A 72,089-nucleotide genomic window follows, 5' to 3' on the forward strand; every position below is an offset into this window, starting at 1 on the left:
AAAGTATAACATTACACCTTCCACTTCTTTCATTGTAACTCCAATGCATGTTGATTTAGATTGCAACTTCTTACTCACACTGTTAATAGCAAATAAGATCTCATACCAAATCACCATACCAAGAAAAATTCAAAGGTCTCGAGAGAATTAGCCAAACTTTCAGCTTCCCTTTTTGTTTTAGCATCATCACCACTAGAATTATACAACTCTATAACTAAGCCCATTACTAACGAGCACACCTTCCTTTAAAACCCAAGTAATTTTTTTAGAGTCTAATAGACCCATAAAAAAAATTTGGGACCTAAATTACGTACTTATTTTTTAGGGTCTAGGACGGTTGCCCTCTTTGCCTTGCCTCAGGTACGGTCGTGTACTTGTCCGTTCAAATAAATAACCAAATTTCACTATCAAAAACATGTTTACTTTAATATAAAAAGATACTAAATTTTTGTATCATTCCTGACTAATTAATACCTTAATTTTTTTAAATAATCAAATGAATAAATTTGTATAACTTCTATTATTATATATTTTGATAATGGGATGGCTTTCAGGCCAAACAACATAGCAATATGACATTAAAATGGTCAATATCAGCTATATTTTCTCTAAAAGGTAAACACTAGGGGTGTTCAAATACAAATTGATTCAAATTAAAACCGTAAACCAGTTCAAAAGAACCGAGAAACTCCATAAAATCAAATATTATTGGATGTGTTTGGATGTCATTTTGTAAAAACTGTTCGTATTGGATTGAATTTTGAATGATTTTTCAAAACCAAATCAAACCGCATCCATATATTCTAATATATATTTCCATTTTTTAAAAGTATGATATATTATTTAAACTATATTAAGCTATTATTTTTTTCCTTCACCAAAAAAAAAAGCTATTATTTTTTTCGTTTTAATTCTTTTAATACTAAATATTACTTTTGTTATTCCATAAAATTAATTTTTTAATAAATCATATGTTATTTTTTGTATCAAACCTATTATATTACTATATTTTTATAACATTATTATTAATAAAAAAAGTTACAGTTTGAAATTACGATATCCAAGAACCGATTCAAGTTATACCGCATTAATTTGGATCGGATTATATCGTTTTTGTATCAATCATTCAAAACCAAATCGATTCGTATATAATTTTAGCTTTAAATCTTTTTGCCTCAAAATCAATCCAAACGGCATGTAGTTGGAAAGTAAGAAAGAAAAAAAATAAATAGGCATGATTGATTAAGCCCTAGTTGCAAAATACGTGATAACAGTAACGTGTCTGCCAAGGTGCCGCACTGAAACAGAATTTGCTGCGACTGAGAAGACAAGAAATTAGGGTTTCGAAAGGTACTAACTCTTGATTTTAAGGTATGTTTTAATTCATGTTTACGAGTGCTGATTAAATGCAATTCCTATTGTGTTTGATCTCCAATTACAGTAGGTACTAACTCTTTAATTTGTAAAAAATAAAAGTACCAACTCTCTACCCTTTTGTGACAAAATATAAAAACTCTCTTCACACTTTAGATTCATATTCTTTCAATCCCAATTCCTTTTTTTATGACCTTGGAAGAAGTTTTCATAAAGGCATCATGTTTGGTTCATATAACCTAGCACAATTGAAAATTCGGATATTGTTATGTTAGACACCTTTAATTATTGGTTCAAACCCAAAACCTTGCACTTGTGTATCCTTCAAATTGGTAAAGGAAAGGTGTCTGGTAAGCTGGGACGAGAGGTAAGTAAATTAAGCTTGTCCAAAAATTATTCCATATAAGACTCGAAAAGTATATCAAATTTTCATGTAATTTTTGGGGGTGTTTTGGTCTGCTGAAGTGGCTGATGGTGCGATATTCGGGTGGTGGCCTTTGGTTCATTGCATTTTTCTGTGTTTTTTTGTTTTTTCTTTTTCTGGTTTGGTGTCTTGCTGATTCTTGTTTGAGGAGTTTGGCTCTAAATGTAATGCCTTAAGCTTGGATTGGTATATATTGAAATTCATTTTGTTAATTTTTTTTTTTGACAGAAATTCATTTTGTTGTTAAAAACAAAAATTGATGTAATTTTTTTCTTTTAATTTCTTCTTTAATTTAAATTAATGCAATCAATCCAATCGAATAACTTGGTTTATTTTTTAATCTTATGAAACTAAAATGCAGAAACCGCAAGTACACATGGAATTAGAAGATTCAAGAGGAAGAAAAACACCTAAAACAAAAAGGGAGAGAAGAGGAAAATACCAACGAATTCCTCCTTCTCAACAATACCCTTGGCTTCTTTATGTCAACGAAGAATTAGGCAAAAAGAATCAAATATTTTGCAGCATATCAAATCCTACCATAACCTACACTAGAAATATTCCTGAACTGGAGGATGCAAAACTGTGGACTGTACAACATGGTTGGTGTCTTTTGGCAAATTTCAGCAGAGACTCTTACGAGATATTTCTTTGGAATCCTTGCAGCTTTAAGAAAATTACGCTCCCGCTCCTTACATGGCCTTACAATATTGGTGATTGCATTGTGTCATCTTCTCCAACTGCAACTAATCAAGTTTGTAAGATATTTATATTCTCAACGCATGCTAATTCAATATTCTACTGCGAACTCGGAGATGATCAATGGACAAGAGTGGAGTATCACAAGAAACTTGTGACGGCTTTATCTTTTTCGATAGCCGAAAGCTATATTAACAACCCAGTTTACTGCAATGGTTGCTTATATGCCGAGTCATCTGGAAGACGATTAGTAGTAATCGAAAAAGATAAACATAGAGGCCTTGTAATAAACTCCACAAATCTTTTCATGCCAATACTTCCAGCAACTAGATTTCATCGTATATGCCGGTTATTAGGATCTAACAATGAACTATTCCTAATTGAAATTTTGCATACAATGGACAAGGTTATTTCTGTCATTGTTTACAAATTCGAATTTGCATTATCAGTGTGGGAAAAGGTGAAAAGCATCAAGGGCAGAGTGTTCTTTGTATCCAATGTTGACTCACCCTTTGCTTGTCAAGCAATTCATTCAGAAATTGAAGGAGGCCACGTCTATTTCGCACTTACAAATAAAAATTTTGTTTATATTTACAACATTGGAGAGAAGAGTCTTATGCTATCGATACCTTTCCCAAACTTACCAGAAATGCGGTCTCACTCAAGGTGGTTCATGCCAGATATAAGGTAATTTAATCATATTATTCATACATGTATTTCACAATTTATTAAATTATATATATGTCACTATAACTAAATAATATTTTGAATTTGATATGTTGTGTAGGATGACAGCTGATATATTGGAAGAAAAAAGAGGAAATTCTAAAACTAGAGAAACGGAAAGTATATGTGGTTCAATCCATCTAAACGAGAAAGAGTATACAACCACTAATGACTATGAACTGTCATTAGATGTGGTCGGAGTGATTGCAAAGCGTCTTAATGTATTTGATTATTTACATTTTCGAGCTACCAATAAACTCTTCCGAATAGGAGCACCACCAGTTCAATGGAGATCATACAATGACATATCTGTGTTAAGGTTTGATGATCATTCACTATGTCCTTTACTTGTGTTCTTAGATAAGGATAATGTCTTCACTTTTGTGCATCCAAAGCATGGGCTCAAGCATAAGTATACGATTAAATTGCCAAAAGTCAATTTTCTTGAAGGCAAAGCATATGATGATGTACACTTGAATTCAGATTGTGAAATTTGTTACTCAAAAGACGGTTGGCTATTATTGACAAGGAACTCAAATTGCTCATTTTTCTTTAACCCCTTTACAAAAGAAGTGATACCCTTTGAGTATGGACCTATAACAATAAGGAGTGGTAAGTGTGTTGGCTTTTCACATTGTCCAACCTCTTACAAATGTGTAATTGTTGATTTTGATGAGAATGCACTATTTCACCATAAGACACCTATCTTTAGACTCATTGATTATGAGACAAGGTATGATTCATCATTTTATTTTCAACATGTTCACTTATCTCTCGGCAACAAAAGTCCTACTTTTCACAACGGATCATTTTTTTATCTTAGCACCAAAGGAATGTTGGGAGTTGTTAAATTAACAGAAGACGGAGCAAGTTGGAAAGAATTTAAAGAGCTTCAATCTCCATGCACAGACTTCATCAACAACTTTCTAGTAGAATGCAATGGTAATCAGTTGTCGGTTTTTGAAGGACCTTTTGGTAAATGGGTTCGAGTTTTCAAGTTGAATGAGTCGACAATGACATGGACCAAAGTTGAAAGCTTGGGAAATCACATGCTTTTTGTTGGCAATACATCATTTTCTGCAGTGGCCAACATTCCAGGAATGGAAAACAAAATCTATTTTCCTAGATTCTATGACCAAAGTATTTTGTTTTATTCATTAAAAACAAAAAAATACCACACATTTGAAGATGAAGTTTTGAATTTTGAGAACGTAAGAGAACCACTGAATAGCAGTTGGATTGAGCCAAAGTGGAAATAAGTTCTTGCTATTTTTTTGACTAATAAAGTTGTTTTGAAATAAAGATATATGTTTAATTTTGAATTTTATGATTTTGTTGTTTTGAGAAACTCTTTGTATGCTAGCAATGCAACTTATGAAACTGCATTTGCTGTGAAGCAAAATAAATGATTGAAGCATGGAGGGGGCCAGCACTTTCCCTGTGTTTTGGAGGTGATTTCTTGATGACTGTTGCAAACGCTTGGAAGCGTGGCAGCGACCAGCGCTGGCTTGCTTTTCTGCTTACTCCAAATGTCTGCAGTGTTGAGGGTTCTCCATTTCGGTGGAGGAGATTTTAGGTGGACTTCGTTTCCACGAGATTCTCGGTTGTGGGAAAAAATAAGTTTAGTTTTGGAATTTTGTGCTTTTGTTGTTTTGAGAAACATTTTGTATTTATGTTTGTATATTCATTTAGTGTGAGAGCAAGCAGGGTGAATCAAAGTGTATTTAAACTTAAGAGATCCATTGTTGAAAATGCAATTCAAACATTTCTTTGTAGGAGAAGTATTTACCAAGTTCAAGTATTGCATTTATAATGATTGTCATATTGTAAGAAGTGATTTCCCAAATAAGCTTAATTCATTGTCAGTGTTAAGTAAAATTTCTTTGGACACAAGCATAAAACACTTTTTGGGTTACTGGTATTTTTACTGACTTCCCTTTGACTGCTTCTAGTTACTCAAGCAAGTATAAAATTCTATACAAAACTTTGTTCTTGAATAATGTTTCTGGAGAATTTACATCACTCACAACAAAACCTTTCAACAAGTACACTTACGAGAAAAGAAAATTGAAATGTGCTGATAAAGGCCATTCCATTTAGGAACCAAATATTTCAGCTGAGAATAAACTAGAAGTTGTTCCAAACTATATGAGTCCTTAATTTGTATTGATAGAACCTGAGCCTTAAGTTTGACACGAAGACAATGCTACTTTGTGATATAGAAACAGAAATCTGCATGGAGCAAATTAGTGGTTACAAATAGTTTATATGGAGTGTGCTGCACATTTTAGTGTAGTCTATAGGACTGCTTAATTCATGATTACTTCCAGTGTTATGGTTGACTAATTAAGCTATTGGTGTAGAACAATTAAGCAAAGCAATTTAGTGATAAGTGCTAGATTTCCGTTGTTTTACCTACTTATTCAGAACACTTATTAACTCGTTTTGTAAGTAATCTCATGGAAAAAACCCCAATTTCATATAAATACCTAGTTTTTATACTTGTTAAACTACTTTTACTTATTTCCCTTTAGTTTTGTAGGTTTTTGACATCAAACTTTGAATTACTAAGGTCCCCTTCTTCTAGGAATCTGAGGGGTTAAAAAAAAATTGTCCAAATCAAGATGAGTCCCGTCAGGGATGTACAAAACTGGACATTATCTTACAACCCGCCCCGGTCCAAACTCAGAGGCAGGCATGTTTCAATCAAAAGAAAAACAAGGACAAAAAACATCAGACATGACATGGATATAACTTAAATAGGTTTCAGGTAAATCCTCAGGTTACCCATCTTGTACCAATTTGATTTTAGGACAATAATTTTATTTTAATATTATTTTATGTATCTCTCAGACTCAGTTTCTCACACACGACTCTTCACTTTCACAATACTCACTCTCTATTTTGAACCTTAACCTATATGGTTCACTTTAGATGCTTCCGCTCCTTTCCTGCTCTGACTTAGTTCCTTTTCGTCACTTCTCTAACTCAGCCTCACACCGTCGCAAACCGTTGTTTTGAGTGACAATTGTACTCTTTAATGAATGTGCCATTTATTTTGGTTATATAGAATAAAAATTCTTAATTAATTTGTAACACAATGTTACTACTACTTTTGATTAGTTTGTAAGACTATGTGACTTTTGATTATGTTGTTGTTTCCTATGATTCAAAATAATTTGTTGATCAATTCTTTTAAAAAAAAAAGTATGTTTCCGTGACTTGTCTTTGGACAAACTCGGTCTTGTCTTACTATTGTCTCGTTCTTGTTGGACCCGAACCTCACGGGTTTAATTGCCTTCATAAATGGGTTTGGGTTTAAAAATTGTTCTTGTGTAATGTGAGGACCAGATTCAAGTCACATAGAACCATACGTAGGCCGTCCTTTGTGCGCCCATAATCATGTGCTTAGTATGCGTCGTAACAAGTAAAAGAAAAGAAAACAACAAAGGTAAATGGGGGATAGGCCCATGTAATTGGAAAGAGAGAAAGAAAAAAATGGGAGGCTTGGTTTTTTGACATCCATTGTTTCCTAGAAACACATTTATATGACCAAAAAAACTCAGCGGTAGTTAACTATCACCGTAAGTGTTTTTGGTCATTTTCATGTATTTTTAGAAAACAATTGACGTCAAAAAATCAATTCTCAAAAAATGGTATGGTTAAGCCCTAGTTGCAAAATACGTAAGGACAATAGAGGTGAAAGAGTTAAGCCCATGTGGTTTTTTTTTTAAATTTTTTTTTAAAGGAGGTTAGGACTAATTTAGTTGGAAAGTGAGAAAGAATAAAAATAAGGCTGATTACGCCCTAGTTGCAAAATACGTGAGAGAACAGCAAGGTGTGAGCAAAGGTGCCGCACTTAAGCAGAATCAGCAAAATACGACAGATAAGAGTTTGGGTAAGGAAGCAAGCATGCTTTATTTTTGCCACAAATTGTAGCAAAGGGTTTTTTTTTCTCGGCAAAGCCTTGATTTTAAGGTATGTTTTAATTCATGTTTATGAGTTCTAATTTAGTGCAATTTTCTATTGCATTTGATCTCCACTTACAGTAGGGTTTTTGCTAAAACAATGTACCAACTCTTTTTACACTTTTGTGACAAAATATAAAAACTCTCTTTAGACTTTAGATTCATATTCTTTCAATCCAAAATCCTTTCTTTCTGACCTTGGAAGAAGTTTTCATATAATCTTCATATTTGGTTCATATAACCTAGCTCAATTGAAAATTCCGATATTGTTATGTTAGACAACTTTAATTGGTTCGAACCCAAAACATTGCACTTGTGTATCCCTCCAATTAATAAAGGAAAGGGGTCTGGTAATTCAAAGCTGGGACGAGAGATCAGTAAAGTGTGTAACAAAACTGTTCCATCTAAAACTCGAAAAGGATATCAAATTTTGGTGAAATGACCAAAAAAAACCCAGCAGTAGTTAACTACCGCCAGTTATCTACTTATGAGGTAGCGGTACCACTGGAGTGTTTTTGGTCATTTTCATGTATTTTTAGAAAACAATTGACGGCAAAAAATCAATTCTCAAAAAATGGTATGGTTAAGCCCTAGTTCCAAAATACGTAAAGACAACCTGTGTGTGCAAAGAAGCCTCAATGAAACCGAAATAGCCGCTACAAAGAAGACAAGGAAATTGTTTTGTTTTTTCTAAAAGTGGAGCAAAGGGTTTTCTTTTCTTCGTAAAGCCTTGAATTTAAGGTATTTTCTAAATCATGTTTATGAGACTAAAAAATAAATGCAATTTTCTTTTGATTATGATCTCACTACTAGCTTTGTTTCGACTTTGAGTCAGAAATCTCAAATCCATACATTTTATTAGATTCATCCTTCTGCTATGATTTCTTAGATTGTTTTTAATGTTTTACAATGAAGTGAATGAACCAGCTTATAGTTTTTCGTACTCCCCACATAAGGAATTGCTACTTGGGCTTAATACAATTGAGTAAATATGAGATTATGATATTTATACACCAGACAGAGCAAGCATGAAGGGGGAACCAACAGACGTCACAGTTTCTCCAACCGATTTTTGGGTCTCTATATTTAAATTTTGTGGACTTTATTGGATGTTTTATAATGGGTTTTTTTTACTCAATATAGTTGATTTTAAAACTTAACTATGTTTAGTTGTATTAATCCTTAACTCGAACCCTTAAAAGAGAAAAAGAAAGAGGTTTTGACTGCGATTTACATGATAACACTAATCCTTAATTATAATCTCAAGTCAGGATTCCTCGTTGCAATTTCGCTTAGAAATTCGACTCATTGCTTGTAATTTTGTTTGCGCGTTCTTGGCCACTACCAGCTATTCACTGAACCTGTTGTCATCGTGAATTCATCCACCTATGTTTGCATTTTCTTTGCTATTCAAAAACGGGCAAATCTTAAGATGCTCATCTTTCTTATTACCTTGAATTTTCTTATCATTTTATATATATTATAACTTTGAACATATCTTATAATCTTTTCAATTTCTTGCGTATGTTGTTTATTTGAAAATTTACTTTTTCTTTAAATTATACTTTCAGTTTGCTCCCCCTTAAATTTGATTCTTGACTCCGTCCCTGTTAATATACAGATCATAGTATTCCCTTGTAGCTAACTCCATTTGTTTTTATTTTATACTTTTGTAGTTTTACCAATTTTGCAATGCAGTGCTAATTAGTATAAGAGCCTGATAGCCCTCATGGAAGAAAACAGAAAAGATAAAAGGACAAAGCAACAATGTCTTCCTCCACTGCATCGGTACCCTTGGCTTCTTTATTTAGACAACGAAGTAGGCAAAAAGAATCAAATATTTTGTCGCATATCAGATCCTACCATAACCTACACTAGAAATATTCCAGAACTAGGGGATGCGCAGTTATGGACTATACAACATGGTTGGTGTCTTATGGCAAATCTTAGATCAAATGCTTATAATCTATTTCTTTGGAATCCATGCAGCCTTCAGAAAATCGAGCTCCCACCCGTTACATGCGATGTAGGAATTGGATGTGATTGCATTTTGTCACCCTCTCGAACTACAACTGGTCAAGTTTGTTCCATATTTTTGTTCTCACCGTACACCACTTCAATATTCTACTGTCAACTTGGAGATGAACAATGGACTGAAGTAGACTATCGTAAGGAGATGGATTCAGCTATGAAGGGTAAAAACGCCTCTTTGGTGAGGTGCAAAAGCTATCTTATAAAAAACCCAGTTTACTGTAATGGTTGCATATATGCAGAGTCATTTGAAAGTTTTTTAGTAGTAATCGAGGAACAGTGTGGAAACCGATGCCTTAATATAAACCCTATACATGCTCTCATGCCAACACTTCCACCAACAAGATTTCACCGTATATCCCGGTTGTTAGGATATAACAATGAACTATTCCGAATTGAAATTGTTCATACACTAGATAAAGTCATTTATGTTGCTGTCTACAGATTCAAATTTTCTCTATTGGTGTGGGAAAAGGTGAAAAGCATCAAGGATAAAGTGTTCTTTATATCCTGTGTTGATTCACCCCTTGTTTGTCAAGCAATTAATCCAAAAACGGAAGGAGGCCGGATCTATTTCACTATTCCAGACAAAAATTGTGTTTATATTTATAACATTGAAGAGAAGAGTCTCATGTTTTCTCAACCTTTCCCAAATTTACTAGAAACGCCGTCTTGTTTGACGTGGTTCATGCCAGATATAAGGTAATATTTAAATATATTATTATTATTACATATGTTTCACAATTTATTAAAATTAAGGTATATATACCATTATAAATAAAGGCTATTTCGAATTTGATATGTTTTGTAGGATGGCAGCAGATATATTGGAAGAAGAAAGAGAAAAGGAAAGTATAAGTGGAGAAATTCATATAAACGAGAAAGGCGATACAACTACTAAAGAGTCTGCACTTCCTTTAGATGTGGCCAGAATGATTGCAAAGCGCCTTCATGGATTTGATTATTTGCATTTTCGAGCTACAGATAGAATCTTTTGGTTAGGAGCACCACCAATTCAACGGAATGAAATGCCAATAAGGTTTGATGATAATTCACTATGTCCTTTACTTGTGTTCTTAGATAAGGACAATGTCTTCACTTTCGTGCATCCAAAGCATGGTCTCAAGTATAAATATACCATTAAATTGCCAAAAGTGAAGTTTCTTGGAATCAATGAAAATGATGATGAATACTTGAATTCGGAATGTGAAATTTGTTACTCAAAAGACGGTTGGCTATTATTGACGGTGAACACATATTGTTCATTTTTCTTCAACCCCTTTACAAAAGATGTAAAACCCTTTAGGTATGGACCTGTAACAGCAAGGAGTGCTATGTGTCTTGGCTTTTCTCGTTGTCCAACCCCTTATACATGTGTGATCGTTAATTTTGATGAGAGTAAACCACTTCACTATAAGACACCAATCTTTAGACTCATATATTCTGACTCAAGGTATGATTCATCATTTGATTTCGAACATTGTTACTTTTCTCTTGACAACAAATGTCCTACTTTTCGCAATAGAGCATTTTATTATCTTAGCAACAAAGGAATGTTGGGGGTTATAAAATTGGTAATAGGAGCAAGGGGAGCAAGTTGGAAAGAATTTAAGGAACTTCAATCTCCATGCACTGATTCTATCAACAGTTTTTTAGTCGGATGCAATGGGGATCAATTGTCGGTATTTGAAGGACCATTTGGTAAATGGGTTCGAGTTTTCAAGTTAAATGAGTCAACAATGAGATGGACCAAAGTAGAAAGCCTGGGAAATCAGATGCTTTTTGTTGGCAATACATCATTTTCTGCAAAGGCATACATTCCAGGAATGGAAAACAAAATATATTTTCCTAGATTCTATGGAAAAAGTATTTTGTTTTATTCATTAGAAACAAACAAGTACCACACCTTTGAAGATGAAGTGGTTAACTTTGAGAGAGTAAGCGAACCAGTGAATTGTAGCTGGATTGAGCCAAGGTGGAACTAAGTTCCCATTAGTTTGTGGCAAATAAATTTGTTTAGGAATTATTTTTTTAATTTGGACTTTTGTGTTATTGTTGTTTTGTGAATTTTTTTTTTTTTATCTATTGATGTTTCTAAAGGATTGTTAAAAGTAAAGGGATCATAAAATATATTAACTGATTTTGTGCCTGCCAAGTAATTTAACATTAATATTGTATATAAATGTCTGCTACAAAAATGTGCTTCATATAACAGTATTTGAATTTTCCGTCTGTTCAAAGCGCCGCCAAAGATGACTTCCACTGAATGGAAATACAAATCAGAAATTGGCAACGTTATATAATTGTAGCGGCAGTTTTTGACAATCTCAGAACAACTGCCAGTAAGAGGATCGCCATCAGTTAATAACAAGAAATTTTTAGGTCATGCCAAGGTTGAGCAGCAGTTCCCACTGCTGCACATTTTTTTAAATACTTGTCATCGGTTTGAACCGCCACTAACTTTCTTTAAAAAAAAAAAAAACAGCAAAATGCAGTAGTAACATAATTTTTCACCAGTAAAGGAATACGAGACATAAAACACAGAAAACCAGTGCATTATCTATTCTAAAGCACTGAGTATAGTAATCTCATTGCATGAAAAAGTAACCAGTTCAGGTAATTAGGTAAAGTTGTTAATTAACTTCAAGTAACTAGGATTTTTGCTCTATGTAAAATAAAAATACTTCTATTGCAAGCAGAAGGACCAATATGAAACATGAGTGAAACTGAGAGACATTTGTTGCGTTTACTACATCAAGCAAACAAGCACCAACTTTTTTGTCCCTTCTCTTATTTCCATTCATGTTTGACCCCAATAAAGTAACCATAATTTTACAATTACATTATCAATGAGACATAATTCAAGATAATTCATCTCTCAAAAAACTTTAACAAAGCTCAATAAATCAAACTGATGATAGGTTTGTTTAAGTTGCTTACATTAGAACAAGTGTAATCACCATAAATGTTCAAAGAAGATATATAACATAAAGTAAAAACAAGGAATAAAAGCAACACGGAATAGCTAGAAGAGTACCAAAATTGTTTGCAACTCCTTCATTTTCTTAGAAAGAGAGAAAGAGAGACAAAACTTACTTTAACAGTGTTCTTGATAGGATATTTAAATGAAGGATCATTCATGTAGTAACAAAGCTAGTTCTAGAAGCAAGTATGACTCACCTTGATCAAGAAGGATCTATTTTCCATCCTGTTAGGGACTAATGTTGAATATGTTAGGGTGCAATGTCTAATTGTGAGTATGAACTTGACTATATAAACATTGTAAGACCTCATAATGAAATCAACCAAAAATATAATCAATTATGTCTCTCTAAATTCTATGTGTGTGATCCCTACTCAAACTCAGTCATATCATTTAGTGCTTTCATTTTGATCTTATTCCCGGTAATTAAAATTGGTGATGGAGTTTTTGATATTTGATGGAAAAGAAGATGCATATTAGTGGATCCTTTGTGTCGAAGAATATTTTAGAAGAAGAGGAATATCTGAGGTGACTAAGGTGATGGTGGCTGCTATGACCATGAAATGATGGCTCTCATGGTGCATTTGGTGGTCTCATCGTCATTGCGAAGTAATTTTGAAAAAGTTTACCCCTTAATTTTTGCAGCTCTTATAGCCTTAATGGTTACACCTTTACTGATATTGCATGAGAAAATGGAGCCAACTTATGAATCGATGAATTCCGTCAAGGCAACCTCCTTTCTTGCGGGCTTCGTTTTCCATCCAGTACCTTCAGTTTTTGGTAACCAAAATATGTCTTTCCGGTTGAGGTGACACCAACTATCTCAAACATTGACATTATATACAAATTGGTTTTATAGGTGGAGTCCATGATAAAAATTGTCGAAAAAGTGTTAAACAACTTAATAGATTCGGGATGAACCCAAAATATGTTTTCAACAGTAATAGACTCACATTTTGTTCTTGTGAAATTAATATAAGTACGCTCCTCCAAATTTGTAACCAGACGTTGCATCTCTGACTTTTCATATCTGATTGACCATTGATATATTGACGTGCATTATACATTTGCTTTATATTCGTTAAAGTGTCTTTACATTTAACCTTCAAATTCATCAGAATATGTTTAGACTTTGCCAAACTCTTTGTCAGGTTAGCAAGAAAGTGCGCTTCTAATTTATTCTTGATTCATCTTATGGTAGTGAACGCCATTAAGCATAGCCAAACTTCCATTTATTATCTTCCTTTCTTAAATAACCACGTAACCTAAATATACACCCACATTTCCATGAGCTGGTGTCTTCAAGCTTCAATTTCTTCTTCTTCTAGGGTGTTTTGTGCTCACAATTTTTTACACAAGCCAACAATAACAATGGTTTTTGGGAATTAAGTTTAACTATAATTATAGTAAATCACACATTTATTGCTTGTCGTCTAACCCAATTAATTGTATAATCTCAGACATTCCATGTATATTCGGTTAAAAAAGAATGGTGCAGTGTCCACGTCATTATCACAAAGTTTAGAAACACCATAATCAAAAAAGAAGGTTCACTTCAACGGAAGATTCAATAGAAAGTTTGACATCAACGGAAGCTTCAACAATTTTTTGTTTTGCATCAACAACATTATCAACTATTTTCAATCATAACTTGCAATAATAACAAAAAATTGAAAAAATAAATACCATCAATAATTATTTCAATCATACAATGCAAGAATATGAAAAATAAATAAAAATATTATAAACTCAACGACACTTAACTGCCGTTGGCACCATTGACACTTAATTGTTGTTGGCTCCAACATTAACTAAGTGTCGTTACGGGCATGTCATGAATTTGCAACTGAAGAAAATTTGCACAATTGAAACGGGTTAAAAGATGCATCGCATTTTTTTTGACGTCAAATGAGTGTAGAAACTTTCTAGCAATCCTTCTTCAAAGATTATTTCAATCATACAATGCATGAATATGAAAAATAAATAAAAATATTATAAACTCAACGACACTTAACTGTCGTTGGCACCATTGACACTTAATTGTTGTTGGCTCCAACGTTAATTAAGTGTCGTTACGGGCATGTCATGAATTTGCAACTGAAGAAAATTTGCACAATTTAAACCGGTTAAATGATGCATCACATTTTTTTTGACGTCAAATGAGTATAGAAACTTTCTAGCAATCCTTCTTCAAAGATTTGAGAGCAAAATTTTGCACAAAAAAATTGAAATTTGGGGTTTTTGGGTGGAAGGGGAAAAAGTTGGCGAATGAATAGTTAGGTGGAAAATACTTACTTTACACATGAAAAATGCCAGGCACTACAGTTCACTGCTGCCGACACTCAACGAACGGCAACTATATACCGTTGAGTAGCAAATGACAGTTAACTGTCACGAGGTATTTTGGTTTTTTAGGGTGTCTTGGAGAAAAATTGGAAGCAGAAAGAGCAATTTTCGAAAACAATAGAGGTGAATCGGTTTAGCCCATGTAGTTTTTTCTTGAGAAAATTGCTCTTTTGACAATGAATACTTCCAATTGACACAAGTAAATGACGCTTTTATCCCCAGCGGTAGTTAACTACCGCTGGTTAAAGCGCCGGCAGTTAACACCCGCTGGATTCCAGCGGCAGTTAACTGCCGCTCACACCAGTTACAGAACCAGTTTAGTCAGCACTTGGTGTTTCCCAGGAAATGTGTCCTGTTTTACCTGTAATTTCAAACGGCAATTCCGGAGGAAATCAAACCGAAACAACAACATCCAGCAATCATAAACATCAACATTTCATAGTTTATCAATTATTCGGTTACATTACACCAAACCGATAATGCGTTAACGTTTAACAATTGTTTGAAATTCATCAAATTTTCCACATTATGCAAAACATTACACGTAATGTACATTAATTACTAAGAAATGCGAAACTCAAATATATTGATATACATATAAATAGTTAAAGGTTAGTTACATATCACCCAAAAAATTCGGATTAGACCAAGGCAAATCATGTTGCTTTTCGGGTTAACCGGAGGCCGTCCTCTAAGTGGGAAAAAAGTCTCGGAGATGTAGTCTTTCCATGTAGTCATCGCTAACACCGGCCTATTGTAACATGATGCAACGATGTGTCCCATATCTGGCAATGTCAACCATTTATTGAAACCAAGCTAGGCTTAGGAACCGGAACCGGAGAAATGTCAATGTGAGCACCTTTTCTTTTAGTTTGTGAAGATTTTTTCCGTGGTGAAGATTGACTTTCCGGATGTTGAGAATCAATAGTCTCCCACGAAGATGGGATCCTACTACGCGTGGTTTTGATTTTTTTGGGAGCTCCTTTGGTTGCCACCTTTCTTGGAGGTGGTAACAACAATGTGGTCTCCGGAAACGCTAACAACCGCAAAGCCTCTTTGATTTCCAGTTTCATTTGGAACGGAACTCTTTGGAGACGTTCTTGGATACCACGCCACTCCTCCGCGACCGAAAACAAATCTTCATTACTTTGTTCTTCACCCGTGTACAACTTATGCCAATGTGGGTGTATCTCATCCAATCGAATGGGCATGTTGTGACGGATTTTCATAGCAATGAAGCATGAACAAGGTAGACCATACGACGTCCTTTGAACACAACCACAAGTTTTCTTCTCAATGCACAAGGTTTTCCTAGCACACTCTTCTTCCACAAAAATAAAGTTCATGGCTTGTCTAGACACGTGACCCCCCAACCCAGAGTACAAAGTGACATCTTTGTACCTATGTTCCAAGACCATAACACTCCTACCAAACGATGATTGTATCTCCCCAAATTGGTTTGCCAACATCTCATCTATTTTTTGCCAACAAGTACCCAAATCACCCTTGGAGGTGGACAAATATTCCTTCACCACACCATGAGCTCCTTCAACTCTATTTTAGTCCTACACCCAAGATGTAACACAAGGTCCGTCCATGCCCTCACTAGTTTGTCCTTAAAAGGGTTCAATATGGTTTCTTGAACATAGTGAAGAAAGTTTGGATGATCCTTATAAGCATCTTGGAATTCCACTAGATTACCCGCATATAACTCTTGAGTAGGAGATTCAACCAATTTTTTCCATGCATCAAATATGGTATCAACCAACTTACTATGCTTCTCCTCGTCGACAATCTTATTTTGCTCATCCACCACAACAACATTTTGTTTAACTTTGCAATCGGTGATGATTCTTGATCTAACATTTTTGCCAACATGGAAATAACAAAGTATTGCACTACTACCGGGGAGAACATTTTTTACGGCATTCATCATACTCGTGTCCCTGTCGGTCACTACCATCTTAGGCATATCACTATTTGGTCCAAGAAGTTTAAGCAACATTTGCAAAGCCCAAGTAAAGTTATGCTCCTTCTCCGAAGTCATAAATGCAAAACCAACCGAATATGTCAAATAGGTTGAGGTGACTCCAACTATATCAAACAATGGCATCCTATACAAGTTGGTTTTGTACGTGGAATCCATTATCAAAACAGTAGGAAAATTGTTAAACAACTTTACCGAAGTTGGATGAGTCCAAAATATGTCTTGAACGGTTTGACTTTCCTTTTTTTCTCTTACGTAATAAACATATCCATTCTCTTCCAACTTTGTGATTAGATATTGCATCTCCGTCAAGTCACCCCTTTTTGCCTTTTTGAATTTATGACGTTCATTGTAGACTTGCTTGATATTTGTCATGGACTCTTTCCTTTTATTCCTCAAATTTGTCAAAATATTTTTTGGTTTCACCGAAGAATCGTTCAAGTCATGTACAATCTTTTTTTCGTCCTTTGTTAATCTTCCGGCAAGAAGGTGCCCTGCTACATACGGCACCATCTCATGGTTGTGAACGCCATTAAGAATAGCCAATTTCCAAGCATTGTCTTCCCTAACGACATATCCACGCACCTTGAACAAACACCCACATTTTCTTGATCTCATTCCTTCATGCTTCACTTTTGTCTTCGGTACTTTGTGCTCGCCGCTCCGTTCACAAACCAACTCCAACATAGCATTTCTTCCTTCACAAGATCTTCTAATGATAACCGTAAATCCAGCCCTATTTGCTTGTCGACGGACCCAACCGAGCAATTCATCTTTATCTTTCCATGTGTCTTGGGTTGAAAAGAAATGAGCCGTGTCCACTTCGTTGTCACGAAGTTTCCACACATCGGAATTGACGCTTGAAGCCTCAACTTTAACGAAAACTTCAACCTTAATGGAATCGACAACTCTAGGTTTTCGATCACCCGGATCATCACCCGCATTCTCAACATTATCTATAAATAAACAACATACAATTACTAAACTAATTAATAAACATGTATCTAATATCAAATAATAACATAAACAAACCAAAATTACAAAAGAAAAAAAAATTGTGGAAAAAAAAAATTGGCAGTAGCTACTGCCACTTAGAAAATTGAAAATTTTCTAAGTCTCCAGCGGCAGTTAACAGCAGCTCACTCCCAACAGTAGTTAACTGCCGCTCAAACGCGTGACAGTACAAAAAAAAACCAGAAAAATCAATTAAATGTAATGGATTTTAACGTTGTAATACATGTTCTTTGATGCATTTTGTGTGTAGAAACGTCTTAGCAATCGATCAGCAATGATTTGGAGGCATGATTTTGACACAAAAATTTTGAAATGAGTTTTTTTTTGGGTATGGTTTTGGAATGAGAAAGGTGATGAATGAATAGGTGAGGTAGGGGTTTGCTGGTTTTGGGGGGACAGAAATCAGCGGTAGTTAACAACTGCTGGATCCCAGCGGCAGTTAACTGTCGGCGGATCTTCCAGCGGTAGTTAACTACCGCCAGGGGCATTAAGGTCATTTACTTGTGTCAATTGGAAGTATTCTTTGTCAAAAAAGCAATTTTCTTTTCTTGAAAGGAGGTTAGGCCCATGTAGTTGGAAAATGAGAGAAAATAAATAAATATGCATCCCTCAAAAAAAAAAAATGCATGATTAAGACCTAGTTGCAAAATACCTGAGAACAGTAACGTGTGTGCAAAGGTTTAATCTCCACCGAAAAAGAATTAGCCGCAATAGAGTAGACAAGAAATTAGGGTTTCAGTAGGGAAGCAAACTCTCTTATTTTTGCTACAAATGGAGCAAAGGGTTTTTTTTTTTTTTTCCTCTCGGTAAAGCGTTGAGTTTAAGGTATGTTTTAATTCATGTTTATGAGTGCTAATTATATGCAATTCCTATTGCTTTTGATCTCCACTTAGGGTTTTTGCTACCAACTCTCATACACTTTTCTGACGGAAAAAAAATCTTCCTTCACACTTTAAATTCATATTCATTTACTCCCAAACCCTTTCTTTCTGATTTTGGAAGAAATTTTAACAAAATTCCGATATTTGCTTTCTAAACCCTAACTCCATTGACAATTCAGATATTGTTATGTTAGACACCTTCAATTGGTTTGAATAGAAAAACATTTAGCCTCGTGTTTTCAGTAAATTATGTAGAGAATTACAAACACTACTATGTAAGATTTCAAAGAGACCATGTTTAAAAACTAGATTAAATGAGACCATGTTTAAAAACTAGATTAAATTTTTGTGTAATTTTGCGAGTTAGTTTTGGTCTGCTGATGTGCTTCAGCCTTCAGAGTGCAATTATGGGGTGGTGGCTATGAAGCACGGATACGGTCCAAATTCTGGGTATGGCTTATGCTTGGATTGGTATATAATGAAATTCATTATGTTGTTAAAAACATAAATTGTTGTAATTTTTTTTCTTTTAAGTTTTTCTTTTATTTAAATTAATTAATTTACAACTTTATCCTTAATCCAATCAAATAACTGTGATTTTTTATTTCAATCTTATGATACTAAAATGCAGAGATTAAGAGTACACATGGAATTAGAGGATACAAGAGAGAGCAGAAAAACACCTCAGAAAAAAAGAGTGAAGTGGTTAGTTTTGAGAGTGTAAGTACACTCTCAAAACTAACCAGATTTTTTAGAGAGAACCACTGAATAGTAGCTGGATTGAGCCAAGGTGGAAGTAAGTACCAGTTTTTTTTTTTTTTTTAAAGGAAGTAAGTACCAGTTATTTTACTCATTAGTTTTGTTGAAAATAAAGTTGTTTGGAAAAAAAAAAAGTCTTTTATATAGAAATCTTATATTTAATTGATGTTTAATTGATGTTTTTTTTATGAATAGGTTCTGGATTCAAATCCATCGACATGTACACCAGTGGAGTTTTTAACATCGAGATAAAATTACCATCAAATTATGTTGCTGGTGGTGTTTGTGTCACGTTCTATGTAAGTACACAGTTTAATGTTTATGTTTTTTTAGTGTGTTTATGAATTTTACTTCAAACAAATATTTAATTAAAATATATTGAAATATTAATTGGTGTGACCTCCAATTTATATATCAAATTTTTCAAAAAGAAACTGAACATTGCATTACTCTAAACATTAAAAAAAATATTGGGAGGATATTTGTTGTGGTTGTTGTTAAAGACCACAAGCATCGATGTCTTCGATATAAGAAGACATGATGAACAGAGTAATATAGCTAGAAACCACCATCGACGGTTCCAAACAAACTTGTTTGAAAATGGAACTAGTGGTCATCAAGAGCCTTATGATCTTTGGTTCGACCCAACCAAAAAATATCATAGATATAGTATTATTTGGACGAAAACAAATATTATGTAAGTGTTTTCTCTCTCTTCTTTTTATGTTGATACGTAAGTGTGTCTCTATTACCACATTCATTCATACATCATAATTAAATGAATATTTCAATTGTCGACCATAATTAAGTACATGAATATTTCAATTGTCGACCATAATTAAGTACAACTGAAAATTATAATCCAAACAATACATGTTAGTACACAATTACATGTTAGTAAACAATACATTATTAGTACACAATTTAATGTTTTATGATTTTTTTTAGTGTGTTTATGAATATTACTTCAATCAAATATTTAATTAAAATATATTGAAATATTAATTGGTGTGACCTCCAATTTATATATCAGATTTTTCAAAAAGAAACTGAACATTGCATTACTCTAAACATTAAAAAAAATATTGGGGGGATATTTGTTGTGGTTGTTGTTAAAGACCACAAGCATCGATGTCTTCGATATAAGAAGACATGATGAACAGAGTAATATAGCTAGAAACCACCATCGACGGTTCCAAACAAACTTGTTTGAAAATGGAACTAGGGTCATCAAGAGCCTTATGATCTTTGGTTCGACCCAAACAAAAAATATCATAGATATAGTATTATTTGGACGAAAACAAATATTATGTAAGTGTTTTCTCTCTCTTCTTTTTATGTTGATACGTAAGTGTGTCTCTATTTCCACATTCATTCATACATCATAATTAAATGAATATTTCAATTGTCGACCATAATTAAGTACAAATGAAAATTATAATCCAAACAATACATGTTAGCTAGGATCCTATCTTTGCAGAAGAACTTTATTACAAAAAGAAAAGATACATTTTTTATTAAAAAAAACAAATATAAATAAATATTGTAGTGACTAGATAAATAAAAATTAATTAGTACATACACCATAAAGAAAAGAAAATTAATCAGTTCATACACGAAGAAGAAAATCGTGCAGTGAATATTTTAATATATATATATATATATATAGGTGGCGAAAAATTTACTTTATTTCACGGGAATATTGTAGACTTATATTACTATTCATATATTTTGCTAAAAACAATTGTTCATTAATATTGTATTTATCACATGTTTGATGAATTATTGTAGATTTTACGTTGAAGAAATTTCAATTACATGAGTGTTAGTAATTACTCATCCAAGCCGATGTACTCTATCATATGGGATGCATCAAATTGGGCCACACGCGAAGGAAATTACAAAGTGGACTATAATTTACGGTCTTTTTGTAGCTATATTCAAGAATCTAGTCCTCAGGGGTTGCACTTTTGATCTAGTTCAAGTTTGAGATGTTGTAATTTGCTCAGAAAATCTTAAAGTTCAAGATTATGCCATTATGAACCCCTTGCGCCGCCTCAATGCCAACATTTCATGTCTTATTCATATTGTTATCTTTCACACAGGTACCTTGTTCCATCACCGTAGTGTGTTATTATTTCGAAAGAGAAACAAATGTTTAATGAGAAAGGAAAGTTAAGATATGGTTGAAGTCTTCGTGGACATTCTAGGCAGAGAGGTCGTGCTTCAACTCGAATTGGTGATATGATATATTGATTTGAGCACCCATTAATATACTCATCAAATCAAAACATCATATCATCGATTGAAGTTGAAGCATGACCTCTCAGCCTAGAATTTCGACAATGTCTTCGACCATTTTTTAACTTTCCATTCTCGTTAAACATTTGTTTCTCTTTTGCAATAATAAAACACACTCCGGTGGTGGAATATGGCACCTATGTGTATGATAACAATATGAATAAGACATAAAATGTTAGCGGAATTTTTGCATTTTGAGGCGCCACAAGGTGTTCATAATGGCGTAATCTTGAGCTTTAAGATTTTCTGAGCAAAATTCATCATCTGGAACTTGAATTGGATCAAAAGTAACCCTTGAGGACTAGATTCTTGTATGTAGCTACAATAGGATCGTAATTATAATCCACTTTGGAATTTCCTTCGAGTGTGGCCAAATTTGATGCATTAGCATACAAGTACATTGGCTTGGATGGATAATTACTTTCCATTTGCTCATTTTGTAACACTTTTCAAATTGGAATTTTATCAACATAAAATCTACGATAATTCATCAAACTTGAGATAAATACACTATCATGAACAGTTTTTTTAACAAAACATATGGTAAGTAGAAAATATAAGTTTACAATATTCCCGTGAAAAAAAAGTAAATCTTTTGACAGCTATAAATTTATTAAATTATACACTTCATGGTTTTCTTTATGGTGAATGAACTAATTAATTTTAATTAATTTAGTCACAGCAATATTTATATTTCTCTAGTTTTATTTTGAATAAAAATAGGTATCTTTTCCTTTTGTAAAAAGAGTTCTACTGCATACAAAAAATTTCTACTTATATCAATGTTAATTGCACTTGGACAAATATAGGATCCTAACTAAAATGTATTGTGTGGATTATAATTTTTGGTTGGACTTAATTATGGTCGACAAATAAAATATACATTTAATTATAATGTATGAATGATTTGTAATAATAGAGACACTTACATATCGAGAGAGGGGGAGAGAGAGAGAACTGTTACATAAATTTGTTTATGTCCAAAGAATACTATATCTATGATATTCTTTGGTTCGGTCGAATTAGAGATCGTAACACCCGTCACAACCATGGGTTCCATTTCCAAAAAAAATTGTTTGGAATGCTTTTCCGCTATATTACCAAGGAATTCGAAATCTAGTTCATCCTGCCTTTCTAACAAAAACATCAATCCTTGTGGTTTGTAACAACAAAATCCCCCCCCCCCCATGCGTGGAGATGGCGGCGTAGGTTATTAGCGTGGGAGGAGGAGTTGGAGAGGGAACTCATGGTATTACTTCAGAATGTGATTTTGTAGGTTGACAAAATTGATCGTTGGATATGGATTCTGGAACCTTCTCATGTTTTTTCAGTTCGAAGTGCTTATAAGTACTTGACTCATCAGCCTTCTATTGCTCCTACGGTGGATGTGTCATCCCTTTGGCATAAGGATGTCCCTCTGAAGGTTGTTCTGTGTGCTTGGCGGTTGTTTCATGATAGGCTGCCCGCAAAGGATAACCTTCATCGTCGAGGAGTTATTGGTAATGATTCCTGATTGTGTGTTAGGGAGTGCGGTTCTATGGAAACTTCAGCTCATTTATTCTTACATTGTAATCATTTTGGTTCTGTTTGGTATCATATTTATTGTTGGATTGACATTTCCTTTGTTGTGCCTTTTCATGTGGCGGACCATTTTCACCAATTTGGCGCTGCTGGGGGTGTTTCCAAGAGGCGTCGGTCAATTCTTCATGTAATTTGGTTTGCAACTGTGTGTGAAATTTGGAAAGCAAAGGAATAACAGGTTATTTAATGGAACATAATGTCCAATTGTGCAAGTGGTATATAAGATTAAGTCCCTCGCTTTTATGTGGTTGAAGGTGAAAGTTTCTAATCTTTCCCTCAATTATCATGGCTGGTGGCTTAGTCCGTTTACATTGTTGGGCATAGGTTGATAGTTATTTCTTTGCTTCTTGCAGTTTTTTGTTGTTTTTGCTTGTAAATATTGTTCAGACTAGGAAGGACTTCGTGATTTGGTAATATATTTCATTTTAGCCTCTTTAAAAAAAAATTCCCCCCCTCCCTCCTCCAAAAAAAAAAAAAAGTTAATTATGCTTAAAGTAATAATGCAATGATCAGTTTCTTTTTGAAAACTCATATATATAAATTGGAGGTCACGCCGATTAATATTTCATTGTATTTTAATTAGGGTTTAATATGTGATTCGTCCCTGCAAATGGGGTTCACTTAAAATTTCGTCCCTGCAATCGCTAATCCTTTTTTTTTGCCCCTGCAAAGTTTAATCAGTTAAAAATTCGTCCCTTGACCCAGTTAATGACTGCCACGTCATCAAAATTACCATAATGGCATGGGAATTGACCAAAATACCCCTGGGCTAATTTTTTTTTCTTTTTTTTCAAAATTTTGAAAATTCTTTTTTAAATTAAAGAAATCTGAAAAAATAATTAAAAGTCAAAAAAAAATTCGGAAAAAAACTGTTAAAATTAAAACTGAAAAATTTTCGGGAAAAAATCGTAAAAAATATTCGGGAAAAAACTGAATTTTTTTTTTGAAGGAAAAAAAAAATAAGCCAGGGGTATTTTCGTCAATTCTCATGCCAGTTTGTTAATTTTATGACGTGGCAGTCATTAACTGGGTCAAGGGACGAATTTTTAACTGATTAATCTTTGCAGGGGCAAAAAAAAAAGGATTAGTGATTGCAGGGACGAAATTTTAAGCGAGCCCTATATGCAGGGACGAATCACATATTTAACCCTTTTAATTAAACACTTGATTGAAGTAATATTCATAAACACGCTAAAAAATCATAAACATTAAGTTGTGTACTAACATAAAATGTGCACAAACACTAGCAGAAACATAATTTGATGGTAATTTTATCTGTGTGCATCCACTGCTGTACATGTTGATAGATTTGAATCCAGAACCTATTCATAAAAAAAAAAAAAAAAAAAACCTTCATACGAGAGAGAGAGAGAGAGAGTTTTTGCATGTTTATAGTTAATATATTAATTTAACTTACGAGTGTTTATGAAGAATCAGTTTTATAGAGTTTCCATCAACCGATGAAACAATGTTTTTCCTTTCCCCAAAGATAAGTAAACCCATCGTGAAATGGTATGGTGGCTAGTTCGAAAGTTGCATTGGTAAAACTAAAGCGAAGAAATAAAGAATAAAAAGAGAATAAGAAATAAGTTTTTGTGAAACGATCATGATAATTTACTAACTTTTTTCTACTCAAGAACTCTCCTCTTGTTGTGGTCTATGTATGAGTTCTTACATGATTTGATAAATTGTGTCGTAAGTGCTATAACAAATGGTTTCAACCTTGATTAAGCATGACCAAAGTAGTCCATAATGCTCTTAAAAAATCTGGTTATGATAAATCAACATCTCATAATTATATTTAAGGATAAACCCAAATATGAAAGGGTTTGCAAAGTTGATGAGAATATTCATGATGCTGATGACAAAGCTTTTGAGGACATCAAAACATTTGCTGATTCTTTGTGCTACATAAAGCATTTGGTTATTCGTAAAGTGAAGTCTTTCTAGTTAAGTTTGCAAATATTGTATTAAGGATGCAATGATTTTAATTTTAAAGCTACCAGTTTATGTAGAAACTTTCAACAATTAATTGTTTGTTTCTCTAGCATAATTAGTTTTTGGAGGGAACATCATTTTCATCGGAAACAAAATTTTGATTTCACTGAGATCTTTTCTCTTGTGGTCAAGCCAGATACTCTTAGAATTGTCCTTACTCTATATATAACCCAAAATTGAACATCACACAACAAAATATTAAGATTGTACTTTAAAATGGAATGCTTGAAGAAAATCGCTAAGAGGTTTACACGCAACAACCACTTGGTTTTGAGTCATCTGATAAACATCGTGTATACAAGCTTAACAAAGCTATATATAGGCTAAAACAAGCCGATAGGGCATGGTTTGATATACTTAATGGTGAACTCAAAGGTTTTGGGTGTGTTCCTTGTAAGTTTGAACCTAGCCTAATTTCATGGTGTTCAAGAAAACAAATATTGATTGCATGTTCAAGTACAAAAGAAGAATACAGAAGCTTAGCAAACACTGCATAAGATGTTTATAGCGACAATCTAAGTACAGTATCCCTATCACATAACCCAATGATGCAAGCAAAAAAGAAACACGTGGAATTTGACATCTTCTTTCTTAGAGAGAAAGTCATCCATAAGATCTTGGTAGTCCATCACATCCTTGCTTTGGATCAATATGTTGACTTGTTTACCAAGCCTCTCATATTCTTTCCGCTGAGAGACAAGCATAGAGTTTTTTACAAGGCAACTTAGAGTCACCTTGGTCTTCAGCATTAAGAAAGTGATTGAAAACGAACTATCAAGAGAAAAATTAAGAGGTTGAATAGTAAGATTTTGGGAGGTGTTGTTGTTTAGGGGAATGAGGCTGAAGAAGATGAAGGATATTGAGTTTAAGGGAAGATAGTTTTGTTCATGTGTTGAATTTGAAGCATTTTTTTAGAAATAATTAAGGGTGGTGCTAACTTTGTGCATTCAACTAATCAAAAGTAAAAAAATTAAATTCAAATGGATTAATTATAACAAAATATTTATACTTACAACTCATTAACTTGTATCTTAAGAGTACAAGTTAATATTACCCTAATTTTAATTGATGACTTGATGTGATGATTATCTGAGAAATTTAAAAGAGATGGGATGGAGGACTTTTTTTTTTTTGAAAAAATGTATTAATTAATAAATTGTAGGATAAAAAAATGCCACGTGTTTAAAAAAATTGACTCCATTTACTACATCATCATTTTGTGATGGATAAATGCCACAAATGACTAAAAGTGCAAGAATCATAAATTGTTGGAATAAAAACAATTACATTTTTTGAGCGAATAATAAATTTAACGGTAGTGAATTGACAATCAAAAACAACTTTACACAGACAATCAATAAAAACATTTAGAATTGCAATATAAATTAAAAACGTTGATTGATGTGGTAATTTTAAATATTTTGATTTAGAACGTGTTTCTTTTTATAGGGAATAAAATAAAGGATGTTAATGGGGTGGAAAGAGGAGTACTTGCACCTCGCCCCTTCCACCCAGACGGCTGCCCTCCGCGGTTCCTATTCTTGTCCTTGGAATCTTCCTCTCTATTTTTTCTCACGGATATCAATCAACATAAATTAATTTTATTTTTATTATTTTCAACTAGCAAAAAGATGGGCATTCACGTACCCGTCTTTCTTCTCTTTTTATTGTACTAATGTTTTAAAATTATGAACGATGATTTATATGAAATTTTAATTTTGATTAAAAGTAGAAATATAATTGTTTTTTACTTTCAAATTATAACAAATCAAACTAATCATGATTATCTATTTCAATGAAACCAACAATATAACAAAAATATATAATCTAAACTCTTATTTTTTTAATGACACCAACAACAATCTTTATTACAAAAAAAGTTGTTTAAGGGTATAATTGGGATAATGAAAAAAAATAAATATATATACATTCATTTAGTTTTTTACACTTTTTAAATGATAAATGAAAAAAACTTAACATTTGTGTTTGTTATATTTTTATTTTAATATTTAAATTTATTCTTATCTATTTTTTTTTTTGCTAGGCAAAAAATATAGGGCTTTATTCTTATCTATTTGTTACATGTGTTATTTGTATTGAAAATTGAGGGTGTTTTAGGAAGGAAAAATTCAACTCAAAAGTGCTGAAAGAGATAGTTTTCTTTTATATATAATATAGATTAGATTGTGGTGTAAAAACATTTAATATTTATTCATAAAATAAAATATGAAAGCATTGTTATGAAACATCACATAAAAGAAATGTAAATGCATATTATAAAAATAGATAAATAAATATAACATAAAATTGCATATCGCCTAAACAAAATTTGCATATGCATCTTTAGGGAAAGTGGTGTTGGAGGATGTTGGTTGAGAATGATGGGTTGTGGAATCGAGTGTTAAAGGCTAGATACGACGAGGAAGGGGCGGTTGAAGGAGGGAGGGAGACACGGCTCCTTGTGGTGGATGACTTTGTGTAATATCTGTGGAGGGGTGGGGACGGGAGTGGGGACTTGGTTTGAGGACAACACTCGTCGGATAGTTGGTGATGGAAGAAATACTTTGTTTTGGATGAATAATTGGGTTGACAGAGTTCTTTACGGACCAAATTCCGTCGGCTTTTTGATTTAGTTGTGCATAGAGAGTGTTTGGTGGCTGATATGGCGGTGTTAGGTTGGGAGGAGGGCGGGGGTGCGTGGGTGTGGTGGAGAGGACTTTTGGTGGGGAGGAGGAGTGCGTGAGGAAGTGTTCTGCTTTATTACAAAACTTGTTTTGCAGGAACATGTTAATGATATATGGAAGTTGTTACTTGAACCTACTCAAGGCTATTCAGTGTGTGGAACATACCTTTTTATAACGGCATTTGATGAATTCTTAGATAGGGGCCGCATTCACAATATGTGGCTTAAGCTCGTTCCTTCAAAGATATATGTTTTCGCTTGGCGCTTGCTTTGCAATAGAATTCCTACAAAAAATAATCTGTTGCGATGAGGAGTACTTCAACATAATGATATCATGTGTGTCGGAGGATGTTGTTGTTCCGAAACGGCGGATCACCTTTTCCTAGCCTGCGACATATTTGGCAGCACGTGGAATTTTTTGTGGTGTTGGCTCGACATTGATTTCGTTCCTTTAGGTGTGATTGGGGAACATTTCGCTTAGTTTACTCAGTTGGCGGGAATGCCGCGATCTTCTCATTCATTCTTCAAGGTAATTTGGCTTACTTGTGTTTGGGTAATATGGAAGAAAAAAAAAGAAACAACCGCATCTTCAAAAATGTGGCTTCTGATCCAGGTCCCTCGTGGATAAAGTTAAGCTGAATTCGTTTATGTGGTTGAAAACAAATCAGCCATCTTTTGTTTTTTGTTACCACGACTGGTGTCAGCACCCGCTTCTTTGTACAAGTGTATCTATGTAATCTAATTATTTTTTCGTTTTTCTGGTACTTTCTAGCAAGGCACGAATTGTGACATTGTAAATTGTTAGATGCTTCACATTCAGCACTCTTTGTGCGGGGTGAACCACTTTTGGTTTATTATTAAATTCCATTTTGACTTGTTCAATTTTTTTTTCATATGCATCATATCATTTTTTTTTTTTACGTTTATCATATCATATATAATACATTGGGTAAATTGTTCATGGATGTGATCTCCGCAAGGCGGGAGTTATGATATTTGTTCTCAGTACCTCTTTGAGATTTTATCTCCCATCTCAATCTTCAAATTGGAAAATTGCCGATTCACGGGTCCTCAAGTGGTTCTTGCAAAGAATCTACACACGAATGTAAATCGATACCTCTATATTAAGGCTATGTTTGGCAAGGCCAAAAAGCTAGTTTATAGCTTATAACGGATAGCTTATAAACTCCTCTGGCAAAAAAACATTATTAACGGTGTTGGCTCGACATTGATTTCATTCCTTTAGGTGTGATTGGGGAACATTTCGCTTAGTTTACTCAGTTGGCGGGAATGCCGCGATCTTCTCATTCATTCTTCAAGGTAATTTGGCTTACTTGTGTTTGGGTAATATGGAAGAAAAAAAAAGAAACAACCGCATCTTCAAAAATGTGGCTTCTGATCCAGGTCCTTCGTGGATAAAGTTAAGCTGAATTCGTTTATGTGGTTGAAAACAAATCAGCCATCTTTTGTTTTTTGTTACCACGACTGGTGTCAGCACCCGCTTCTTTGTACAAGTGTATCTATGTAATCTAATTATTTTTTCGTTTTTCTGGTACTTTCTGGCAAGGCACGAATTGTGACATTGTAAATTGTTAGATGCTTCACATTCAGCACTCTTTGTGCGGGGTGAACCACTTTTGGTTTATTATTAAATTCCATTTTGACTTGTTCAATTTTTTTTTCATATGCATCATATCATTTTTTTTTTTACGTTTATCATATCATATATAATACATTGGGTAAATTGTTCATGGATGTGATCTCCGCAAGGCGGGAGTTATGATATTTGTTCTCAGTACCTCTTTAGATTTTATCTCCCATCTCAATCTTCAAATTGGAAAATTGCCGATTCACGGGTCCTCAAGTGGTTCTTGCAAAGAATCTACACACGAATGTAAATCGATACCTTTATATTAAGGCTCTGTTTGGCAAGGCCAAGAAGCTAGTTTATAGCTTATAACGGATAGCTTATAAACTCCTCTGGCAAAAAAACATTATTAATTCTCTTTATAAAAGGATATTGTTCTCTTATCAAAAGAGCTGCTATAGGTAAATTAACACTCCATATTTAATTCTCTTTATAAAAACACTATTAGTTTTAGGGTTAAATATGTTTTTCGTCCCTATAAATATACCAACTTTTTGTTTCAGTCCCTCTAAAATTTTCAATCACTACTTTTGGTCCCTATTTTTAATTTAATTTTTATAATTTTTAATGAAATTGTGCAGATTTGTAAAATATTCTTAAAAAAATACCAAAAAAATATTAGAATTTTTTAACAAAACACAAATTAAATATGAATTTTTAACCATAAAACATATAAAAATTCATATTAAATTCATGTTTTGTTAAAAAATTCTAACTTTTTCTGGGAGAGATTCCTATTATATTATGAATTTTTCTGCAAAATTTTATTCAAAAATCTGAATTCTAGATATGAGTTTACTTTAAAGGAGTGACCAAAAGTGAAGATGGAAAATTTTTGAGGGACTAAAAGTTGAAGAAATTTTTAGAGGGACTAAAACGAAAAGTTGACATATTTATAAAGACCAAAAACATATTTAACCCTTAATTTTTCTATTGATTTGTTAAAAATTAGTACTTACTCCGTCCTAAATTATAAGAAAAAAAATAATTTCATACTTATTAAGAAAACTAAAACATTGTAGTTTATAACATAGTTTCTCGTGTTATCTTTGAAATCAGTTTTATAGGAAGATGTAAAAACAATTTTCATTGGTGATACGTTATAGAAAAAATGAAAGGGAGAGCAAATTGAACTCAATTTGCATTTAATTTTCCTTTAGAAAAGTTGATTTTTTGAAATAACATAATTAAATATTATCAAAGTTGGTCTTTTTATCTATAATTTGTGATAAAGAAAATGAGTTTTTATTTTTTATTTTTTATAATTTGAGATGGAAGGAGTATTAACTTCCTAATTAAGTCAACTTTTTTGTCATCATGAGCTCAACTCAGTTGGTAAGGACAATGCATAATATATGCAAGGTCCGAGGTTCGAACCCCTGACACCACAAGTTAAGTCAACTTTTTTCCACTAAAAAATTAAGTCAATTATCTTTTTAACTTTCCAATAAATTCAAAAAATAAAGATTAATAATTCTGTTATTGAGTATTTATGGTGGTAAAGCCTTCTTATGTGTTTGGGGCTAACCTTCTGTTTCTTTCTGACAAACTTTTTGTATATTTATGGTTGTTTTGACACGTTTTGTGCTGAGGTGATTGCGATGTCAGTGTTAATATAATTCATTTTGACTTGTTCAAAAAATAAATAATCCAGTTTTTAATAATTAATGTTGTCATTTGGTAAAAAAAATAAATTAATATTGTCATATAAAGTAATAAATGGACTATTTTTATTTTATTTTACAGAAAGTAATTAGACCAATCTAAAATTTCTTTTCTTAACCAGAAATTAATTAAAAATCAACTTTTTTGAAATAATCTAAGAATCATTTATTAACTTTTTTAATTTCTTTCCTTAACTTAAAATCAATTAATAATCATTTACTCCATTAACTTAAAAGTAAATACACTAATGTTTTACTTAAGACAATAACTAAGAAATGTACTAGCATGGCTTCTTTTTCCACATGTCTTCACTTCACTTCTCAGTTCACAGTTTCACACATTACGACTCTGTCACCAAACACAGTATCTAGTCTAGAGAGAGAGAGAGAGAGGCTATGAACAAGAAGGTTCAGATCCTACTATTCCTTTTCATCTTCAACTCCTTCTCTCTCTGTCTTTACTTCATACACCACCCTTCTTTTCTAAACCCTACACCATCACCAAATCCTGACATCAAAATTTTCACTAAAGATTCACCTTTTCGACGACCCTTTATAGAGAAACACAAAACCCATATCTTAAAACCATGGCCAATTCTACCCTCTTATTCACCATGGTCACAACCTTCAAATTCAACTACACTACGGTCATGTGAGGGTTATTTTGGTAATGGATTCACGCGCTTGGTTGATGTGTTTTCGAGCCGCGGCGATGGAAGAGGAGGAGGGTGGTTTAAGTGTTGGTATAGTGAGACATTGAGGAGTTCAGTTTGTGAAGGTGGGAGGGTGAGGATGGTGGTGGAGAGGATAAAAATGGCAAAGGGTGGTGAGAGTTTGGGTGATGTTATTGGAAGAAGTGAAGATGAGGAGTTGCCTTTGTTTGAGGATGGTGCTTTTGAGGTTGATGGTGGTGTAGGGTTTGAAAGGGGGAAGATGGTTGTTGATGAGGGGTTTTTGGATAGGTATGTTCCTAGAGGGGAGATTATGAGACATACTATGCGTGATTTGATTGGTAAGATGAGGGTTGTTGGAAGGAAAGAATTTCATTGTGATAAGGTAAGGTTTAAGATGATTAATTCATAATTATTTGTTTAAAGTTTTTGAATTTGATAGTTTGGGTTGTTATTATGGTTATCGGTTTCGAGATTAATTTGCATACATGGTCAGTTTAAAAAGTTTTATGTTGTTAACGAATGACGATCATTTATATGTGTGACTTGAAAAGTAGTTATGAAAAAATCAGATTGGTTTTATGTTATGACGGTTATGATTATTTGACAGTGTAAAAAGTTACACGAATTAAATTCATTGGTTAGTTGTTGGGGTGAAAGGAAATGTTGTTAAGTTTAGAGTTTTGGATTTTGTTTGTGATGAAATCAAATTAAGGAAAGAATTTGATTGTGATCAGTTGAGGTTTAGGATGATTAATTCTTAATTGTTTGTTTATTTGTTTAAAGTTTTTTTACTTTGATCGGGTGTTTATGGTTATTGGTTAGGAGTTTAATTTTCATAGGCTGGTTTTACATCGTCAACGAATCACAAGTAACATATGTGTGACTTGAGAAGTTGTTATGATAGAAGTCTATTGTTTTTATGATTTGACGATTATGATTATTTGATAGTGTAAGTTTATGAATTAAATTCATTGGTTAGTTGTTGGGGTGAATGGAACTGTTGTCAAGTTTAGAATTGAGGATTTTGCTTGTGATGATTTAGGTATTTGCCATTTCTGGTTTTTGTTTTATTTTGGATTTTGGAATCTGCTTGCGATCAGCTGAGGTTTAGGATGATGATTGATTCATGATTGTTTGTTTATTTGTTAAAAGATTATGAATTTGATCATTTGGGTTTTTATGGTTATCGGTTTGGAGATTAATTTTCATACATGGCCGGTCTAAAAAAATTTACACTGTCAATGAATCACAATCATCCATATGTGTGACTTGAAAAGTAGTTTTGATAAGTTAAAGATCTTTACACATGTCTGAATTCAATTCACTGGTTAGTTATTCGGATGAATTTAATTGTTATCAAGTTTATAACTTTGATTTTTCTTGTGACGAAATCAAAATAGCATATTTGTAATTTATGCTTTTTGTTTAATTTTTTAATTAGGATATTTGTTATTTATGGTTTTTGTTTTATGATTGATTTTCGAATCAGTGCTTGGATTTGGTTGAAATTTCTTTGAAGTTTAAGAGATGTTGATGGATTTGTCTGATTTTGATTATTCTGAAATGGTTTGTTGTAGTAGTTATTTTTATAAATTAGTTTCTCTTTTAAGAGGTGGGTGGGATACTTATCTTTCGGTCCGACCCTATATGGCATGGGATGATTTTTTTTGGTGAATGAAATTATGTAAGGCAGAGGATTTAATGTAACAGTTAGGTATATAATCAGTTAATTAAAAGAAAAACGAAAACAATTTAGAGATTGAAGGGATTGTGAAGGGGTAGATGAGAAATTTCCGAAAACAGGTAAACCTGTGTATAAAGGAATCAAACAAATTAAGAATGCAGCTAGGGATGGCCAATATCTGGTTAGAGGCCATAAACGTAGTTACATTCTAGACAAAATTACTTCTGGATTCCACTAACTTAATTTCAAGGTTTCGAATTAGTCCCCGTAACTTTTTCGAGTTTCTGTTACACTGTTAAATAGCACTTATGTGGCCTCTCTGGGTAAACCTTTTTTTGTTACTTATGCGACGTCATCATTGATGAAAGTCTGAAAGAGGACTAAAACTTTAATTTAAGCAAAATATGGGGACAAAAAATGCATTTAGCCCTTTATCTTTTTATTAAAAAAAAAAAACTCAAATCTTCATCAATTAAAAGTGTTCTTCCTAGAAATTTAGATCTAGACAAGAATTGGGATCTCAATCCCTTACAACAAGATTAGTTCCTCTTCTTAGAAATCCACATCTAGAAAAAAAAATTGGCATCTCAATCCCTATAGGAATAAGATTAGTTTCTTTTCAAGACCCAAAAATATCCTCTTCAAAACTCAGAAAAGTAGAAAACCGAAAAAAATATTACACTACCATGTCCACAACAACAACAACCAAGCCTTATCCCACTAAGTGGGGTCGGCTACATGGATCAAATGACGCCATAATGTTCTATCAAAGACCATATTTGGATCCAACTCATTGACCTCTAAATCTTTTCTAATGGTTTCTCTAATGGTTTTCTTAGGTCTTCCTCTACCTCTTTTAACTTGACTCTCCTCCATTTGATCTACTCTTCTTACCACGGCGTCTACGGGTCTTCTCTCTACATGTCCAAACCATCTAAGCCTATTTTCTACCAACTTTTCTACTATAGGTGCTACCCCCACTCTCTCTAATGATGTCATTCCTAATCCTATCATGTCTAGTCTTACCACTCATCCAACGCAACATCCTCATCTCCGCTACGCTTACTTTACTCTCGTGTTGGCTCTTAACCGCCCAACACTCCGTACCATACAACATTGCCAGTCTGACTGCTGTCCGATAGAACTTTCCTTTCAGCTTAAGTGGTACTTTCTTATCGCACAAAACACCTGAGGCTCTTCTGCATTTCAACCACCCAGCTTGAATACGATGATGTACATCAGCTTCTATTTCTCTGTCATTTTGTACTATGGACCCAAGATATCTAAACCGTGTAACTTGGGGTATGATATGATCTCCAACTTTCACCTCTAAGGTAGACCCACTTCTCCTTTTACTGAAGTTACATTCCATATACTCCGTCTTGCTTCTACTCAGGCGGAAACCATACGCTTCTAAGGCTTGCCTCCAAGTCTCTAGCCTCCCGTTTAACTCCTCCCTCGACTCACCAAGCAAGACTACATCATCTGCAAAAAGCATACATCTCGGTGCTAACTCTTGGATGTGTTCCGTCAGTACATCCAAAACTAAAGTAAAAAGATAAGGACTTAGGGTTGACCCTTGGTGCAGTCCTATTGTTATGGGAAAATCTCCGGTATCCCCATCCTGCGTCCTCACACTAGTCGAAGCCCCCTCATACATATCCTGGATAGCTCTAATATAGGCAATCCTCACCCCTTTCTTCTCCAGGGCTTTCCACAAAATCTCTCTAGGTACTCTATCATACGCCTTCTCCAAATCAATGAAAACTAAGTGCAAGTCTTTTTTATCCGTTCGGTATCGCTCCATCATGCGTCGAAGTAAGTAGATCGCTTCCATAGTCGACCTCCCAGGCATAAAACAAAATTGGTTATCCGAAACGTGAGTCTCTTTTCTTAGTCTTCGCTCAATTACCCTTTCCCATAACTTCATGGTATGACTCATTAGCTTAATTCCCCTATAATTCGCGCAATCTTGTATATCCCCCTTGTTCGTATAGATTGGAATTAAGGTGCTTCTTCTCCACTCGTCTGGCATTTTCTTCGTCCTCATAATCTCGTTGAAAAGTTTTGTGAGCCATCCAATTCCTCTATCGCCAAGACTTTTCCACACTTCGATAGGTATGTTGTCCGGCCCAACTGCCTTGCCATTACTCATCCTTTTCAATGCTTCTTTCACCTCGTGCTCCTGAATCCGACGATAATAGTTATAGTTCCGGTCTTCCTCTCTGATGTCTAACCTGTTAGAGTCTGGTAAGATCTCATATCCTTCATTACACTACCATGTCCATGTGTAGATTTTTTTTTCTCCCATCTTCTCCCCATATTGAAAAAACTAGTGAAGTGCGAGGGGAATGAGTTTGCAGAGGGTCGAACGAGAGATCTACGAAGACTCAATGGGTTTAGAATATTTTGTCTTAAGTTGATTTTTGTCGGTTTTCCTTTTTATAAAAATTTGTGGGCCAGGGGAAGAAGGTTTTGCCTGTGGAAAACAGTGTGCACTGATATTTGGCTAAGGATTGCAAGTGCTGCCAATGCCATTGTACGAATGAAAATTCTAGTTCACTGTTTCTGTACTTGTATGACTGAATTTTTTCATCTTCTAGATTTAGATTTCTCCGAAACCCAGAAAAGGTAGAATAAAAAACAATTAGGGTTTAATTGCAAGATGGAGAAGTTATGTCATGACTCTTGTTTTAACTGAAACAGGAAAAAAGGGTCAATGGTTGGTGCTATCCTTTTATAACATAAACTTGAGAAAAAAAAAAATAAAGGAAAAGCTTTTTACAAAAATAAATAAACAAAATAGTAAGAATCCCTGTAACTGGCCATGCATTCCATGTATTCCGTCAAAAAGGATAGTTATTGTGTCTTCATTCTTTAAAATATTGACAAGTGTTATTTGTGTGTTTTGTCTCCCAAATCTTTCGTAATATATAGCATGTCTCAGAAATAAAATAAAGAACTAATCCAAAACATAAAATTATATTAAAGGACTCCAGGAGTAATTTTCTTTGATTCATTCCTCCTTTTTGTTTTTCAATTGTTTCCTCTCCTTGATATAATATAATTTAATATTGTTATATTTTTCTTGCCGTACAACTTCTGTTTTTATGTGCTTTTGACATGATGTTTTCTTTTTGCAGTGGATTGAGGAACCAGCACTTCTGGTGACACGCTTTGAATATGCTAATCTATTTCACACTGTTACAGACTGGTACAGTGCATATGTTTCTTCTAGAGTTACTGGCTTGCCTAGTCGACCTCATTTGATCTTTGTAGATGGACACTGTAAGGTATGCATGAGCATGATATCAGTTTTGTAAATCTGTTTCATTTTATTTCAACTATCTGTTGATGTTTGTTTGCTTACATTCTCATTATGAAATATGAAAATGGAAACTACGCAGCAACTTTAATGGTGTTGGTTAGCATGTTTATTTCCTTTTTAAATGATTTTTTGTCATTAGCTGTTTACTTAGCAACCAAATATATTGAAATCAAAAGTCTAAAGTAAGGTTTTGAGATTCCGATTAGGAAAGGATCATTGTAATTTGGAGAGTTCGAAAGGTTGTTGACTATGTGTGTAATTTTTTACCTCATTATGAAAATTAGTTATTCATGTTGGCAATGTTGTCAAGATTGTGATGCTACCTAAGATCGGAGAGGGGGTAGCAAGATCATTAAACGTAGTTAGAATCATAACAAGGATCGTAAGATTATACCAAAATGAAAAACTATAGTAGTATACATATATATAGTATGTATGCATGCAAAACATGGAAAAAAATAAAAATAAATGAATGGCATAATTGAAGCAAACTTAAAACTGAAGTTTCATAACCATAAGTTGCATAACATCCAAATAAGTCATTATACTAATTAGTCACATTAGTCAAATGACTTACATACATAACATAACGTTAAAGTTCAAACATAACACAACCACTAGCCCCTGTCCCACTACATCTACTACTACTACCATCATCTTTGGCCCACCACCAGAAGCCATGGCCGCGTGCAAGATGAGAGAACAAGAAAGAGACAGGGTTGCAGGCAACAAAGCAGAGAGAAGTGAGAATGAGAGATTGGAGAACATAGTGGTTCGTAAATCGCAAGAGAGAGAGACATGGCTGAGAGCTTCACGTAAGAAATAGGGTTTTTTAGGGGTAAAATTGTGGGTAGAGTGATTTAAATGAACTGGGTGGTGAACTAGACCTGAATACTTGCATCAGCAGAATTGTGTGAGATTGCACTATATTGAATACTCACTATATGAAGACCCTCAAAATTATGCTACATTTTTGGCTAGTGAGGTGAAGACCCTCAAAATTATGTTGCCATTTGTAAGAGACTGAGGCCTTTTGGCTTGGGAGGTGAAGACCCTCAAAATTATGCTACACTTTAGTAATTAAAGTTTATCCTTTTCTTTTCTTTCTAATAATAATACCACTGGTCAAATTCTGCCATCAAATGTAGCAGATAAGAATAAGAATGATAATAGATATTCATGGGTGGTATAGGCGATCAAAATAATTTTAATCAACACATCACATCTTCTTTCTTGGTTGGTTTCCAAGGTTCAAGTGCAAATTTGTTAGGTACTTGGAGTTGAAATTGTAGAAAATGCCAAACACCGAGTTATTCTTCTGTGATCGATGTCGTGTGTCTGTAGTTCACTAATTTTTCTTAATTTTCTTCCATTGGAGCATATTGAGTTAGAACATGGTTCTCATTATGTGGCTACTTTCTTCTTCACTGCTAAATGGAAGTTTGTTTTGTTAGGGTATTATTTTTCATTTAGGGCCTCCCTAATATGGACATTGAAAAAAGGGGTCTGTAGGTGGACCCCCACAATTTTTAGTAAAATACTGCATCTTTTTCCGTTTATTTTTTTGACAATTACCACCATTTTGGGTCCACCTTTGGACCCCTTTTCTTATGCCCTTTTCTTATGTCCACATTAGGGGTACCCTAAGAAATAAGGGTAATAATTTACTGACATACTTCACTTGTAAGATTCATTTGTGATTAATTTGTAGTTGTGGTTTTGGTTAAATCTGTAAGTTAACAATCATGTTGCTTAAGTATTACGGTTTCTTCCTCCAAACATTATATATACAGAAATGTTCTATCGCTTTCTTAGTTTGATTTGCCTTGGCAGAATTCGTTGATAATTTATTAGTTTCTTCCAATATTTTTCAGGCTCCACTTGAAGAGACATGGAAAGCGCTATTCTCAAGCGTCAGATATGCTAAAAACTTCACCGGAACAGTATGTTTTCGTCATGCTATTCTCTCACCTTTGGGATACGAGACTGCTCTCTTTAAAGGGCTAACGGAAGATATATTTTGCGACGGAGCTTCTGCACAAGAATTGTGGCAAAAACCCGATAACGAAAAAACTGCACGTATTTCTGAGTTTGGAGAAATGATTAGAGCGTCATTTGGACTACCTTTAAACTTACACCATGTTGGAAAACCATTCTCTGGAGGACATAATGTCCTGTTTGTTCGTCGTGAAGATTATTTAGCTCATCCACGTCACGGTGGAAAAGTTGAATCAAGACTAAGTAACGAGGCAGAAGTGTTTGAATCCTTGAACAATTGGGCGTCTAATTACAAAGGGTGTAAAATCAACCTTGTCAACGGACTGTTCGCACACATGTCTATGAAGGAACAGGTACGGGCAATTCAAGATGCATCTGTGATCATTGGTGCACATGGTGCTGGTCTTACTCACATAGTATCTGCATTGCCTAAAACTGTGATTCTAGAGATTATTAGCAGCCAGTTCAGGCGTCCACATTTTGCGTACATTGCGCGATGGAAAGGGTTGGAGTATCATGCAATTAACCTTGACGGGTCGTATGCCAATCCTGAAACTGTGATCAATGCGCTGGTCAGCATAATGAAAAGCCTTCGATGTTGAGTGTTTTGAATTTGAGCTTGAAATTGATGATATTAGAGCTTGAGTAGTTGAATTGCGTGCCGTGTTTAACCTTTTATAACTACAACCAAATTGGTTTGGTTACTGAGCTAATGGAATTGCTGATAACTTGTTGGCGAAGAAATAGCACATAATTTAACTTAACAGTTATATCATGTCCATGTTCAACTGAAGAAAATTGCATAGTTCAGTGAAAAGGGGAAAAGAGTTCAAATTGTCTTGTGATTTATGTAGCATAGTACCTGATGTGTTGATAGTACCTGGTGCACAGCTACATTTTGTTACCTTCATTTGATCCTTGACCCTATGTTGTATACAGATGAGGGGTCCCAGTATTTTTGTTTTGTAAATTGATTGATTATTCAACACATAGGACTACATTGTACAATAGGTGATTTCTTACCTCTATTATTCTATTGGAATGATTTTGATACATTGAGAATTGAAGTAATGTCGTACACCTTTCATTTGGGGGTGCATCAATCAAAGTTTTTTCATACAATATATATATTTTTTTTTTTGGAAGACTTTGTTAGACTTAAATATATTTTTAGTCTGTCTATCACTTGAAGTCATGAACATTCTCAAGTGTATTTTTAGACTTTGTTAGAATTAGATGTATTTATTTTGTAAGACTTTATAAAACGTTAATTTCCAGGAAATCATTTTCAGCCATCATCTTTATCATATTTACTCTATCTTGAACAAAAAATAACACACCACCATCATCACCACCTTCATCATATCTACTCCATCCACTTGAACAAAAAAAAACACATTGAAAAAAAATCACCATCTTCGTTATATCTATTCCAACTTCTTCAAATCGCAATCTTCTCAAATTACAACCTTCTCAAATCACAACTTTCACAAAATCACCTACGCCAATCGAAACCTCACACAAAATTAGGTATCATCTTCATCCATAAACTCACAATCCCAAATCGCATTCTTCTCCCACAAACTTAAATCGGTTTTCACAGTCCCAATTTTTGGGTATTTTGAATGAATTTATGGAGTATGATAAAGATGAAAGAAGATGGAATTGATGAAAAATATAATAGGTTGAAGGTGAAATTGGTTGGATGTGAAAGAAGATGAAATACGATGAAGACGACGAGATTGGTTGAAGATGAAAGAAGATGGATAATGATGAAGATATGCTATGAAGATGGGTGAGTCGTTTCATGACATGACATATTTTTCAATTTGAGTTTTACACCCGTGTGTTCACGTGTGCAATCTGTTAGTCGCATGTAAAATTCAAATGACCAATTGACGAGAGTGACTAACTTATTTCAACATTAATAGTGTTTTGGACAAATTTGAAACTTTTCAAACATAATAGACAAACTTAAAACCTAAAATAAACATAAGAGACCAAATAGGAAGTTAAGTTTAAAAAAAGTAGTTTATCTTATTTGAGGAAAATTGAGCTCATGAAGGAGCTCCTACTATTTGTAATAGTTTCAGCGGAGAAAATAATACTACTTTCTCCTACACATTTCAAGTTTATTAAGATTTAGACCACAACCACCACCACCCTGCCCCTCACCCCCCCACCACCCCTTCCCCCACCACCACACCCCACCAACTCTCATATAACATTCTAAACATGTCTGAAGTACTCGAGTTCGGTTAAAAAATGACACTCTCTCGATCGACACATTACAATTTTATGTATTTATGAATTCATTTTGCCAAATATTTACAATTTTAAAAACTAATTTTCATTCTATATTTAAACAAAATAAATGTAATATTTTTCATTCAAAATATTGTTCAATTAATGATTGAATTAAATAATTCCATTCAATTCAACCAAGGAAAAAAATAATCCACAATCATAAAACCAACTTCGGCGTCTCATCTAACAATTTCAGTGAACAAACAATCAACTTTATTAGTCACAATATATCAGCAGAAATCAACTCTATTGAAAAAAAAAGGTGCTTATCATATTCCTTCATCATAGGCTAAAACACATTTCTGCATTTCAGCGGCTACACGCATCTTAATCAGTTCCCAATTCTTGTTCTTATCTTCTCAATACTCAAAGGTATCTTCCAATTCACAAACCCTTACTTATTATTATCTTATTATAATTCAAATTATTGTTTGGGTTCTATTTTCACCGCACCCTCTTTCATTTCCAAACACACCCCACATGTTTGATAAAATGCCTGTTAGATGACTTGACTTAAGAACATGTATAATTCAAACTACTTATTTTTATACGGTGTCAAATACATTGTCAACTTTTAGATATTCAAATTAAATTTCTCTTTGAACAAATAGTTGTTTTGTTCAACAATACGCGCTATTTAGGACAAAGTGTTGCATATAGCCGCTATAACGGCGTTATGACATCAAACCAATATTTTTTGTGATCCGCGGTTGACAACTCTGGTTTTGAGTTTGTGAGCATGAACATTCAATTGATGCACAAACAGTGGACAATGCCATTTACAATTTTGGTGAAATTGATGAGGGTTTTCTTGTACTATTTTATATGACAGGTGATTCTAGAAATGGTGGGGTGTTTCGCCGCAACACCCAAGAATCTGGCAATGGCCACTGCATGTTCCCTCTCTGGTGCTGTTATGTTAGCTGTTGGGGTGCACCTTTCTTATGTCAATGTTGAACCCCAACGAGCCCGAACCTTGGCTCGTGATAAGTTGGTCTTAGATACGTTAAGAAAGAAGTATGGTTACATCCCTCCATCAGAGGTCCGGCGTAGGGCTCACAGCGATTCCAGCAAAGAGCATAACTGAATGAGACCTCGGGATTAATAATTACATATGGGGGTGCTGGTAATTGCTGAAAGATTTGGTTTTTCACTCTTGCTCCTTTGTATTCCTTTCACTTATTGATTCCTAAAAGAGTGAATGTTGAATAAATGGTTATTGCTAATTTTTGCAACCATAATTTAAATGTTCCTAGTTGTTGTGCCTTCATCTGAGTTTTTGCAATGTGTTTAGTTGTTGCTATAGTTGCACTCACTGTTTTGAAAACGTGTGTTGTAGGGTTGGTCTCTTTTACAGATTTTTCTTTGGTAATGAAATAGTTGCATTGATATTGAAGCCATCAAATTGTTGATTGAACTTTTCTTATGAAATATCTCATCAGTTGACTAACTCCTCCATTTCATTGTTGCTGAACTCAATTAAGGACATTATATGTTTGTTTTGGTTTTTGAATGGAGAAAACATGTGTTCTTCTCAATGGAACTAGAGACATACTTTCAGTTTGAGTATATGTCAAATGTAAAGCCAAACATAATATAACTGTGTGGGTGAGTATTGCTTCTACCATCATGATTCCTGTTACAGGATAAACTGGATATTAGAATCAACCCTTTAAGCTATGGATAAATATTTAACTTGATACTGCACAGTCAATGATTCATGAGATATTGAACTGTTCAAATTTAACATCATGGAATGTTCATAGCTTTATCTATAGATGTGTTGGACAGTATTACTATTAACATGCTATCTTCAAATGACTATATTTAGTGATTCATTAACTGGTATTGGTTGGTTACATTAGCCACTGTTACTTTAGTGATGGATTGTGCAGCTTAGTTCATTTCACTCACTATTTCATGGCAATCAATATGATGTTGCTAGTATATAGACCAAATTTGATTAACCATGTATTCTTAAAGCTTATCCAAAATTTATAGAATTCCACTAAAGAAAATGTTCATTCTTCTAGTTTTTAGTGTGATTATTTGAAGTTAAAGTTTTTAGCTCTGCAATTTTATTCTCTAAACATTTCAGATGCTGTGGTTTCTCTATAAAGTTGAGTTGCTAAATTAATTTGAAGATGACCACTTCTCATGTTAAATTATTAATGCTTAGGTCAGTTCAAGTTGATGAATCTTTTACATATGTTTATCATGCAATCAATTTTGATTGTTATGCCCTGCCTTCATGTTAACTTATTTTTTGTATCATGGGCCACCATTGTGGTCACATCAGATGCCTTGAAATATCTTTCATGGTGTGACCAAGCTCTTGCCGGAAGAAATGTTTTCAACAAAAGTTCAATTTCATAGTTATATAAAAATCTTGTGGAGGAACACTCTCTTTTCAACAAACACTCTAACCCACATAATGGCAAAGTCCACGCGGATATCACAACTTTCTGCGGAACTCATTTTTAAAGTATGAGTTATACATTGATTTCATCTATAATAAGAGTATTAAAAGGGGTGTTGAAAAGAGTATTCCTAGACCTCATTGTTTATCTTTTCATCTCCCATAATCTGTCATCATTCATAGGGATTAAAGAATGACCAAGGGGAACTCAAAGTCTTTCTCTCAATGTAGAATCAAAACCAAAAATAATTCACACAACATAATCAATATGAAAAGCAACCATTTATCTTTTCCGAAGTACAGGGTCATTTATCTATACAGAAATGAAGGGTCATTTATCTTTCTTTTTGGTACATCCCCGACCTTTAATAATGTTTGATCAGCTTTACAGATATGCAGGGTCGTATTTTAAGAGGTATGTTATTTGAACAACCATTTTTTGACAGCTTATGGGACAACCAAAGATATAATGGCTATTGATATGGAAATCAAGGTGAGCAAAAATTTATTGCAAAATTTATTAAAGAAACTAAAATGAGTTTGCATAAAAGGATGTCCATTAAGTTGTCTCAAAATGATTGTCAAAATATCGCAAATCTATTTTTAAATGATTTTGGTACATGGTGAACTTGCTCAAAAGATTCCAAACTGGTTCGAAAACATACCAAAATTATGCATTAATAGATTTATGAAAATGAAATCACAGGAAAGATAAATTCAGAATACGCGAGTGAATGCCAATCTTTTTTTCTTTTTGATCGGTAGGGGTCGATCCAACTCTACTTCTCGAGCTGGATAGTGTTCTGCTGACAAATTTGTTACTTTTTGGTGTTAGTCACACATTCTTCACTTGATGGAATAAAATTCCTATTATATTTTCTTTATTGGTTTTGGCATTTGATCATACATGTTTCTGTCTCTGTTTCTTTTTTGTTTTTTTTTTTTTAATGTATTTCAGATTTATGAAAAAAAGTGAAGTGTACATGACGACTTCATACATGTTTACCAAGTATTCAAAAGTTTATTCATTATTTTGATTGTCTGGCACCATCATTCATTATTCAGTAATCAAAAGGCACTTCTTATGTTTAAGTTATTTTTGTATCATGGTCTGGCATTGCATCAGTTTGTGACTGCCTAAATATATTTGATAACAATATTATTTACTGATTAAGAAGAGTATATAATGTAATCATGTAGTATTAGTTGCTAAGAGTAAAAGATCTGAATTGGTTGAAGGTTATATTAAGTTTAGATATCAGAATTCTCAATCTGGCCTGCATGCATCTCAAACTTAAGGGAGAGATAGACACAAGATCGATTAAACTAATTGTTTTAATTTTTTCTCTCAAAATTTAATGTTTACATTCTTTTGAAATAGTATGTGACTTATTTCTTTCTTCATAATAGAAGTTAACACACTTTACAAATTCCCATTTATTGGATACAAGGCAACTGCTTTATTCCTTTATTCATGATAGAAATTTCCTTATTCCCTTGTTACTTCAAGTTTACGGATTCCTATTTACTGGATTGAAGGCAATTAATGCCTTATTACTTTATTCATAATAGAATTACGCAAAATAAGTTTCAAGAAAAAACAAACTGTGTATTCTTCAATTCATATAGAGAAACATCAATAATCAGAGCTTGACTCATGGCGGAAATGGCGGTGTCTTTAGTTGTTGACCAACTACTTCCACTGTTAAGGGAAGAAGCCAAGCTGTTGAGAGGCGTTCACAAGGAGTTCGCAGAAATTAAAGATGAACTGGAAAGCATTCAAGCTTTCCCGAAGGACGCTGATAAAAGAGCTGCAGGAGCTGAAGGAGACAACACCAATGAAGGAGTCAAAATATGGGTGAAGCAAGTTAGGGAAGCAGCTTTTCGCATAGAAGATATCATTGATGAATATTTGATCCTGGTAGCACAACAACCTCGAGATCATGGATGTATAGCTTTACTTCATAAACTCAAAACTATGATCCCTCGCGTCGAACAGCATCTGAGATTCAAGATGTTAAGTCATCTGTTCGTGAGATCACAGAAAGAAGTGAAAGATATGGCTTCCAACGTTCTTTTGAACAAGGAACAAGCAATTCTAGAGGAAGCAGGAATGCCAAATGGCACGACCCTCGAGTGGCTGCTCTTTACGTCGAGGAAGCTGAGGTTGTGGGATTTGAAGCGCCAAGAAAAAGATTGATTGATTGGATGGTACATGGATGGGAAGAGCGCACTGTGGTGTCTGTGGTAGGAATGGGAGGGCAAGGAAAAACAACTCTAGCCAAGAAAGTTTTTGACAGCAAGGATATCATTGGACATTTTGATTGCCGAGTATGGATTACAGTGTCTCAATCATATGATGTTGAAGGGTTGTTGAGGGACATGTTGCTAAAAATTTACAAACAAATAGGAGACAATCCTACTCAGAACATCTATCAAATGGATCGAGGATCATTGACTGATGAAGTGAGAAAATGCTTGCAGAATAAGAGGTATGTTGTCGTGTTTGATGATGTTTGGAATGAACATTTTTGGAATGATATTGAATGTGCTGCAATGGATAGTAATAATGGAAGTAGGATATTTATAACAACAAGGATAATGGAAGTTGTGGAGTCTTGTAAAAAATCTTCTTTCACTGAGATGCTTCTGTTGCAATGTTTAACTCATGAACAATCTTTGGAGTTGTTCAATGAGAAGGCATTCAAATTTGACTATGATGGGTGTTGTCCAAAAGAGCTCATTGGTATAGCTAATGAAATTGTTAAAAAATGCAAGGGTTTACCGCTAGCAATTGTTGCCATTGGTGGACTTTTATCTACAAGAGAGAAAAATGTGTTTGAGTGGCATAGATTTAGAGAAAATCTAAATTTAGAGCTAAAGACAAATACACATCTAATTGGGATAAAAGAAATTTTAAGTTATGATGATTTACCTTACTATCTCAAGCCATGCTTGTTGTATTTTGGAGTATATCCAGAAGATTATGAAGTTAAATCAGAGAGTGATTCGACAATGGATAGCTGAAGGGTTTGTGAAGGAGGAAAAGGAGAAGACTTTGGAAGAAGTGGCAGAAGGATATTTAGCAGAGTTGATCCATAGAAGCCTGGATCAAGTATCTTTGCTTAGAATTGATGGCAAAGCTAAAGGATGTCGTGTTCATGATCTAACACGCGATATGATCCTTGAAAAAAATGAGGATTTTAATTTTTGCAAGCATATTGGTGATGATGGACAAACATCCTTAGGTGGAATAGTTCGGCGCCTATCAATAACAACCATTGACGATGTTTTCAGGGAGTGCATTGACCAATCTCATGTTCGGTCACTATTTTGTTTTGGAAGTAAAACAGAATCCTCGAACGTTTCTGTGGATATCCCTACAAAGTACAAGTTATTGAAGGTTCTTGATTTTGAAGATCTTCTGATGAAGAATATTCCTAATAACTTAGGAAATTTCATGCACTTGAAGTATTTAAGCATCTTGATATCAAGTGATGGAGTTAAAGTCACAAAATCTATTGGCATGCTACAGAACCTAGAGACCTTGGTTCTAAGTTGTCCATGTTATTTTGAGTTGCCAAAGTAGATTAGCAAGCTTAGAAAGCTAAGACATCTTATCAGGGATCGACTGTCTTTGATTCAATTAAAGGATGGTATTGGAGAGATGAAGTCCCTACAAACTCTGGGTTGTGTTGATTTAGATATGGATGGAGCAACAGAGGTAATTAAAGCATTAGGAAAGCTGAAGCTGATACGTGATTTGACGTTGGTTGGTGTTCATAAGGAAAATGGAAGCATTTTATCTTCCTCAATCAATGAAATGCAACACTTGCAGAAACTAATTAATAATTCATACTTCTAGAGAACATAATTTTGTTGATTTGAATTTGATTTCACCGCCAACTATGCTTCAAAAACTTAAACTACATGTGCGATTAAAGGAGTTTCCAGAATGGTTGTTAGATCTTCAAAATCTTACTGTGTTGGAATTGATGTGGCCGTATTCAGATAAAGATCCATTGCAATCACTAAAAAGTTTGCAACACTTGTTGAGATTGTACTTGAACATTTGTAATTATGAAGGTTTACATTTGCATTTTCAAGAAGGATCAATGCCTTCTCTGAAAAAGCTTCTGTTAATAGGATCAATGCCTTCTTTGAAAACTCTTCATTTATTCCTAATCTGAAGAATATACCCATTGGCATCCAACACTTGGAGAAGCTTGAATATCTCTGTATTGAGGGTGTGGAAGATGAATTTGGGGAGCGCAGTTCTACTGAGGATTGGAATTGGATCATGGAGCATGTGCCCTCTGTAACAATTTATTATAATCATGGCCGTGAAATTAAAAACTTCAGGAGTTAGAAATCACGCTTTATCATACTCCCGGTGAGCTTTTTCTTCCTATAACTTGTTTTTCGTACTAATATTTATTGTTTTCCATATGCATGAGAATTTTTAATGTTCATTCATCAAAATACAAGCTTTATTATTTTAACTCAGCGTCGCAAATTTATAAGGTCCTGTTATGGATCCACAAAGGGCTTGTTGTTCCAAAGATTCTGAATTTTGCAGTGTATGTGATAATTTGCTGTGGTTTTGTAGGTGATGGACTTCAAGTTCAAGTGCGATGGCAATTCAGATTCTCCACATGGACTTATTTTCTTGGGCTTATTTTTTTCAGTCACTGGTTAAATAGTAATGATAATAATTTGTTTATGTTAGGAACCCGAATTAAAGAGAAACAAAAGAAATAGTATTATTGATTGAAAATAAAATATTACAGAAGATTATCCCTCTGTAATCCCAGAGCAAAAACTCCTCAGAGAAGAGACATTTCTCTCTCTGCCCAAAACTAATAAGGTTCCAAATTGAATAATTTTTTTTTTGAATTCCCCCTACTGAAATGGCCTTATTTATACAAACTAAGGGCATAAACTGCCTGCAACCGCTCCTAATCAATACAAATTACTGCATAAACTGCTTAACTGCTCCTAATCAATACAAATACCACATATTATACAATATGCTAACTGCTACTAAATAACTATATATTAAAATAACTGACTGCATCAGCAGTTACCCTATCAATACCACCCGATACCTAACATTACCGACCGCTAGAAAAACAGCCTTGTCCTCAAGGCTGAGTTATCATCCTCAGAATCCTTTGCCCCCAGGATCCCATTGTTGGAACCTCGACAAGCCCCCTTCAAACCACCAAGCCACATACAAAGTTGCATATTTGAAACTCCTTTCTTTCAAATTCAGAGGGAATGGCTCCGGCAAAGGTTGTGGGTTGACCCCACCCTTTTGGTCTCTTTTTCCAACTGTCATGTCAGATTTTCTTCTTGCTTTCATTTCTTCATCTGTCCCTTTCTCGTTCAATACTCTTCCCCCAATTCTATTATCCTTGCGACTCTTCTTCGTTTCAATGTTCTCCATTTCTGCATCAACAACCTTTTCCGATGAAGGTGAAATTTCACTGACGTACCTTCCTTCTCCATCATTGATGGTCTTCTCTAATACTGGTTCATCGTGTTTTTCTGTCATCTTCCACAGTTTTGGTTCTGATTCTTGATCATGATTTTGCACCATTTGTTTATCTGTTGAGTGCTCCATCTGTGCTCCAAATTCTCTAATCATGGCCATAGAAAATGACTTCCAGTCAGCATCTGGGTTCTCTTGGCACCAAGAATAAAACCACAACAACGCTTCCTCATCCTCCATACTCATGAAAGCCCACTGCAACTTATCACATGAGTGAATTTCATTATCTGCAAAGAACATTTCAGCCCTTGAGATCCATCCAACCCGTCCCAGTAAATTGTGATAGTTTATAATTCAAAGTCCATATTTCATCCATCTCCGATAACACTGGTTTCCTTCTCGTATCCGGTAGGTCGGACCAATTGTTAGGAACCCGAATTAAAGAGAAACAAAAGAAATAGTATTATTGATTGAAAATAAAATATTACAGAAGATTATCCCTCTGTAATCCCAGAGCAAAAACTCCTCAGAGAAGAGACATTTCTCTCTCTGCCCAAAACCAATAAGGTTCCAAATTGAATAATTTTTTTTTTGAATTCCCCCTACTGAAATGGCCTTATTTATACAAACTAAGGGCATAAACTGCCTGCAACCGCTCCTAATCAATACAAATTACTGCATAAACTGCTTAACTGCTCCTAATCAATACAAATACCGCATATTATACAATATGCTAACTGCTACTAAATAACTATATATTAAAATAACTGACTGCATCAGCAGTTACCCTATCAATACCACCCGATACCTAACAGTTTAGTTTTAGGATATTTTGTGGATGAAGAGTTAAAGAAACAAAAGTCTTGCTTGAAAGTAGGAAACACTTGTACCTTTGATATTCCATTGAATTGAGAGATATTACTGTCGACAAAAGAGCTATGTCTTCTCTGAAAAAGATTCAATTACAGACTCCGCAGACTGATGGAAATGTTATTCGAAACCCAGGACGGTTAGAAATCATGTTCAGTAATCAAAATACTTCTCTGAAGAATGTTTTATTATTGAAACTCAGCATCACCATTTATGAGTTACTTTATATTTCCAGGAAAATTATTTCAAGGATTAAATCTACTAAACTTTAAACAAACACCCCCAAGTTTTAAATTTAAAAATTTTATAACCATTTTTTATTTTAAATTTTAATGGTTGCAATTAGGGGTGTTCAAAACCGAACCAATCCAAAAGAAAAACCGCAATGACATATTTTTTCTAGACATATACTCATAGAAACTCAATGGAAACTTTAATAAAATGACATATTTTTTTCTCTTGTTATTCTTCTTTGCTTTTTATTTCAAAAATGTATTTATGTGCTACTTGAATAATAAAATCTTTGTCTTTCCCATTTCTTACAAAATATGATTACGTTTTGTCCACATTTTTAATTTGTTCTATGCAGTTGGGACCATTGTTGGATGAGAATGAAATTGTAATATTAAATGAAATTTAAAACATTGCTGAAAATATGTTTTGTTTTAGTTTTTTGACTTGATCTTAATGTGAAAAAAACCGCATCAACTGATCCAACCGAAACCGCATTGACTTTTGGTTTGGCTTTTATTACCCTCCCACGTTTTCAGGGAGGGTAATAGATATGCAGACAAGCTAGCTTCATTAGGACTCACCATTCACGGTGTCCCTATTTGGTTAAGCATTCTTGATTTTCTTAGCAGTCTTTTCTTGCAGGACAACCAAGGGATACCCAGCTTTAGGGTTTCTCATGCTTAGGAGGTTTTGGCCTAGTCCCCCTCCTTTTCCTTTTTGTATTCCTCCTCTTTTTTAATATATGGTTTTGAGGTAGTAGCACTTTGTTGCTCCTCTTCTTTGGTTGAAAAAAAAGAAAGAAAAGACTCAGCGAATCCTCCTAGTTGCATTAAACAATTTCACAAAAATGATTTTTTTTGGTCAAGTAACCCAGTGGCTGGAGCTCACACATTTGAGAAGTGGGGTGTCCGAGGTTCGAACGTCGGCCCATGCATATATTATGAAATGTCTCTACCAACTGAGCTAAGCTCACGAAGACCACAAAAATGAATTTAAATGCCTTAACTTTTTCCAAATTGATATTGGATATTGCCTTTTATAAAGAAACTACTATCTCGTAAGCTTAAGCTATGCACATTGGACTGCAATATATATGTACTGATTGGGGCTTAAACCCAGGACATCTCTAACATCCCGCTCGTCAGCTAATGGAATATTACCAGTCAAACGTGTCAGAGGAGAAATGTTCATGGAAAACGAGTATGACGGAGAATATTTATCAAATGATATCAGTTAAGTATGGGTTTAAGTATCAGTGTCGGATTAAACACGATTAAGACGAAGGGCATTTTGGTACTTTCACGCAAAGGGGTATATAAGTGGTTTTTCGGCCAAAATCTTCATAATTTCTTGTTCTTTCTCTCTCTAGGTTTTGAGAGAATTAATTCTCTCCTCCTTCTCTCTATAAACCGCCCCTTCCTTCAATCTTCTTCCCTCAAACTTCCACAATTTATGCAATTGGTGATCAAGCATGGATCATAGAAGCTTCATGGACAAGAAACAACAAAGAGAATGGATTGAAGTTTGGACTTATAAGCTAGGGTTGATCTTTGGGAAGCTTGAAGCTTGAGGAATCAAAAGAAACATGTTAAGGTGAGTTCTTAGATAGATTAACCTTCCTTTGGGTTGTGTCATTTTAGCAAGAAAACATGATTTGTGTTAGTTTAGTTATGATGAGAACTTTAGTACCCCAAAGCAATTCTTGTTGATAATATGCTGAAATTGCCATGAAATATGTTTAATAATGTCAATATATGTTGCTGGATGTTTATGGTGCATTGCAGGATCAAATTGGACGAGTTTTGGGTCAAAATTGCCAAATCTGCACCACAGACCCGAAGAAACTCGCTATTAGCGAAATATTTCGCTAATAGCGAAATTTACAGAACGTTATCCAGAAACATTTCGCCAATGGCGAAACTCTCTGACAATGCCAACATGCTTTTGGCTTGTTGGCTCATTATAGGGCCGGTGGTGCAATCCGAAGCCTTTCTTTTATCGTTTTACAACTTTATAACCCCAAAACAACATCTAAGCAATGCACATAACATCAAATGATTCTTGAATTGAAAATCATGGCAATCTTAGCATGTACGGCAAGGATGACACAAGAGAGTTTAAGCCGAATTACTCGGGTATCAATGAACTAAGTAAGGGAATGAATGTAGAGCCTCGACATAGTTTGTCGAGAACTAGAATGCTAAGCATGAGTCCTATGTATGATAAGAAGCAAAGAGTTTTGTGTATTCTCTTTGCACACGAATTAGAATGACCATGCAAGCATGTTAAGCCGTGAATAGATAAGCTAATCCGTTCACTTTGAATGAGTATGTCTATGTACGAAGTTTACCGCTAAACGGGTAGATCACGGACTCGTGGTAAACGAACAAGTATGTATAGGTTTAACCTTTTTTGTATGTATGATTAAGACTATGATGTATGTGTAGTTTATCACAATATGGTCGTTTAAGGATCCGTGGTAAATGAGTATATAAGACGTAGGTGTCGTGTGAACGGGATAAGCTCGGCAAGGGGGGCCCGCACATCACTGAGGGAGTCCGATGTGCCTTAGCTAGGTTTTCATCGGTTATGTTTGGGATTGTACTCGGGGTTACTCCACCCGGGGCTCTCCGTAAAATGAACTTAGATAATATGTTTGTTCAACGCTAACACCTATGTATGAATGAATATGACTATGTATGATACGATATGATCCTGATTATGATATGATGTTAGACCTGTACAAGTTTATGAAATAGAGCAAGATATGAAAGTTTTATCGAAGACGATCTTAAGTTTCCCTAATCGTCCGGTCTAGGTTCGTGTCATGAATATGTTATGTTTAGGCCTCGAAGCGTTAAGCGTATCTTGGCATAGCGGTCTTAGGTTCCCTTTTTCTGCCATGACAAGTATGATGTAAGCAAGACCTATGATAAATTAATTAGAACCTACGACAGATCTAGTATGAACGACCTTCTAGGAAAGCATGACCACACACGTATAATCAACCGCCAGGTTGTATTGTAGACACGTGGTGACCGTAGGTTTCCCCGGAGGTTACCTATAGCCTAGGATTAGGTAGAACTCACTGAGACATTATGTCTCATCCCAATCCTTATTTGTTTCAGGTAAACAGGTTGGTATGGCAAGCTAGTAGCCGAATGGATATTTCAGCAAGTGCTCGTTCGTACCCGCTGCAGGATGTTATGGATTTTCAAAGACGTACTTATCATGTTTTAGACAAGTTATGTTTTATCCTTGTTGTACGAACGCTTACGGTTGTATAAGGTATTTATTCGAAGTTTTATTGTTGTAAATTTAAATGTATCCAGTATCAAGTTAATGCACATGCTAAACTTTCTAGATACGTTTAATATGGGCGTTACATTTGGTATCAGAGCAGGTCGATTCAGATCGTGCCATGGGTCATTAAGTTACAACTAAAGTAGGGGGACCATTGGTTCTGGGTAAATGTTCTAGTTGTTGTTGTTAGTTGAGCCTGATCAACTCAATTTAACATTCGACGATTAAGACGGATGCCTGGGAGCTGAATAGGACCCAGGAGGAATGAAGTATGTGATGAGGAAGAACTAAGAAATGTGAACTCGGAGTAAGAATAGTAAGAGTCTAATCGTGCCAGATGGTGGCCGGTGAGCTAAGACGTTAAAGTTTGATTCCTCCGGGAATCCAAAGCCATGTTAAGATGGAGTGTTTCAACAACGTTGGGTGAGTTGTTAATGATACTATGTATACCCGAAAGTGAAGAATTTGGAAATATCTAAGTTTGACCTGGAGCTTTGGTAGGAGTCGTTGTTGGAACGGGATTGTGCATATAAAGGAATTGTATTCTGGAACGTAAATGCTAGGCTACAAGATAAGGAGAAGTCGACATATGTTGACGGAATCGGTAAGCTTTCAGGGGTAGTAGTATGTATATGAAGTCAAAGATGTGAGTGCCCATAGTGGGCAAGGAAAAGTATGTGAGGCGGCAGATTTAGGAGATGAGCTGTTCGTAGCGGAAGAAGTTAAAGTTGTATGTTAAGTGTTACTACAATTAAGATATTAGTTCCAAAGTACCGTGTATTTTATCGATTGATGTTAATGCTTGCCATGCATATGTTATAGAATGTTTTTATGATGTTAGGGATGACTAATGTGCATTGGATTACTTGAAAAACAAGATTTTTATGAAAACTACATTTTCTGGAAAATTGAGCTGAAGAAACTCACTAATAGCCAACCTGGGGCGGACTTTCTAACTTTCCCGAAATCTGTCGGTTCGTCTCCAGGATTTATAGTGGTTGTTGGGGGTTGTCTTTGCAATTTTCTACGCGGTGAAAACCGTTTATAACACCCAGTATCGAACGCACATTACATTCTAAGATTTCCAAAGCAAAAGTCATGGAAAAACATTAACGGAATCGATTCGGTTCAAGGTAACATTAGAAGTTAATGTGTTAAGAGTTAAAGAAGGGACTTGAATCAGAAGTTGAGGTTTCGGCATATGAGATAGATATTAGGGATGTGAAGGCATGAGACAAAAGTAGAATGGTGAAAAGTTATATGAAATCACAAGATTCTTGGATTTTGTAAATTAAGCGTACCCCTCGAATCTATGTTTTGCTTGATTGACTTGCTAAGGCTAGTCATGATGTTGAATCATAAAGTTTACATGGTTTTAGAAAGGTATAAGCATATGGGTGATTGGAGTTAACGTTCTTGAAACTTAAATGGAATTCTGCAGGTAGCGATCTGTTACGACTCGTGTAGAGTGGGCCAAACTCACTGGGAGCAAGAAATGATGGCACTGTTGTGTATCAATTCATTCCGTGAATTTTATGGTAATGACTAGGACCCAGATTCACTATGTTTTTATATGATAAAGAAACACCAACACCAACGACCCGTGTACTAACTTATGAAGTTTGCTTTAAGAAAGAAATCAACGAACAAGCATTAGTATAATTAAGCAAAACATAGTACGCAAGAATGCTAAGATGCAACGATTGGATGTTCAAGAAAGGCATGTACGAGTACATGATGAGTCTACCATGGGAATTCGTAAGGAGGACACGTACAAATCGAGATTGCTCAGGAACAAGTTTTAGTATGCTATTGATATGTCAGGAGGTAAACCCAACCAGTGAGTATGTAAGATATGTTGGAGTAAGCCCTAATAGCCAATCTATGTTGATTGAGTTTGGCTTTGTATCATGATATTGATATAAATATATATTGTGAATATATAATAACTAGGCATTTCTTTATTGATTTTGTTTTGTTTCAAAATAATAAAGTCCCTAGAATAGTTAGTCTGTTTTATGGAACATTAAGTATAACTTAACTGTGAGACCCCATTAAACATAAGGACATTATTCTTAAAATATCCGTAGTCAAGCTTTATTGAGAAGAGGGATATCATTAAAGCATAGAGACTATTATGTGGGTAGACTGATGATCACATCTCACAGATCATGGATAAAAAGTTATCAAGTCTTCACATAGATATAAATAATAGGAGTAATATTTATATTGGATTTACCCGCCATGAGAATACTACATAGTAAAAGTTATGAAAAGTGTCATAAGATATTCTCATAGTGATAGTGGTGTATTCCACCCTTCGACCTGAAGCCACTATGTACCCTAGATGTTGGAGTCGAGTGCTTTGTCACCATTCAAACGTTGTCCGTAACAGGATGACTATAAAGTTGGTTGATGGGTACTCTATGAATCATGCTGAGGGACATGAGTGACCTAGATGGAATTTGCCCCTCCTACATAACAGGAGAAATGTCTACGGGCCCAATTTTGAACTAGACAGGGATGACACGGTCTATGCCTTGTGTTCAATATAGACATGAGCGCAGAAGGGTAATTATACACATGATCATTATCACATAAAGGTTTCGTCAGATCTCATGACATTCTCGTCACTTGGGTAGAAGTGATGTGTTGCTAGATACCGCTCACTGTTTATAATATTAAATATGTGATTTAATATTATTGCGAACGTTATGAGAACCTATAGGGTCACACACAAAGGACAGATAGATGAGAGAAATAAATAAGTAAGAATTATTTATAAAATAAATAAGTGAGACTTATTTATAAAATAATAAGTAAGACTTATTAGTAATTAAATAATTAAATATGACTTTATTATTTAATTTACAAAAAATAGAGAAACGTGGTCCACCGTAAGGTACGGTGTACTTAAGTGTTTGTCTTGCTGACCACAGGTCCTATAAATATAACCCTTGTGTTGAAGCTTGACTGACTGTTGGTTGAAACGCTTAACCTAATTCACAAAGTAAACCTAGCCGCCGCTCTCTAAACCTATTCTCTCTAATCTCCTTTGGAATTGGCTAGCACCGGTTATCGGAGAAGCTCTGTTCGTGTGGACTGAGTAGAGGCATCGCTGTTTTGCTTTGCTCGTGATCAGAAACAATTCTGCTACAAAGGTCCTGCGCTTCAAGAGGTAAACACATCATCCTTAAAGTGTTTAAGAATGTGTTCTGATTGATTTGTGATGAATGATTTAATCAAGATCCGTTTCAATGGGATTAGGATTAAAATTTTGAAAAACCCCTCTTAAAATCCCTTCAGTGGTATCAGAGCTTTCAGTTATGATTAAATCATTGAATTCGAATATGTTGTTGTTTGCCTAAACATGATGGAATGATTTGTCATTTTATTTTATGAAATTGTGAATATGATTCAATCGATATTAATATTGCAATTTATGAATACGATTCAAGTTGTAAATATGATATGCGTTCGTTTTTCTTTCCGCTGCAATTTGTTTTTGTTTCAAGTTTCAACGCAGCATAATCAACTATTTTATGGTTTCAAATTGTTTGAAATTATAGAAGAGTGATAATTTGTATGCTAATAGTGTTGTTTTAATATATGCTTGAACGATAATTATTGGTTTCACGCTTCAAGAGTTGGAGTAGGTGAATTTGATTCTAAATCAATATACATGTTCATTCCTGTAAGGAGAAGGTCTTCTAACTTGATTCAAGATTTTGATATTTTATTATAATATTATTTTACATGGATTCATCTCAAAAGGTTGCGTTGCAATTTCTGATAGAAATTTTCTCATGGATCATGATAATATTAAAAGGTTGCAGCTGAAAAGAAAAAGAAAAGGAAAATTATTTGATCCGATTATGAACAGTGTCATCCGATCCGAGAATCACTACTAGAAACTCTCGATTTTCCTGCGGAATTACCTGCGGAAAATGAACAAAATTCCACAGGAAACGTGTTTCCTGCGGATTTTGCCAAGGATTTACACTCCCAGGTAATACCTTCGTGGGTAATTGTTTCCTGAGGATTTCAGAAGCCGCAGGAAACTTTCCTACGGAAATTTCCTCAGGAAAAGCCAGTAATATCCGCAGGTAAGTTTTGGTCAGAGTGGGAGAGATTCCCCTGCCCGTGAATGTTTCTGGCGAATGTTCCGCAAGTAATTCCGCAGTAAATTCCGCAGGTAGTACCGCAGCAAAGCTATTTCCGCAGGTAATTCCTCAGGAAACTGAACCAATCCCCAGAAAAATCCGCAGGAAATTTACTATATCATTTAAACAGTTTTGTAAATATTTTCTATTAGAGGTAAAAGATCAAAAATATCATATGCACAAAAAATGGCAATAAAAACTTGTTCTTTGTAACAAAAACACTAGTCATAAAATACAAAGTCTTCATCACTATGAAGCTGCAAAATATGCATAATAAACATTTCAACAAACACTAAAATATGACAACATTCTAGTTACAAAACTTGTCATGATGCATGTTATGGAATTTGCAATGTCTTCTGCTCTTAGTCTCGCAGCTTGCTCTTCTGCCAATTGTTGCTTAAGCCTTGTAGTTGCCTCCTTCAACTTTGACTCAATCTACTTTTCCGAACTTCTTGCATCAACTGAGACATCTTTGCTGCACCCCTTATTTCAAAGTTTTTTCGCACTTTTACCTTATGCTCTGGTTGCCATGTAAACTTTTTCTGTAATAATCAGATAAGAAAAAAAGTTCAAACATTATTTACTTAAATCTGTTCTAAAGAGGTTCTGTAATGTCATAATCAGAAACTTAGTTGATAATTACCATGAATGAGTCAAAGAAATCATCTCGGTGATTTCCTGATAATTGCTTCCATGACGGTTTTCCCTCTTCTAATTGAGACCGTATAATGTGAGCAATTTCTTTAACTACCAATGTGTGGTGATCAAACCTGAAAAATGTGTTTCAAACAACTCAAAGGTCTTAAATTACCAACACAACTAACTACTTGCACCACCAATATTTTATCAGGAAAAAACTCATCCAACCATGTTCCAAAGCCTTAGAGATATTAATTCAAAATACAAACATTTATAGTTTCAACATATCATATTTTGTGTAATATCTTATTGAGTCTACAAGCATCTAATCGTCACACCATATATAGCCTGTTCAGCAACTAAAGATTCTTAATTTCTCTTAATCTTACAGTTTAAACAGCTAGAATGTTAGAAAAGTTAACTCCAGAATATAATGTACACGAAAAATAATAATATGAATTTCTAGATTTCACCACTAAAATCATAATACCACAAGCACAACAGTCTTGCATTGTTACTTGATCCAAAAGGAAAGTTAACAGAATCATGTGTCAGCCATATTTATATTAGCCAAATAATCATTATTATATGGGAGCAACAAACTCACCCATCACCATCTGGAATTATTGGTATTTTAGTACCAACGGTGTCTCCACTAACATGGCTAGCTGAAGATGGAGCTCTATTGACCATAACTTGAAATGTACACATTGCAAGGACACATAGTACCTACCACAACTGAACTACTATGTGCAAATGAACATTGTTTGCACTTTGTCATTAAAAACTGAAATTATGCAGAGCCAAGTTCAAAAAAATAGATAGAAAGCTAAGTACCTAAGGCTCTTGTGTCTGAGCAAGAAACAAAATTATACACAACAATAGAATAAAGCAAGGTGATGCATGCAGCTACTAACTTTTTAATCAATCTGCCAAACAACTTATGATTAATGACGTAAACCGTTTTCATAAGTTCTCTAAAAATAGCCAAACAGGCCCTGAGATAAGTAAAATAAGTCAATTATTCAACTACCAAACTTATTCCACTACATAAAGTCAAATAAGTCAATTATTCCAGTAAATAAGTTCAAATAAGTAAACTGAAACAGTCCAAACAGGCCCTGAGATACCAAACTCATAGGTAAAACACTACCTATAAGCCAATCAACTTCAACTTGTACTGTACAAATTTATCAACAAAAAAATTTCGAGGTACCTGAGATTTGTTTCCTTAAACAGCTTCAAATCAATTCACATTACCTGAAATTTTTGTTCACAGATAAAACAAAAAAATCAATTCAACTTAAATCAAAAAATCAATTAAATCGACAAGTAGTTTCAGATCGGAATAACCTGAGCGAGTAGTTTCAGATCGGATTATAAAGAATATTAACGCAGCATGTACAATATTAACATCTAGTTGAAAATCAGCCTAGTTGAAATTTAGTTGATCCAGAAGCTAAAACAACAGAGCAGCATTCGTTCAAACTACGCAAATCAACACCTGAATTCTAAAGGCTCTTAAATTTTGGGTTTGACCTAATGAAACTTTACATGGTTTGATCAATCTGCCAAACAACTTATGATTAATGACGTAAACAGTTTTCATAAGACAGCCAAACATGCCCTGAGAAAAGTCAAATAAGTCAATTATTAAACTACAAAACTTATTCCACTACATAAAGTCAAGTATTCCACTAAATAAGTTTAAACGGAAACAATCCAAACAGTCCCTGAGATAGCAATATCAGATAATTTGAAATGTGATATCAACATAACTAGAAAATCTAATGAATGAGTGATACGAAAACAGAATTTGGAATTAATCAAACAAATTTAGCAAAAGTTATGACAATTGAATATAGAATCCTTAGGGTTTGAGAGTATAAACCCTAATCAAGAGTTTTCGAAGCAATCGAAATACCTTATGAGAGAGAAAACGACTACGTTGCAGAGAAGAGAGCTTCAATCGGAGCTTTCGATGAAATTTGCGAAGTGAAAACGGCTACGTTGCAGAGAAGAGAGCTTCAACGAGCTTCAATGGAGCTTCAACGAGCTTCAATGGAACTTCAATTGCCATTTTCGAGCTTCAACGGAATCCATCGTTCTTCCTTCAGATCAGAAAAATCGCGTTTGGTCTGAAAAATTGCAATGGAGAAAGATAGGAGCATTTTTTTTTTGTTATGTCTGAAAGATTAAACGGACTTAAAGATAAATGGGCTTATATGTCTCTGAAAGGAGATTAAAGTGAATTGCTCTTCTCACACCATTTTTTCTCATTCCCAACACAAAATACTATTTTGTTGAGATTTAATGGGCTTATTTTTTTTGTATAAGTTATAAATATACACTACTCATTTTTAAATATAAAAATACACTATTCTTTTTTAAAAAGAACATACAAAATTATTAATTTACTTTTCAACAAAATTTATTAATTTTCTTACAGCAAACAAATATGTCAAAATAATATTATTTTTCAAAATATATTAACATTGAATATTTATGAAAAAATAATCACTTATATTAACATTGAATATTTATGAAAAAATAATCACAATAGACAAATAGTTTGATATTTTATTTGAACTTAAATTTAAAATTATAGCGTCCATGTTCACTATGTAAAGAGAAAAAAATAATATACTCAAAATCTTTCAATTTTTAAAGTTTCATAAAGAAATTCTGTCAAAAAAAATTCATGAAGAAATTAAAAAAATAAAAAATAAAATTTCCGCAGGAAATTCCGCATGAAATACCGCAGGAAGTTCCGCAGGAAAGGTGACCAATAACTTCCGCAGCAAAATCCTCAGCAAAAGTTAGCGTTACCTGTGGAAGTTAATGCGGTTATTGGATCCGCAGGAAATGTCCTCATTGAATCGAAAACAGCAGGAAATTCCGCAAGTATTCCTGCGGATTATATTCCGCAGGAAAATCCGCAGGAAAATCGATAAATTCTAGTAGTGAATATTGCAAACAAATATGGAATTATTTTATATATTAATTGACATTGATTGATAATTGATCAGCTTTTAATTTCCTTTAATTTGACTAACTTGGCAATGAAAAGGAGTTTTCAGAAATTCATGTATATACGTTTAAGTGATCAATTTGTTTTGATTCAAGAGGAAAATACATATATGATATGTATGAAAGCAAATCGGTTCCTTTTGTTTGGATAATACATATGTGATATGTTTGCCAAGATGTTAGGAATAGTATTGACACAGATTGGTTCCTTTGAATGGTTCATGTTTCACAAAAATCTCATGATATTGGTGTTGATAGTCAAACCGATATGTTGGATATTTTCAAATTAAGAACTAATTTTTTTTTTTTGCTTTCTTTTATTGGCTTTGAAACTGAAACAAGAACCAAATTGATTCTTTCCATATTTATTTGAAGACATTTATTTGATATCATTTTTATCTCTATTTAGTTTTTGAATTTGATTCAAAATTAAATAAAATTGATTCAAATAATATTCTAGTTTTTGAATTTGATTCAAAAATTAAATACAATTGATTCAAATAATATTTGGATACAAATCAGTTTAATGTGAGCGCAATACCTGCATTTTGGTTTTGATCCTATTCAAACAGCGTATTCTATTTTAACTTTTTTTTTTGAGAGAAATTAAATTATATCATTTCATTAAAAATCAGATTAGTAATACAAGTTGGAATATCATCAAAGATTTGGAAGCTAGTACTAGATGTGGCTGCCTTAGCTAAAGTATGAGCAACCTCATTTGCTTGCCTCCTAATAAACTCGACATGAGAGTTTGTTAAAAAGTTGTTAAGGAAGTAGATACTACTTTCCATGATGGACCCAAACTCGGTGATATCTCCTCGGCCATTGTTGAAATAATCAGCGACTTTTTTAGAGTCAACTTCGAAGTCAACATTTGTGAGTTGAAGTTCATGTATCCACCGAATTGCATGAAATAATCCTAGGGCCTCCCCAACATCTGTGGAACAAGCTGGACTGAACCACATGGTTTTAGAACGGATATGATTCCCATCTGAGTCTCGGATGCACATTCCAATTCCAACTTTGTTTGTGGCGTTTGGAAAGGAGGCATCTACATTGCACTTGAATCTTCCACTTGTTGGTTTCGTCCAACGAAGAGTTGCATCCATATTGTTGGAAGAGCTCGGAATGGAAGTTGAGTTGTCATGCCTTATAGGTACCTTCTTACGATTGGCAGTTCGCCAGCCTTCTAATAAGTGTCTTGCTCTTTCCATAATTGTTACAGTCGAATCTAACACCTGTTGCCATAACTTGAGATTCCTAGCCTTCCAAATACTCCACATAATAGTAACAATATACTCCATTTGAGCTGCAGGCAGTTTTTGCAATAAGTTGAATATAATATCAGGTGCATTATCAAACTGATTCAAGAACGGAGAAATCAAATGCCACATATTCGCTGTCTGCCAAATTTCAATTGCTATTGGGCAGTGAAAAAGAATGTGGTAACTATCTTCATGGGGGTCTTCACACCTAACACACTCTGAAGGACAGCTAACACCTCTGCTTCGTAGTTTCACTCGAGTTGGAAAACAATCTCTACAAATTCTCATATCCAAATTCTTGACTTTGGGGGGTACTTTCAGTCTCCAGATACCACTCCAATAACCAGGTTTGCGCAAGTGATCATTATTTATAACCTCTTCAATACATAAACGATATGCACTTCTTACTGAGTAGTGTCCATTCTTCTCTGCCTTCCATATCAATTTATCCATCTGGACCTGAGGATGGAGAGAGGTGTTTAAGATGTTTAGGGCCGTCTCTACTGGAAATAACTGACGGACCAACGGCTCATTCCAAGCTTTCACCTCTTGATCAATTAGATGTCCCACGGAGTAAGGTTGAAGAGCCAACATGTCATCACCAACGGGGGGATACTGGATCCTGACCCAATCCATGGTTCGCTGATGATAGGAATATTAAAACCAGTGACAATTTTCCACCTCGCTCCTTGTCGAACCACCACTTTTGCGCTATGTATGCTACGCCAAACAAAGCTAGGGTTATGACCTAATTTGGCATCTAGATAACTACTATTCGGGTAGTATCTAGCTTTAAAGATTTTTGAGACGAGACTTTCCGGATTAGTTTGTAGTTGCCACCCTTGCTTACCAAGCATTGCCACATTAAAAGCTGCCAAATCCTTGAAGCTCATACCACCATTATTCTTATGAACATAAAGTTTTTCCCAGGATAGCCAATTTAGACCTCTATTGCTTGTGCCACCATGACCCCACCAGAAATTGTTCATCATCTTTTCAATTTCATCCAAAAGTGTATTCGGTAACCTAAAGATACTCATGACATACGACGGGATGGCTTGAAGAACAGATTTGATCATGACTTCCCTACCTGCTTTGGACAAACATTTACTACTCCAACTACTAATCTTCTGCCACACTCTATCCTTAATGAAGGTGAAAGTTGCTTTTTTACTGCGCCCTATCATTGAAGGTAAGCCGAGATATTTACCTGTCTTTAAGACCGCTCTTACTCCCAAAATATTAGTGATGGTTTGTTGAATTGGATCTTCAACGTTCCTGCTATAAAATATTTCAGACTTAGGGAGGCTAATTGCTTGACCTGATGCTTCCTCATATTGAGTCAATATCTGTTTCATTACGGTCGCCTGATGTACATTCGCTTGAAAAAACAAAAAGCAATCATCAGCGAACAGTAAGTGAGATACTCTAGGAGCATTGCGACAAACACGAACACCTTGAAGTTCCCCTCTGCTTTCAGCATTCCTGATTAACGCTGATAAACCTTCGGCGCAAAGAATGAAGAGATAAGGTGATAACGGATCACCTTGTCTTAATCCGCGACCTGGGATAATAGGGCCAACCATCTCTTTATTCATGATGACAGAATAGTCAACTGTTTCAACACACATCATGATCCATTGGATCCATTTCCCTGAGAACCCCATTTTGCTCATGACATCTCTGAGGTAAGCCCAATCAATTCTGTCGTAGGCCTTGCTTATATCTAACTTCAGCGCCACACTTTTCTCTTTGCCCTTTGTCTTCGTCTTCATGTAGTGAACCAATTCAATAGCAACTAATGCATTATCCAGAATGGATCTTCCAGGAACAAAAGCTGACTGTGAGTCGGCAATACATTTGTGCAGAATTTTCTTTAGACGATTAGCCAGAACCTTCGACAATAGTTTGTAAAGAACATTACACAAAGCTATGGGTCTCGAGTCCTTCATGGTTTTTTGATCTGTACCTTTTGGAATTAGAGCTATGTTTGTGGAATTCAGAGATGGAGGAAATTGTCCATCATTCATCCACTGACAGCACTCATTGAAAATATCCTCACTGCAAACTGTCCAGAAAAGTTGATAGAATCCCGGATTGAAACCGTCAGGACCCGGACACTTGTCAGGTTGCATGGAAAACATTGCTTCCTTGAATTCCTCTCTACAAAAAGGGGATGTTAACTGTGCATTGTCCTCGTCATCAATCACCTCATTAAGTAAATTAATCACCGGAGAGCGGACACTATGGTGCCCTTCAAACAGTTCTTCAAAATAATTCTTCGCAATGGCCCGCATACCAACATCGTCGTGGATGAATAGAAGACGGCGCCAAAAGATGATTCCGATGGAAAAGCTTGTGAAGTTTGTTTGTGGGTCAAAGAATTGTAATAAAGTAGTTTATTTAATTCTTAGGCATTAGGAGGTCATAACCATACTACCTAATTTATTTTATGTATGTGATGCATGAAATGTATGTTTACTTAACGCATGTATGTGATGTATGCTTAACATGTTTTAGATGTATGTTAGCATGTATGTTTTAGATGTTTTATATACTTGCTTTCTATGAGCATGAATGCCATGCATCTTTAAAGACGCGTGTATGAGATACACATGTCGGTGAGATTAAACTAAATAAAAATCCTTCAAATAGAATATGAAGTAAATTGTTTTCAAAGTATAACACTGATGAGTCATAGATAGTCTAATTTATTGCCTTATTTAGTTTAGTTTTATTTTAGATTTGATTTTATTTTATTGCATTTTATTTTCTTTTAGAATATTTTATTTTAGGAATGAATATATGGTGGAAGGTGCCTTGGAGCAAAAGAAAGAGGACTGGAGCAAATACAGCGCAAGAATACGAAGATACGGGGCAAAAATATAATCTCCCCTTACCAGAAGCTTGGCACGGCCCGTGCCAACATGTGGCACGGCCGTGCGCGATCCCAGAGTCCACTTTTGCTGCTTTTCTTCAAGCCCAAGTTACCCTGTTGCAGCTTTACCATTTTATCCTTTTAGTTGCTTAGTTTCTAAGTCAGATGTAAAGCTATAAATAGAGTAGCTCTCCACCATAAACATTCATGCTTTACTTTGTTTACTTCAGTTATTATTTCAATAAAAAGTATTTATTTCCTTTTTACTTTCTTTGCAATTTATTTTACTGTTTATCTCTCTTCTTCCCCCATGTCTACGATGAACATGGGTGAGTAGACTTCTTCGTCTTGGGATTGTTGGGGAGTCTAATGACTCAATCCTAAACAAAACAAGCCTAAACCCTAATTTCTATGTAACCCTAATTTCTAATCCAGATTCACCGTTGTAATGTGGATTAACAATTATCAAACTGTGGAAGCGAAAGCGGAGGGTTTGATAATCGTTAATCCATCATCCCAAACATCAATTCATAAAGCGAGAGCGGAGTCTTGATGTTGGAACAAGTGAATCTGGACAATAATTGCAAAACAGTGAAATAGTCTTTGCAATTATTGAGGCAAAGAGTAGTTTCAATCCTCTATGCATCTTCTAGTAATCATGTCAGCGAAATAGGCTTGGTTGCTAGAAGTAAACTCTCATCGGACTTTCATCGGAAAGGTGAGGGGCTAAGGGAAACCGGTCTTTAGAAATTAGTGTGTAAACCATGAAATTAGATGTTTAGGTCTTGTCTAGTGAAGGATTAGTCATTATGATGAACCAATGATCCCGAGGCCCTTTATTATTATTGTTATTTACTTTCAGCAATTAAACCCCCTTTTTATAAACTTTTCTCTCTTCTAATCATTCTCTAAAAGTTAATTGAATTCACAACTCCCTAGCGGAACGATACTCTTCTTACTACTATTACTTCGATAGGCCGTGCACTTGCGGTTTGGCCCTATCAAACACACTTCAAGACTAATATCGAAATGTGTAGGTTTCGCCTCCGTGAAGTGCACTTTCTATACTAGTAAGTTGTGGTGCGGTAATTCTATTTACCGATTGTTATTTTTGGATCTAACTTAACTAGATTATTTTAATAAGATTAAAATATATATATTTACTTCAAATGAAATATTAAGTTCAATGCTTTCCAAAAGTTTAACACCCTTCAAGACTAATATCGAATATGTGGGTTTTGCCTCCGTGAAGCGCATATTTTATACTAGTAAGTTGCGGTGCGGTAATCCAATTTACCCAAGTGTTATTCTTTTGGGTTTAACTTAACTAAATTAATTTTAATAAGATTAGAATAAATTTAGAAGCTATATTTGGGAACATCTATATGATAGATTAGAGAAAGGAGTTATTCACTCAAATGATTTGAAAGTTGTATGAGATACAATTGGAAGGAGTTCCTACCTAAATAACTGAGTTTTGAGTACAGCCCCCGTTGACTTAAAGCAAGGTGAAATATGAATTTCAACCCACTAGAAAATTCCAATGAGATTTTCCGATTCAAATGTTGAAGGTCATTTGATTTGAGTAAAATAGTGGGAGCATATTTAATTAAAGACCTAATTAATTATGTTTTTAAATCATGATACATTTATTTTATTTATTTTCTGTATTTAGAATTTCTTCAGCATATACATTTTTATTATACTGTTAAATGTTCTTATGAAGAACAAAATCTTCTGAAAGGAGTTTCTGAATTGGTACAAAATTAAGAATTGTTCTTAAGAATAAGAAAAACTGAATAATTTCGAGCAACCATTTCCTAGCAACTTTCTATATCTAAATTCGAAAAAAAATGCTTATCAGACGCATCAGGTCGATTGAGTGGATATATGATATCTCATAGTGGTAACGACAATGGATAATGATATGACCATTAACCTCAATGTTATAACTGCAAGATAAGATAAAGAGTTTCAGCATATCAAGTAGATGGAAACAGATAAGAATAAAATTCAAACTTTGTTTCTCTACCTTGGAAGGTTAAACATTGTTGCTAAATAAGGAAGCAATTATTTCAAAAGTTGAAAAACAAAATTGCTCGTAGTTTTGAAAGAGTCAAAATAAGAAAGAAGTAAGACTTCTTATTTACCCATATAGTTATATAAAGTTAAATTTCTACTTCTGCATCATAAGTATATGATACTTGATGATTAATTTTATATTTGATGAAATATAGAGTTTTAAAGAAGTAGAGCATTAACTATAAGTGAAGTCCACCTACGTCTAGAATGGAACAAATAGTTTCATTGACTTTAAGAGCTTATGCTTGGAATTAATCTTAACTTGATATGGAACCAAATAATTGTTATGAAATTCCATATAATATAGAAGCATTATGTCCTAAATCGTGTATTGACAAGAGAAGGATTGTGTAGTTGATTAAAAGACAAATGTTGTCCTATTATCCAAATAATGTTTTCTATACAAGTGTGCTAATCAAGTAATGGATTTCAGTTCCATGATCTTGATAAGCTGATCTATAACATATGTGAAAAAGGGATCAAATGAGATTTGAACCTTTTGTATATCATTGGCACTACTGTTTAGTACAAACAAGTGTGATTCACATTCCAAAATCCGTGGATATGGACTATTGGATTCATTTGATTTTATATCATTTGAAGGATGTGATTCCCACCTTTCAAAATAGATTAGTATACCGGTCACCAACAAAGGTGAAAGGGCACGTAATTTATTTGAGTTTATATACATGTGAGATGTATATGGAGAACTAAACATATTTGCTAGATATTGTTTCTATTACTTCATCTAACATTACTAAATCATTTAGTAAATAAGCAAAGTGTATTCGACACGATTCAAGAAAACTTTGAAATTGTTCAAAGATTTTAACAATGAAGTAAAAGGAATAAGTTTGAAAAGTATAAAGACTATACGAGTAAGTCGTGATGGTAAATGCTTGATTAATGAGTATAATGATTATTTATATCGTTTCATGTTTGACATGACTCGATCTAAAATAGTTTGATTATAACTCAAAGACTCTTGAAATTAATTAAATTACAGTTATTCTTCACCCACAAGTTCTAATTGAGTAATCATAAAGGCACCATATTAGATATGGAGGTAAGAGTACCTATTTTTGACTTTATGATAATTTGAAGTTATATGGTTTACTAGATAAACTAAACTTCAAATTAAATGAATGTATACTTGTGGAGGTTCCCTTAGGAAACTAGAGGATATTATTTCTACATCTTCTTCCTTGACAAAAGTTGTTTGTCGCTAGAACTGGAGTATTCCTTTTCAAGGAGTATAGCTTTGCAAGAGCTAGTGGGAGTGATGTAGAACTTGAATTAAGTCAAGTACCACAAAATACCTGTTTCTCTCAGAATGGAACATGAACTGATTCAACAAAGGGTTGTTGGTAAATCGGTAGTTCGAGTAGCACATGATCTAGATGAGTCTGATATGTCATAACACTAGGATGAGAAACATGATTTTGTCATGACTCAACAAGGTGATATGATGCTCATGGAAGATGAGCACCTGACTTACTAGAAGGTCGCAAATGACCTGATTTTGAGAAGTGGCTAGATGCCATGGGATCTTATAAAGAATCCATGTACTCAAAACATATATGGATATTGGTTATATCATCCAAACGAGTATGACTTATAAGATGAATATGAGTTTTCTTATAGAAAACTGACATGGATGTTATTATGAATACCTTTAAGACGTGATTGATTGTAGAAGGTTTCATGAAATTCATGATGCATATCATGACGAAACCATTTCATCATCGTAATGCTTAAATCTAACGATCCCAATTCCCATTGTTGTATAATACATGTTCTAGAAGATGGATAACGAGGTTGTATTCCTTAATTGGAATAACCTTATATATGTATTTGATATATGTAGGATTTCGTTAATCCAAAGGATACTAGAAAGATAGATGTATTATAAAATTCATTTATGAATTAGAGAAAACTTCTCGTAGTTGAATTTTATTAATGAAGTTTTATGAAAACTTTTTATTAATAAAGAAATCTTGTGCACATAAGGAGATTACTGGGAGCATTTATATTAGTTTGGTGGAGTATGTAGATGACATACTAGTCACCAAAACAATTTATCTACACATGTAAGACATGGTTAGAAAATTATTTCTAATATGTACCAAAATTGATTATAGTGTTCGACACTAGAATACCTTCAAGAATATCCTTGGATGTCTTAAAGGACTATGGATTGTTTCTTGAACATGGATGAAAGAAACATTGTAAATGAGTTACAATGCTGTTGACTTTCATATCGGTGTACAGTATATCCAGATCATGATTTGGAATAAATGTTATGCTAGGATATCAACTATGAAATTTGTAAAAGTACAAGCTTCAGATAGTTGTTGTTTCTATTACAGATCTCAAATATATATGATTTGGATTGTTTAGCTCATAACTGAGCGAAAACATGTGTTTCTTGCGTTGCAGATTCTATTGATCTCGTCCGAGGTAAAATTGGTTCAAATCTTGCAAGCAATGAAAACTTGATCTCACCAATGATCCAAATGTATACTTTGACACTTCAATTTCTTTTCGATGGAAAATCGAAAGTGTAAATTGAAAGTAGTGTATCCTACCAACATAGGAAAGGGTTCCTTATCTACTAGAATAGTATCATGCCCAGAGTGTGCTTGGTGCTAACACTTGACCAATAGATATTGAGTTAATATTTGATTGGCTTTTAGTGCTAGTGGGAGATTGTTGGAGTAAGCCCTAATAGCCAATCTATGTTGATTGAGTTTGGCTTTGTATCATGATATTGATATAAATATATATTGTGAATATATAATAACTAGGAATTTCTTTATTGATTTTGTTTTGTTTCAAAATAATAAAGTCCCTAGAATAGTTAGTCTGTTTTATGGAACATTAAGTATAACTTAATTGTGAGACCCCATTAAACATAAGGACATTATTCTTAAAGTATCCGTAGTCAAGCTTTATTGAGAAGAGGGATATCATTAAAGCATAGAGACTATTATGTGGGTAGACTGATGATCACATCTCACAGATCATGGATAAAAAGTTATCAAGTCTTCACATAAATATAAATATTAGGAGTAATATTTATATTGGATTGACCCGTCATGAGAATACTACATAGTAAAAGTTATGAAAAGTGTCATAAGATATTCTCATAGTGATAGTGGTGTATTCCACCATTCGACCTGAAACCACTATGTACCCTAGATGTTGGAGTCGAGTGCTTTGCCACCATTCAAACGTTGTCCGTAACAGGATGACTATAAAGTTGGTTGATGGGTACTCTATGAATCATGCTGAGGGACATGAGTGACCTAGATGGAATTTGCCCCTCCTACATAACAGGAGAAATGTCTACGGGTCCAATTTTGAACTAGACAGGGATGACACAGTCTATGCCTTGTGTTCAATATAGACATGAGGGCAGAAAGGTAATTATACACATGATCATTATCACATAAAGGTTTCGTCAGATCACATGACATTCTCGTCACTTGGGTAGCAGTGATGTGTTGCTAGATACCGCTCACTGTTTATAATATTAAATATGTGATTTAATATTATTGCCAACGTTATGAGAACCTATAGGGTGACACACAAAGGACAGATAGATGAGAGAAATAAATAAGTAAGAATTATATATAAAATAAATAAGTGAGACTTATTTATAAAATAATAAGTAAGACTTATTAGTAATTAAATAATTAAATATGACTTTATTATTTATTTTACGAAAAATAGAGAAACGTGGTCCACCGTAAGGTACGGTGTACTTAAGTGTTTGTCTTGCTAACCACACAAGTGGTTCTATAAATATAACCCTTGTGTTGAAGCTTGACTGACTGTTGGTTGAAACGCTTAACCTAATTCACAAAGTAAACCTAGCCGCCGCTCTCTAAACCTATTCTCTCTAATCTCCTTTGGAATTGGCTAGCACCGGTCATCGGAGAAGCTCTGTTCATGTGGACTGAGTAGAGGCATCGCTGTTTTTCTTTGCTCGTGATCAGAAACAATTCTGCTACAAAGGTCCTGCGCTTCAAGAGGTAAACACATCATCCTTAAAGTGTTTAAGAATGTGTTCTGATTGATTTGTGATTAATGATTTAATCAAGATCCGTTTCAATGGGATTAGGATTAAAATTTTGAAAAACCCCTCTTAAAATCCCTTCAAGATATATCCATAAGGAAGGTAATACGATAATACGATAAGTCTATCGTAAGATTCAATCTTACAAGGCAATGAGAAGTGCAAGATTGTGGCGTTGGTTGCCACATGAAAGGTCTTGAGAAGAGTTCAAAAAGATGGTAATCATATAGGAAAAGGAATGTGAAGTTTCACTTGTCTCAATGGATTAGAGTATTGGTTGAAGCCAACCGGTGGGAATCAGAGTGGCGCAATGGAAGTTAATCGGTAAAGTAGTTGATAGTAAAAATCTTCGTGAGAAGTATTATGAGATGAGCGAGGAGTTCTTGAAACGTTAAGTAATGAGACTTATACAGTCAGTGATGGGTATGGTAAGAGAATAATGGATGTGTCTTCACCTAAGCAAGATAGGAAAGGTTGGAGTCATCACAAATGTAGTAATCGGGTTGCTTAAATTGGTGATGTCAAATATGCGCAAGAACTGTTAGACAATTAGAAAGAGTATGTGCT

General features: G+C 34.3%; 4 protein-coding genes and 4 pseudogenes across 13 annotated transcripts; 5 read left to right on the forward strand and 3 right to left on the reverse strand.

Annotated features, from left to right (window-relative positions):
* The first annotated feature begins 2,174 nt into the window (after positions 1-2,174).
* LOC146938395 (uncharacterized) lies at positions 2,175-4,482 on the forward strand. The gene is made up of 2 exons (XM_085749628.1): positions 2,175-3,184; positions 3,285-4,482. Exons 1-2 carry the CDS (start codon positions 2,175-2,177, stop codon positions 4,480-4,482), a joined length of 2,208 nt encoding a protein of 735 aa, XP_085605754.1.
* A 4,064-nt stretch (positions 4,483-8,546) lies between these two features.
* Positions 8,547-11,294, forward strand: LOC146938396 (uncharacterized). The gene is made up of 2 exons (XM_085757841.1): positions 8,547-9,924; positions 10,034-11,294. Exons 1-2 carry the CDS (start codon positions 8,921-8,923, stop codon positions 11,205-11,207), a joined length of 2,178 nt encoding a protein of 725 aa, XP_085613967.1. The 5' UTR covers positions 8,547-8,920; the 3' UTR covers positions 11,208-11,294.
* A 7,591-nt stretch (positions 11,295-18,885) lies between these two features.
* On the forward strand, positions 18,886-21,448 carry LOC146938397 (putative xyloglucan endotransglucosylase/hydrolase protein 30; annotated as a pseudogene).
* Positions 21,449-21,477: 29 nt separating this feature from the next.
* Positions 21,478-22,640, reverse strand: LOC146938398 (putative xyloglucan endotransglucosylase/hydrolase protein 30 pseudogene; annotated as a pseudogene).
* Positions 22,641-31,390: 8,750 nt separating this feature from the next.
* On the forward strand, positions 31,391-39,854 carry XYLT (beta-1,2-xylosyltransferase). Its single transcript, XM_085752359.1, has 3 exons — positions 31,391-32,123; positions 36,569-36,718; positions 38,628-39,854. The coding sequence occupies exons 1-3, from the start codon at positions 31,464-31,466 to the stop codon at positions 39,351-39,353; spliced, it is 1,536 nt and encodes a 511-aa protein (XP_085608485.1). The 5' UTR covers positions 31,391-31,463; the 3' UTR covers positions 39,354-39,854.
* A 2,287-nt stretch (positions 39,855-42,141) lies between these two features.
* Positions 42,142-47,874, forward strand: LOC146938400 (disease resistance protein RPM1-like; annotated as a pseudogene).
* A 521-nt stretch (positions 47,875-48,395) lies between these two features.
* Positions 48,396-49,547, reverse strand: LOC146938401 (uncharacterized; annotated as a pseudogene).
* Positions 49,548-57,728: 8,181 nt separating this feature from the next.
* On the reverse strand, positions 57,729-61,144 carry LOC146938402 (uncharacterized). Of its 10 annotated transcripts, none has more exons than XM_085752362.1 (6): positions 60,943-61,144; positions 60,108-60,321; positions 59,400-59,443; positions 58,791-58,970; positions 58,188-58,314; positions 57,729-58,086 (listed from the first exon to the last, which is right to left on the reverse strand). In XM_085752362.1, exons 4-6 carry the CDS (start codon positions 58,892-58,894, stop codon positions 57,964-57,966), a joined length of 354 nt encoding a protein of 117 aa, XP_085608488.1. In that variant the 5' UTR covers positions 58,895-58,970; positions 59,400-59,443; positions 60,108-60,321; positions 60,943-61,144; the 3' UTR covers positions 57,729-57,963. The 10 variants fall into 10 exon arrangements, with proteins under 10 accessions (XP_085608488.1, XP_085608493.1, XP_085608496.1 ...); XM_085752367.1 differs by lacking the exon at positions 60,943-61,144 and adding an exon at positions 59,537-59,642 and having other exon boundaries at positions 60,108-60,336; XM_085752370.1 differs by lacking the exon at positions 60,943-61,144 and adding an exon at positions 59,537-59,810 and having other exon boundaries at positions 58,791-58,921; positions 60,108-60,336.
* Positions 61,145-72,089: the final 10,945 nt, after the last annotated feature.

Source organism: Medicago sativa, chromosome 3 (assembly GCF_051527215.1).
Source record: "Medicago sativa cultivar Bolivia chromosome 3, Bolivia_mono, whole genome shotgun sequence".
NCBI classification, from domain to species: domain Eukaryota; kingdom Viridiplantae; phylum Streptophyta; class Magnoliopsida; order Fabales; family Fabaceae; genus Medicago; species Medicago sativa.

Excerpts from the sequence above, each read along its gene's own strand:
- LOC146938402 (XM_085752362.1), bottom strand. The coding sequence starts at position 58,894 with ATGTGTACATTTCAAGTTATGGTCAATAGAGCTCCATCTTCAGCTAGC. Across the intron at positions 58,315-58,790 it reads ATAATTCCAGATGGTGATGG|GTTTGATCACCACACATTGG; the intron begins GTGAGTTTGTTG and ends CACATTTTTCAG. Across the intron at positions 58,087-58,187 it reads ATTTCTTTGACTCATTCATG|AAAAAGTTTACATGGCAACC; the intron begins GTAATTATCAAC and ends TGATTATTACAG.
- LOC146938396 (XM_085757841.1), top strand. The coding sequence starts at position 8,921 with ATGGAAGAAAACAGAAAAGATAAAAGGACAAAGCAACAATGTCTTCCT. Across the intron at positions 9,925-10,033 it reads TGGTTCATGCCAGATATAAG|GATGGCAGCAGATATATTGG; the intron begins GTAATATTTAAA and ends TATGTTTTGTAG.
- LOC146938395 (XM_085749628.1), top strand. The coding sequence starts at position 2,175 with ATGGAATTAGAAGATTCAAGAGGAAGAAAAACACCTAAAACAAAAAGG. Across the intron at positions 3,185-3,284 it reads TGGTTCATGCCAGATATAAG|GATGACAGCTGATATATTGG; the intron begins GTAATTTAATCA and ends TATGTTGTGTAG.
- XYLT (XM_085752359.1), top strand. The coding sequence starts at position 31,464 with ATGAACAAGAAGGTTCAGATCCTACTATTCCTTTTCATCTTCAACTCC. Across the intron at positions 32,124-36,568 it reads AAGAATTTCATTGTGATAAG|TGGATTGAGGAACCAGCACT; the intron begins GTAAGGTTTAAG and ends TTCTTTTTGCAG. Across the intron at positions 36,719-38,627 it reads TTGTAGATGGACACTGTAAG|GCTCCACTTGAAGAGACATG; the intron begins GTATGCATGAGC and ends AATATTTTTCAG.